Genomic DNA, 72,089 nt, shown 5'->3' on the forward strand with positions numbered 1-72,089 from the left:
TTATAATAATCTCACACTGTTTTCTCATACGCATCTTTCTCCATAACATAAAAAAAACATATTGATAAATCAATTGACAACAAGTGGAAAACACCATACTCAGATGATCCCTGAGGCAAAACACAATCGATAACAACAGAATAATGGAAGCATCTTGTCCTTTCTGCAATCTATCTATCTATCTCTCTCTCTCTCTCTTTCTCTCTCTCTCTCTCTCTCTCTCTCTATCTATCTATCTATCTATCTATCTATCTATCTATCTATCTATCTATCTATCTATCTATCTATCTATCTATCTTGGAGGGCACAGGGAAAGGATTTGCAGGGCTTATATCACATTTTGAATTTGGTTAGAGATTAGTGTTGAGATCCTTCATCTGTTTCCGCTCTCTCCTCTTACTCTTTATGCATCTGTACAGAGCAGTGAGAGGCACAGCGAGACTGGGTACTCCCGCCAATATGACGATGACCACGTAGACCCAGTCTGGATACTGCTTCTCTTCCAAAGTAGGGAAGTTATCCTGGAAACGCAGACGGATCAAAGGTGTAAGTATGCGTTAAAGTCCGGGACCTCTCTTCAGGCAAGACCCCGGGCCTGAAACACTGCATTAACCCTTTCACTACCACACTACAGAATGGTTAACCATTTCACTGCGACACTACAGAATGGTTAACCCTTTCACTACCACACTACAGAATGGTTAACCCTTTCACTGGCCCACACGTCAAAGGGTTAACCCTTTCACTACCACACTACAGAATGGTTAACCCTTTCACGGCCACAGGACAAAGGGTTAACCGTCTGTAGTGTGGTAGTGAAAGGGTTAAACTGAGCCAGTGATGACAGTGTGTGTGTGTGTGTGTGTGTGTGTGTGTGTGTGTGTGTGTGTGTGTGTGTGTGTGTGTGTGTGTGTGTGTGTGTGTGTGTGTGTGTGTGTGTGTGTGTGTGTGTGTGTGTGTGTGTGTGTGTGTGTGTCCTTATTCCTCATGTAGTATGATCACATTGTGACTTGTCATGTATGGAAAATCTGACAGATTTTACAGAGTTATATATCAGGTTTTCAGAGAGTTTTCAAGGGAGGTCACCTGAAGTTCAGTTTTATGGGTACATTTGCATTTTGCTATGATGCCCCTAGCTCATGGAATTAACTCCAACAAGTCCTCTTTTTAGAGTTTAAAACATTGATCTCCAAACTTTGTCAATCGAGTTGTACATGTTTTAATTTCTTGTTATCCTTACTTGTCTTATTGTTATATTATGATTTTATATTCTGTGTGATTTGATATGCCTTTTTGCTTAACTCTGTATGTACACTCGACGTGACTGTAAATGAGGGAAACGTAAGGTTATTCTATAACCCTAGTTATATGAGTATAGCGAGCGCTCTGCTCTATTGGAACTATCCCTTTATCCAGTCTAATATTGAATAATTTTCTCCACATGCACACACCCATCCGCCTGGCCACACCCACATCCGCTCCTCTACATAAGCGGGGTCGTGGCCACACCATCAGCTCCTTCCCAAGTCTTTCACCACCGAAGGCAAAGACCACGGGGTCCTCAGTGAGTCAGAGCAGAGCGCTCGCTATACTCATATAACTAGGATTATAGAATAACCTTACGTTATATATCGTATAGCTTACGCTCTGCTCTATTGGAACACAGGAGCTGAGCAGAGCGGAAGCTCGACAAATGTACCCGCTGAGGCCCCCCACAACCATCAGAACCGGGGAGGACCCGAGCCCCCTGGACCCCCCTAGAGGAGGACGGGAGGGAATCGGATCCGACTGTGCGAAGAGGGTTTAGCACCTCAAACGCACAGGGTGAGCAGACCGTGGGACTTACCTTCACACAGAAGCACCCGCGACCACTCAGGCGCGCATCCCACATGCCACCAGGGAACGGACGGGAAGCAAAACACCCCCGTCACAGTCCCCAACATCACAGGGTCGAAGGTCAAGAACCCAACCCCGTGGCAAGGCCGTAGCAGAACTCGACCTGTGCCTGGAGCACTGCGGACACCTAAGGGGTCTACTGTAAGAACAGTACCCGGCGGAAGGGGTGTTCGGTATGCTGTGCACCATGTCATGACCTCAACAAACCCGACCCCTCCAGCGGGGTCGAGGTTCAAAGGAGAGGCCGACGTCATGAAAGATGCGGGGGCACACTCTCGGGCAGACGGGGTCAAGCCCGGCCTCAACCCGAGAGTCGACTCTGCTACCAACACACCGGAGAACCAACCACCTCCCTATGTTTAGTTTAACAGGAGGCAGTTGTTCCCTTAACCCACCAAGAAAACGTAGAACATAACTGCGCGTATACACAGGCTATACAAGCAGTACAAGTGTTTCAGTTTTCAAAGGGTTAACCCAGGCCAACAGGTTGACGAGAACGAGTCCGGACCTGGGCCTGGCGGACCGGGACCTACACAGGGATGCCTAGAGGGGTTGACAGCAACCACCTCGACAGCCCCCTCCCATCCCTGCCCAGCAGGGGGAGGGCGGAGTGAAACAAATGGAGAAGGACCAGGCCCCCTAACACAGCGCAAGGTACAACACAGTATGGACCAAGCACATCACTGTTATGGGCAAGTCGTAGTGGCATACACATGACACACATATCCACGACATCAATCCCTGCGAAGCCCGGACCGACCCGGCATTTCCCCCCGGAAAAGCACAAAGTCCTTCGGGGTACCAGAACAGCAGATCTGCGCCCCGGCGGACAACGGGTTAACTGACCTGGTCCGGCGCGACCAGAACCAGTCCTGCGTCCTAGTCACGCCACCATCCCCAGTCCTAAGAGGGGGGTAGGTACGCGTGTCGATCTAAAACATCACAGAGGGCGCCACCAAGATGGACAGAACGTGAATGCGCTGCTCCTGACGGCCCACCTCATGGGCGTGAGACCCCTCCGCCAATGTAATGATCTACTCCGTCATCTCCCCCGGAGATGCACGTGAGTCATCGAGTCTAACCTAGTGCACTGGCGCTCGGTAGAGATAAAAAATCTCCTTCCTAGTCGCCTGCATAAAAAAACGCCGTTTCTATGAATTGGGCAACCAAGGCGCGCCGGCCCATAACGTGGTTCCACATTGGAAGCACCCAGGGCCAGCGCTATATGCACGTCAAGAACCCGTGGCTCAGGGGTAGAGCGGGGTGTCCAATGATCGAAGGGTTGGTGGTTCGAATCCCGCTCAAGCCCATGTCCATCCCATTGCCGTTGTGTCCTTGGGCAAGACACTTAACCTACTTGCCTCGTATGAATGTGTATGCATGTGAATGAATGTTGGTGGTGGTCGGAGGGGCCGTAGGCGTTGATTATTCGCCACGCTTCCGTGAGTCTGCCTCAGGGCAGCTCTGGCTGCAATTGTAGCTTACCACCACCGGTATGACTGTGTATGAACGAATAATGGACTCTGTGAAGCGCTCTGAGTCAGAGCAACAGTCAGTCAGAGAAGAGCGCTATATAAATCCAATCCATTATTATTTTATCAATGGTGAATTCTAATAAGAAACACCAGACAACGTTCCCTCCATGCTGTCTGGGACGAGCAGCAGGAAGCCGGTCAATAAGACACAGACACGGGCCTTATATGACGCGTCTGAGCGCAACCCCGTCAATTCTCCTCCTCACATAAGAGGGGAAGACAGAAGTTCCCCCAGAGAGACCTCTACGTGAATACAAAAGATACATGCAATAATAATTGGGCCAAGTGACCAACGGCCCAATACACACTGTAATAGAGAGCAGAGCAGAAAACGAACAGTTTTCGAATGCATCGCATCATCCAACTTTGACAAAAACAGCGGTCTGCAGCACAGAGCCTGTAACCTCACGGATGTCTCCTGGCCAATAGGAAAATGCGCCCAATGACGTATCCCATGGCCGGGGGGAAATCCTGTGACCCACCCATCCTAACATGGAGTGGAACCAGGGAACCCCCCCCCCCCCCTTCCCCCTCCCTGTGACGCGCTGCCCCTCAGCCGACAGGGAAACTGACAGGCAGGAGGTCCCACCTCCCGGCCAATCAGTAAAGAGGGGGGGAAGGATTATTAGCCCACCCCTTATGACCCCTCACCCCTGATACGACGCCAAATGAAAACAGAGCCATGATACCAGGTGCATGTCGCGCCAGATGAAGCACATACTTACCTGTAGAGTAAAAGCTTTACATCATGCACGCCAGCCACAGCCGAAAACCTTGTTTGAAAACAGGTTTCCCACAGCTCTGCTTATGTGTGAAAAAAACTTGCCACTTGTTATTTTCATCATTACCCTCAAGTAAAGAATAACAAGCTAAGAGAGGGACTCAGGCCGTCGATCATATGCCACTATGTACAGCGTTGTAGGGTAACACCCAGCCAGTTGTGGGCTCAGCCACGTTGTCTAAACGTTACATGAACACACAACTTCTCATCATACAACAAAAAACCCAGTTCATTTTTACTCATGTAAAAAACAATGCTGTTTTTAGGTAGAGAGAAGACATAAGCCTTGGCCAACGCTAACCTAAGCTATACAAAAGCAATTTTCACACCACACGTCGTATCTCCAAATGTAGTAATGAAGTAACATATGTTTTGTTAAACAAAGACATCGTTATTAACCAAAAACATTCGGGAGGGGGAGGAAGGAAGAGTGGGGTAATGTCCAATGGACATCTTACCTGCACCAACGAACGCAGGACGAAAGGCCGTAACAAAGGTTGGTCTACCACGTTGACGAAGGCCTCTCGCTGGCAAGGCCAGAAGAGGCAATGGCCGGAGCTTTGCTCCGGCGTGACGCCCCCCTCCTGCAGCCGGTCATGGCGCAGGCCCGACGACATCTTCTGCCAGAGATGACGTCGTAGTCAGAGTGCCAGGGCCCGCTATTCTCACGGCTAGCGCCAATGGTGGCCAATGTAGCATAAGCTAAACAGCTAACTCTAGGCTAACTGATAGCATCAAGCTAACGTTTCCAGCCGGGTGCAGCCGCCAGCTAACGCAGTGGCAAGCTAAGCGGCTACTACTGAAAGCTGCACAACGTGAGAAAAAGCAATACAGGCCAACACTTCAGACAGCCGCTGTCTTTTCCTCTTCTTGTCCGAAGAAAAAAGGGAAATAACGCCCCTCTTCAGAACGGTGTTTACCAGACACAGCGGTATCGGCAGCAAGCCCCTTGTTGTACGCGGGCTGCAGCCGACCTGAGCCGGAGATATTCTCATAACGAAACACCAAGCTCACCCCCCTCGCGCCGGGTGTTTTTCATCTTGAAAAGCGGGGCCAGCACGGCGGCAGAGAGTATCCGTTTGTCCAGAATTGAACCGCAGATTCGGAATCACGGTCCCAGGAAAACACAGCTACGACTTCACTGAGGAGGAGCTAATGTTATCGTGGGGCATCAGACTAGAACCCCCTCCACGCCGCTAAGGGGCAGCGAAAATTATTCTAGCCTGGAGCCGACCTTCGTAAGCTGTGCAGTTGACCCCCCACAACTGACACATCTGGCGCCCGCGTCGCAAAAAACATCACCCGCCCAGAGAGGCCTTCAGCCCCCACACAGCCGACCGCCTCCCAAGCATAGTGTCCAGCTGCAGAGCCGGAGACAATGCCGGCGGGGATTGCTCAGCGACGCGCGCCCCTAATGCGAAGTGCCGGTGGTGGTCAGAATGATCATCATCTTCTAGACACTCCGGTGGCGAAGACATTATTGCTGTATTTCCTCGAAAAATTGTGAGAGAGAAAACAAAGATATAATTTCAACGCAGCTCCTCTTCTCCAATAACTATTTCGGCACTAAACTTTAAAGTGGTGTATACAGGCACTTTTTCGGTGGTGAAAATAGGGAAGGAGCTGATGGTGTGGCCACAACCCCGCTTATGTAGAGGAGCGGATGTTGGTGTGGCCAGGTGGATGGGTGTGTGCATGTGGAGAAAATTATTCAATATTAGACTGGATAAAGGGATAGTTCCAATAGAGCAGAGCGTAAGCTATACGATATATAACCTCAGTTGCCTTTCAAATTTAAATAAAGGTTTGAAATGAAAACACTGTACCGATTCAGGATCCCAGGTTTTGTAGGATAGTTTTTCCGAGGCTTTAGTGATGAGGTAGAAGACGAAGATGGTAAACATGATTAACGGGCTGATCAGTCTCCACGTGATCTGCCAGAACCAGTTGGGTTTGTGGCCAATCATGAACTTAATGTCGTCGTTGAACCTGCAGGGAGAGAATGACAGTGTGATACAGTATCTATATGCATGATCTGTGGTGACTAAAGGGAAACCCAGCACACATTATGGGGTCCAGCATGGGGTTTCAACATTGAGGAGGACACTTCAAGTGGGAGGTCTGGGGGTCTTCCCCCGGACATTTTGAGCATCAAACACTTGGTTACAGTAAAGGAAAACAACAACGTTTCATTTTCGAATTATTTCGTTTGCATGTTCAAGTTAAAAGGCAACGCCGTTTTAGCTGGCATTTTCGTTTTCCTAGCGGCAACGCTCAAAGGGGGTTTTCGTTATCAAAACTCCCTTGGAACGGTGGCATGTAAACAAAGCGAGCCGGATTATCTTTTTTGATTTTAATACGGATCCCCATTAGCTGGTGCCATGGCAACCAGCTAGTCTTCCTGGGGTCCACACAAAAAAACATACAAAAACAATTATTGCAAAACAGAATGATTAAAAGCCAGTACTCAACATACAATACACAATGAAACTAACAATTAAGATGGCTAAAATTACATGCAAGCAAAGAAACAGAAAACAAAAAACAAAAAACAAAACAAAACAAAATACACAATACAGTGTTAAATACAATTTATTGTATTTTAAAATATTTTTAAGAATTGCTTTTAGAATGCTCATCAATGTTACTAAAACATCAATTTCACCATACCTTTAAAAAGAAAAGAAAAAACACACAAAGTAATCAGAAGAAGTTTTGGATAACATGGCTGCAGCTACACTCATGCATGACATATATTAATTTCCTTCCGGATTATGGCTCCTTTGAGTTTCTTTTTGAAACTGTCCTTGTTTTCCGTCCGTATAATATGTAATGGGATCCTATTCCAGTATGTTATGGCTCTATACGGAGCCGTTCACGCCCAACACCCATGCGCACTGAACGAGGAGCGGGGTTCTGCTGTGCTCTTCTTCTTCTTCTTATTGGGGTTTTACGGCGGCCGGTAGGGATGGGTACCTTTCACATTTGAACCGATACCGGTACCGGTACCTGTGAATCGATACCGGTACCCAACGGTACCTTTTTTCTGTACTTTAGTCTCAAGAAATTTAATTTACCTACCTCAGTCGTAAAAAAAAAATCCAAACTTCAAATAACTACAATTTCGACAGTTTTCGGCTTGCCATTGCTCCGACTGCTTTGTTGTTGAATCAAGTCAAATCCTAGGTACGCATATATTGTGCGTGTGAACGTTGACATGAAAAGAAAAAAGTTAAAAAAAAATTAAAAATTAAAAAAAAAGAATTAATAATAATTTTTTTTTTCTGTTTCTCACTTGATTCGATACTCGGTAGTACCGACGTGTTCCGGTTCGGTACCTCAAAAGTACCGAATTCGGTACCCATCCCTAGCGGCCGGCCACCATCTGATTGGGGCATTACCGCCATCTTCTGGAATCCTTTACCTCCTACAATGTCCATTTTCCTTCCCCATCATGAAGTGCAGCTAATGCTGCTCCTCCCTGACTGAGCCCCCCTCTGTGAGACACTCCTTGCCTCCTATGGGCTGACTCTGGACTTCTTGGTTATTCACAATCCCCTTCTCTAATTCACTAACCACTTCCTCCCATGTCAGACCATCCATGCCCAAGTGTTGAACTGTCACTCTAACAATCATCTTAATCCTTTCCGTTCTGCCCTTAACCAAAGCCGTAGCATTAACTACTCCTGTCACAAAGGCCACAATATTAAATTTCTCCTCCCACACCCTCTCTTTATCCTCCTGTACTTCTGCCAAATGCCCTTCTCTAAACCCCTGTTCCTTATCTTGATGTCCCTGTCCTACCATCCTAGCTGCCTCTGCATATGAGATCCTACCTTCCCTTCTCACCTTTTGCACCACCACCTCTCTTTTCATCACCTCACAAACCCAATACGCTACACCAGGGGTAGGCAATTTGTGAGGATTGGTTCTTTCCCCACCACAGGCGTCTTAAAGTACTGTGATGATTGGTCCGTTCCCAGCCACACGCTCCGTTCCTTTAAGGTACTTTGTTGATTAATTGCATTCCCCGCCACACGCTTCTGGAGCAAGTATCAATTTCATCCCGCAGCTGTCACAGCTTGTAATCAGCGCCCTGTGGCTTTATATACCCTGATCCCCCTACTATCGATGTTGGATCGTTCTGAATACTCCTGCATTTGCCTGCCTTCCCCGTCGCTGTTTGCTGTCTTTTGCTCTCCAGGACTTTCGCGGAGAATCCCTGTGGAGAACCTGGTTTCCCGTTCTGAGCTGCGCCTCGTTATCTGCCCGCTTTACGCGTTGCGCTCTGGTGAGTTTTTGGAAACAGTTCTTTTGGATCATCAGTTTTTTGTGTGTTTGTGAAACACCGAAGAGATCCCGTTTTTGTTTGTACTGTTCTCACCTATTTTTGTGTTGGATTTACACTTTGGATTACCGTATTGTTTTTTCTCTGGACTCTGCTAACTGTGTGTGGTACACCGAAGATCAAGTCACTTGGATATATACTGGATCAGTCACCTCTCTGTTTCTGTTGTGCGCTGGGCTAACTCAGATTTCTCTCTCTCTCCGTTTCCACCGGGAGTGAAAGCTGGGAGGATCTGCAGAGCCGCTTCAGACGTCACAAGCCAATTCCTCACCACCACCTACTGGGAGGATCTGCAGAGCCGCAACAATCTTCACATGCCAGATTCCCCGTTTGTTCGGTTGCTCAACTTCATTCCATCTTGTAACTCTGAAAATAAATACGCCATTGCTTTGGCTAACTCTGAACAACTCTCTCTGTGCCGTTGCGTTTGAGGTCGGTTACAAACCCTAACACAATTAAGTTTGGCCGAGGGCCAAATTTCTTCCAAGCCATTGTATGGGGGGCCGGAAACAAAAACAATGGCTAATTCTATATGTTGATAGTGAAAACATTTTAACTCTGTGACAGACCACCTTATAACTAAGACATATTTGTGGCAGAGGCAGATAATGGACAAAATAAACGAGCTGCATAGGTGGCCTAATAAACTGTAACCGACATACACATTTGAACTGAACATTATACCTTTGTCTGTTTGCCATTTTATTATAAAACCAGAGACAGGGGCGCCCCAGTGGCGAACCACATAGCGCGCTCAGCCGTGACATGGCCGACCCGGGTTCGACTCCCGAACCCGTCGTTATTTGCCGAATGTCTTCCCCCCACTCTGTCTCCCATTCCTCCTCTGTCTCTCTCTACTGGACTGCCCAGTAGAAATAAAGCGATAAAACACCCAAAAAAATATCTAAAAAAAAAAAAAAAAAAACAGAAACAAGCGCCTCTCTCTTATCGGCCTATCTTACATTACGCACAACCAATGTGTCTATCTGACGGCCCTTTCTGTGGAGAGCACTGGACTATTGAGAAACAATAGGAATTTTCCATTGGTTCTCCCAGTCCATGTGACCATTTCTAGCATTTCCATTGGCTATAGTGACAGACATAGATATATGATAAATGGATAGATACAGCGGATTAGATGCAGTCCAGAGAAAACAACCAATCTAGATATTTCAAGATTCTATGCTTTACATCCGCGCATTCTCTGAGAGATGCACTACATTTTTAGATGACAATCGATTCCGATACAATAAAGCAAGTCTTTATCACAAACAAATCCAAAGATATTTAATGTTTTACAAAACATGTCTAGTGTTGCGCCCGGCTTTAGAGGGTTAAAAGCCTAATAGTATTTTTTATTTAGTTAATAAATGTCTTGTTGTAATTCCTTATATACCTAATGTAGCGCATCTTCTTGAAGCAGATTCAGCTTTTTTTGCTCTGATTTGACTTCAGTTTAATTGCATTGTTACTGTTCACATGTGTGGTGCCGTCAGTCATATATAAGTAAAGATAAAGTTTGAATGACTTACTGAACTGATGTTTTAATCTCACACCACATATGTGGTGTGGCTTGTTTGTTATTTCAGCACCAGGCGCTGTCCACCGACTTTTTTCATGTTGAGCAAGCACTACATTGCACCTCGCTGCCTACCTGTTATTCACTCTCAACATGGATAAAACAACGTATAATAAGCATTCTTTAGGTGGTGGTAGTTTCTCTATTTGGACATTATAGCTAACATATAGCCTAGCCTAGTTGGTCTGATATATATATAAAAAAATATATATATTCTGAAGGGCCAGATATTATTGCTGGCGGGCCAATTTCGGCCAGCGGGCCACCCATTGCCGACCCCTGCGCTACACTATGCTTCTCACCACAACTACAACACATCGGCCCCACTCCCTCTCCACATTTCCCATAATCATGTTCCCCGCTACATCTTGCACATCTCTGCTTCTTCCTACACATAATGACTATACAGTATGCCCAAACTCTTGGCACTTATAACATCTCAGTGAATTTTGAACAAACTCCCTAACCCTAAACACCATATATCCTATAAACACCTCATTAGGAACAAACTCACCTTCAAACTGAATATTGTCTCTGTCTCTGTCTTATCTGCTCCTCTCTTCATCCTTTCTGCACTTTTAACTTTCCCATTACGTGTGTCACTCTTTAAATCTCCCACCAGCTGCTCTATGCTAACCTCGATCGGTATCCCAGCTATCACCCCCTTACACCACCCTCCCTCTTCTCCCCTACTCTTACTACTTTACATATACTAACTTTACCAATACTTCTCATTTTCCTAGCTTTCTCCACCTGCTCTACACTTACACACCCTACAATCAAATTCCCATCTCCCAACATTTTTGCATACTTTACCTCACCTAATTGCTCTTCTATGAGTTTGGATAACTCTATCAGCCTTATTTTTCGAACTCCCCCCTCTCCCTCAAATCTAACCACTATATTAATCACTTCTGTAATATAATTTCCTCTACCCTCACCATCTGACCCACTTGAGCTACCTCCCCTACCCTTCTTCCTCTTAATCCCCTTCCCCCCACTTTCCCTGCTCCTCTTCTCCACCTTACTCCACCCTACTCCCCCGCTCTCACCCCCCGCACCACACTCCATACTGTCACTATCCGACTCCTTTCCCCTGTCATGGCCGTTCCCATTCCTGTCGTCATCTCCCTCGCTCCCACTACCCGCCTTAGCTCCCGACGTCGAGATCAGTTCACCATGGGACAGCAAGGCGGTCACATCCATCGCCTCGTCTCCGTCATAGCCGTCAAACTTGACCAGGCATTTTTTACCTCGGATCCAGGAAACAAACCCCGGATACTTCTTGCCGTCCCCCGAAAATACAGCCCACCCTCCACGCTGGTGCCGCCTCCATATCTCCGTATACGTTTTCTGTTGTCAACTTTCAAACACACTCTCGACTTCCCGCTCCTACAGCAGCAGCTACTTCCGTCAACCTTCTTCCCCCCCCTGCCTCGGCTCTGCTGTGCTTCGGAGTGTGTGTAAAAGGCACTCGCGATGCAAGGCGCACACACATGCACACGCACGCTGTGCTCTCTCTATCTGTCTGAACGAGGAGTGATTGATTGATTGATTGAAAATTGTATTAACAGATTGCAGAATGGGTACAATACAGTACAGCTCAATACACACAATTGTTAAGGGGATGCAGACCAGAGAAAGACTTTCGTCTTGTTTACATCAGGGTCCCCCATTTGTGTGTAAAAGGCACTCGCGACGCAAGGCGCACACACATGCACATGCGCACTCTGTGCTCTCTCTCTCTGTCTGGCTTGTGCACACGACAAAATACCTGCCGCGATCCGTTGCAGTCTGACCACACCTGCTTCTGACAACGAAAAGAGTACAGGAGACAAACAACGTCTAACCTGACTGCATAAACGCAACGTTCAGAAAAGTGAAAATGAAACGTTGTTGTTTCCCTGTAACCGCTTAATTTCCTGCATTCTAGTGTATGTTTATGAGGCACTTCTGCAAGGTTGATATGGTATGGTCCTGTAGGGTGTCTGTGTAATTGTTGGTTAATATATAGTTACAGGTAAGAAAGATATATCAATGTTTTGACCCCCTTTTGGGGAGCCGGTTGTCTTCCATATTAGCTGTATTTCTTGAGGGGAACAAATTGACCTCTCAATATTGCAACCCCTCGTAAAACTATGCTTATGGTCCAGCTAAAGGTCTAAAAAGATTTCAAATAAAAATAATTCTACACTCGCCTGCAACCACAATAATTGTTGGTTCAACTCCTGGTTTGTTTTGGACTTTTGCCGATACAAAACGAAAATAATACTTACACAAGACGTAAATATTACTTATGGCTATAACATAATGTACATTTTATACCTTTTTTCCTGTGGTCAATTAGTACTTTATTAACTTTTTCTGATGAGACTGTGTGTCAACACACACCATACCCACACTGTGACTACTGTACTATTACACTGTACTATATTTAGAGCTATACAGAGCTACCTCAATGTTGTCTCCTGCTGCTACTGCTACTATTTTGATTGCTGTATTTTTTTTATCTTGCATTTTTGTACTATATTTATTACTGCGGCATTGCCTCCTACCGCTACTCTACACCACTTTTATAGCCTTTTATTGCTTGTATTTCTTTCTCCTATTCCTGTATTCTATCTTATTTTATGATGTTGCTGCTGCACGGTCGGGGAACCAAGACCAAAGGACTTCACTCTTGTATGCAGTAAAAAGTACTCCTGACATGACAGTAAGGAATCTGAATCTGAACAAGATCCATGTTACTCACTGGAGCGAGGGTTTTGCGCACAAACTGAAAGAGTAAGTGACCTCTCTGTGACCTCTGCTGCACAGGGCCTTAGGCTGTTTAACGTACAGATTGATCTGAATCTAGCTAATGACCCATACCTAAAACAATGATTATGATTATACAAAATAATTGTGATTATCTCCTATAATCGTGATCACATGATTCATTCATTATTGCAAGCAGCCTTGTTGGTCTTTAGACCAAGGTTGTTTCAGTGGTGTTTAAACTGCAGTATTGATATGAGATGAGTATTTCAAATGCAGATTAAGAATACAATTTCTGGGGGGTGCTGTGGGTAGTGTAGCTTGGTCAGTCTTCCCTACAAGTTGGAAGGGGAATAGTCCTGGTCATTGCAACAGCGTCTCCTACTTGTCGCTCAGGACACCTGTTCAGCAGGGAGGGGATCTGGGGGAGATAGCGTGAACCTCCACCCGCATTATGCTCTCCCAGTGAAACTCCTAGCTGTCAGGTGGAAACAAGCGGCTGGCAACTCCACATGTATTGGAGGAGGCATGTGGTGGTCTACACCGTCCCCAGACCGACAGTAGGGCAGCATATGGTAGTCTACACCCTCCCCAGACTGACAGTAGGGCAGCGCAACGATCAGCAGGGGGAATTGACATGACGACTAAATTGGGGATATGGTAGCAAATAATATTAAAAAAAAAAAAAAAAATATATATATATATATATATATATATATATATATATATATATATATATATATATATACATACACACACCTAGGAAACCGTTTGCTATGAGACTGGTGGCCGACGCCCGGTCCACTTTATGCTCTTTGAGAGCAGTCGAGATCTCCAAATAAATAACATCCAGCAATGTCAGGGACCAGTTAATTACTGAGTTTCTCAGGTTTTTTCCATCTCATAGCGATAAGCTTTTTGGCTGCTGTAACGCCTGCCAGAATAATTATTTTCTGTTGTATGGATGTTGGTAGTAGAGATATATCATTTAGAAGTAATGTTGCTGCCGTGAGTGGAATTGATATATTACAAATGCTTGAGAGTTTAGTTGCTATAGATTTCCAAAAATGGGGTACTGGTGGGCAATCCCAGACCATATGCATCATATATACGTGAACTGGTCCCTGACATTGCTGGATGTTATTTATTTGGAGATCTCGACTGCTCGTGTGGTTGGGGTGGGACAGATAGGTATTGAATTGTGGACTGCGGCGGACAAAGTGGTCAAAGGCTCCATGTGTCAGCGGAGTGGGGGTGGGGTGTTGGTCCTGGGGGATCCGGCGGTCTTGGGGGGGGGGGGGGGGTCTATTGTATAATGTCTATTGTCTAATGTCTTTTGTGTTGTTTGTGGTGTTTTTATTTTTACTCTGTATTTTGTATTTGGTATTTTGTATTTATTAGTTAAGCTGTATGATCTGTATTTCTTATTTCTTATTGTCTTGTCATTATTATGATTATGATTGTTGATGTTGTGTTGTTAAGTGAAAATTGAAAATAAAGATTGTAAACCCATTTCTGGGGAAGTCTTCCAATGTCACAATTTACATTTGGGTTGATTGAAAGACTAATTTGTGTCAAGTTGTGACACAACGTCAGCTGGCCTGGATTCGGGTTGGCCCGATGTTTGCGTGGCAATTAATTCAATGTTAGTAATGTTAGTAATTCTTTGTTACCTGTCTATCCCATATATGTAGGCAACTGAGAACATCTCGCAGAAGGCAATAACCAACAGAGGAATGGATCCTCCGTAGCCGTCAAAGAGTCCGAGCCAGTAGTTCCCCGAGCCTTGGACAAATACCAACCCCACCAGGCAGCAGAGCCCGCAGGTCACACCTGTAACAGACAAAACACTCAGACACCAGACACCAAATGCAACATACAGCATGGAAAACCATAGAATGGATATATAGTAGAGTCACCGGTAACGGCCTCTTTGGACCAACTCTTGGGGAACACCTTGAGGTGCTGCAGCGGCACCATGACTCCCTCTATGTTGCCGAACATGGAGGACAAGCCGAGGCAGAAGAGCATGATGAAGAAGAGGACAGACCACAGTGGGGAGATGGGCATCTTAGTGATGGCCTCTGTGAACACGATGAAGGCCAGACCCGTTCCTTCAACTCCCTACAGACCAAAGAATCATTTAAAAGTATTAAAACGTATGTGGTGGAAAGTAGCCGAAGCTGAATAACTTACTCAGTCAAAAGAGACCTGCTGGTTAATACAGTTTATTAACTCAGTCAAAGTATCAATACAAAATAGTCAGAGTTAGGCTGGATGACTCTCCATCAAGTGTTTAGCTACGACACCCGGGACAGAGAGAAGCCCCCACCGGATCTTCAACATCTTTATACCTACTGAAAGGGGTGGGGGCCATAGGTATAAGGGTGTCGTGGCATTTTTGGGGAAAGGTGGGGGAGGGTTTGTTGGGGTTAAGAATGAGCGATGAGGGTAGAAAGGGAAGATGGGTGAGGGAGATCAAAGAGAGGTGGGGGAAGGGAGTTTTATCTCCCACACGTATAATTTGAAAAACACCTTATAAATAATTGATTGTGTTCTGCATAAAGTAATACAATCAACTAAGAACATCTTACCTCACTAAGGAAAGTGTTCAAATCGCAGTACTTCAAGTCCAGCCCTTGTATAACCTTGGGGTATGTTTCATTGAGACCCTGGAGGACCTGATCGTAGTTGCTCTCAGTGACGTTGCCTTCGGGGAGATCGAAGGCATTCATCAATAACAAAGTGTTCCTAAAAATAAATAAATTAACAAAGCTGTAACACGGAGCACGTCGACTGATTTGGAAGATGACTGATTTCGATTTAGAGATTTTTTGGACGATTGGTCTCCTTGAAATCAGCGATGGCAGAAATCACACTGCTAGTTGTCACACCGTACCAGCCGACACAGTTGTCTAACTTCTCCGAGGCTCGGAAGCCGATGATGGTGTAGATGACTGTTGCGGCGAAGACGGAGGTGAAGCCGTTGATCAAGGAGATGATGACAGCGTCCTGCTCACAGTTGTTACTGAAGAAGAAACATACGTTGCATGACTTGACTACTCTGAACCACGCAGTGTTAGTTCTGAGTTTTATCTCGGCTATAATGACAGCCCTCGGAAAGGTTTCTGGAGGCTCGTGATGAGTTGTTAAAGGTGCTGTAAGTGGTATTTTTTGGTTTGTTAAAATAAGTGGTCTAATGTTCAAATAATAGCTCTACACTTGACAGCCATCACTGAGATAGAGTGTCTGGTCAGTAAGAAATAAAATGTGTCCTTGAAACCATCGGGAGCACCGGGAGTTTTCCCGGTGGCCTGGCAGAGTGGCCTGGCAGAGTGGCATGGCTTGGCAGACTGGCAAATGTATTTAAAAAAAATAATAAAAAATTAATAAAAATGTTACCAGTCTGCCAGGCCACTGAACTCCGAAGAAGGCCAGGTCAGTATAGTCTTATACTGACGTGACAATTATTATTATTTAATTTTTTATAAAAATATCTTTTAATTATTTTTTATTAAAATACATTTTTTGGTGGAGATCCACAGACTCCTAATTCCAGCAATGAAAATGCTAACGTGGTGGAGGACATTGTGATGCCAAACATGGAAGATAACAAGGACAAGGAGGACGATGAAGAAGAGGAAGAAGGGGTAACGTTAGTGGCGGCGCCGGCGGAGGGTTCGTCTTTGGCAGAAGACTCAGAGAACGATAACTTGCCTGAAAATTAGAGTGGAGGGAGGGAGAAGAGTTAACGTAACTTAGCAAGAATTGGACGTCAGTGCAGTGATTGACCGCTTCGCTGCAAATCACAACAACAGGCGGATCGTTCTCCTGTGACTGGTGAGTACCAGTCTTTGTTGATATGCAGGTTTAAATGACTTATTAATTATTATTAAGAAGACTTTGACATTGTTATGTCCAGCGACTCCACAATGCAGCCTGTAGCCAACTCTGTCAGCTAAACAGGACATGTCTTCTGTAACATTAGCTACGATTTGTTTTGTGAGTGAATGTTTTCTTTCTGAAGCTCAGAAAGACTATCTGAACTAGCTGCATTAATATTGTAAGTTAGCGTTGCACGCTGAAAATAGGCTACTACTTCTTACGTGCTGTGTGCCTCGGGCTAGCTGCAGCTGGCAGGCAGCTGCTAGCTGTTAGGATTAGGGGTGCTGAGAGGGTGAGAACGCAATTTGCAGAGGGAAGAGAGGAGGCAGAGACGGAGGAGACAGAAAAAACAAAGATGAACGAAAACGGGATATACTGTATAACAACTTACAGCACAGACAAACATGAAACAAGGCAAGGGGAGGCACGAAGTAGGTGAGGGTACAATGAGGGTACGGGAGACAATGACGCCACAAGGAAGTGATGACAAACAGACACCTAAATACCAACACTAATTAACAACGATCCACACCTGGCAGGGCCAGGCCAAAACACAGAATCACAAACACAACATAAGGTTTATCTTGGGCATGGGGCATTCAACTGTTTTGAGCACCCACCGGCAGAAACATAAATGCTCACAGCTACAGTATTTTGTAAATCCACAGATACTTTCTGTGGTGACTATGATTTGGATTGTGATTGTTTGTTTGTGCTTGTGCTATAAACAATCCAGCCCCCCGTAGCTCCCCCAATCACAATTATCTGGCGCCGCCTCTGTCTGTGGTGTGTGCTGCCCTGCTAAGCTGTGAGTTGTTCAGCAAACTTAACAGTCGAGTCATACCTGCTCGTCCCAGTCCGCCACTGTTTGAAACAAATAATCTACCAGTGCATTACCAGTGCATTAAGCTAATTTGGCTCTGCAAGATTTGTCAAAATAAGTACAAATATCTAGGGTTCTCTCTGATTGGATAAAGTGGGAAGGGAATAAAGGGATACCAGAACATGTATTGTGTGTTTACGGCAAAGCAGAGGGACTGAGAGACCCATGTTACTGACCAAACACTCTATATCAGTGATGGCTGTCAGAATGTAGAGATGTTTAACACATATTTTAACCAAATATATTGTGCATGTGTTCTATTTGGTCCGGTTCCATTACAGTTTTAAACCACCTACAAGATCACACAGTACTTTGCTTTCAATAAAGTAAGACAGTGCCCCCCTGGGTTAAGATGTCAAATTAGGAATTACAGCTTGTTGAAAGATAAGTAAGGGATAATGTATGGCTACGAGGTCATTGTCGCAAAATAATTGACCGACACGGAGTTTAAAATACCGAGGCGCCGCGCCGAGGTGTTTTAAACGTAGTGAAGGTCAATTATTTTGCGACAATGACCGAGTAGGCTATACATTATCCCGCTTATTACATGGCTAACTTACTAACAATATACCTAATTCATTTGACAAATCGCAGTTGTTCTGTGGCTCTGTCAGCCCAAATAAAGTGATTATTATTATCGCGGGCAGCCTTCTGGCTCCGCTGTGTTCTGGCTCCGCTCGTCGCTCCGCCCCCTGTCATCGCCGGCAGCAGAACACTGTCTAATTGCACTGAAACAGTGTGTGTCAGTGGGCTTGATTGCCAACAGCTGCGCACTGCGGTCATTATTGAAAAAACAGCGGTCATTATTGAAAAATAATGACTGCAGTCGGGGGGCTATTGACCAATCACAAGCAAGCATTTCGGCGAATGTGAAAACGCCATGTAATAAGATAAGATATTCCTTTATTGATCCCCTTGGGGGAATTCAGGTTGAAAGCTTGCTATAGGCTACATGGCAACTAGGCAACTCGTTGTGTTCCTCAAAACAATGTTGGCTCCATAAATTGGCCCTCAGTCATCAAACCTTTGTGAACCCCTGCCCTACAGGATATGGGTCTAAAGAAAATCCAGACTTACTGCACTGAGTTATAACTGGAGAAAGAGATGAGACCACCGACCGCCAAGGAGAAAGAGTAGAAAACCTGGGCACCTGCATCCAGCCAGGTTGATGGATTCATCAGCTCGTCCAACTAAAATGAAAGCAAATGTTTATGTAATTGGTATAGATACTTCAATCCAGCTCTTCTTTTTTGCGCAGATCCACTGATATCCAGCCCTATTGGACTACTAGTATGACTACTACCATACTGTCTTTATACCTGTATCACTGTACATATTAATATTACAATTCTGTACATACATTTGATTAGCACTACACTCAGTAGTACTCATTTATATATTATATTTTATACCAAGTTTTTATCACCTGTACATGGTAATATTACTATTGCACTTTACTGTTTCATTTGCACTCTGGTTGAATGCCAAACGTCTTTTCGTTGTACTTGTACTTTCATACTGTACTTGTGCTGTATAATGACAATAAATTAGAATAAAATCTAATCTTAATCTCATCTATTGGCTGAGGACCCCAAATACACAGATAGATTAGGATAATATGTTGTCCTACTATTCATGGAATAATCATGAAATTGGTGACAATAACCCAACCCTATAGCATTGAGAAACTACTAGTAAATTGACCCTTTTGTTTTAAAACGCTGAGATTATATGTGTTATATTTCATATTAGTTTACGCTCTGCGCTCAAGTGGAACATATCCTATATCAGTCTAATACTGAATACATTTCTCCACATGTACACACCCATCCGCCTGGCCACACCCCCATCCGCTCCTCTACATAAGCAGGGGTGTGGCCATACTAACAGCTCCTTCCTTATTTTCACCACCGACAAGTGTCTGTATACACCACTTGAGTTTAGTGCTGAAATAGTTGGAAAGGAGCTACGTTGAAGAGAAGGAGCTGCGTTGAAATTATATCTTTGTTTTCTCTCTCACTATTTTCGAGGAAATACAGCGATAATGTCTTCGCCACCGGAGTGTCTAGAAGATGATGATCATTCTGACTTCCATCGGCGCTTCGTATTAGGGGCTCGCGTCGCTGAGCAATCCCCGCCGGCATTACCTCCGGCTCTGCAGTTGGACACTTTGCTTGGGAGGCGCTCGGCCGTGTGAGGGCTGACGGCCTCTCTGGGGCGGGTGATGTTTTTGCAACGCGGGCGCCAGGTGTGTTGGTTGTGGGGGGAACAACTACACAGCTTACGAAGGCTGGCTCCAGGCTAGGATCTTTTTTGCTGACCCTTAGCGGCGTGGAGGAGGTTCTAGTTTGATGCCCACGTTAACATGAGCCCCTCTTCGAGTAAGAGCTTTGTTTTCCTGGGACCGTGATTCAGAATCTGCGGTTCAATTCCCCGGGTCTCTGGACAAAAACGGATACCCACTGTCGCCGTGCTGGCCCCGTTTTTTCAAAAAATTAAAAGCACCCGGTGCGAGGGAGGTGAGCTTGGTGTTTCATTATGAGAATATCTCGCAGCTCAAGTCGGCTATAGTCCGCGAGGGACTTGTTGCCGGCACCACTGTGTCTGGTAAACACCGTTCTGAAGAGGGACGTGTGTTGCCTTCTTCTCCCTTTTTTCTTCGGATGAGAAGAGGAAAAGACAGCGGCTGTCTGAAGTGTTGGCCTGTATTGCTTTTCTCACGTTGTACAGTTTTCAGTGGTAGCTGCTTAGCTTGCTTCTGCGTTAGCTAGTGGTTAGCGATAGCCGGGTTGAGCTAACTGTTAGCCAGTTAGCTGTTTAGCTACGACGTTAGCTACCCGTTTTTCGCTCGGCTGGGAACGTTAGCTTGATGCTATCAGTTAGCCTAGAGTTAGCTGTTAGCTTGTGCTACAACCATTGGCATTAGCCGTGAGAATAGCAGGCCCTCTGACTACGACATCATCTTTGACAGAAGATGTAGTTGGGCCTGCACCATGACCGGCTGCAGGAGGGGGGCGTCTCGCCGGAGCAAGGCTCCGGCCATAGCTTCTTTTTGCCCCGCCAGCGAGAGGCCTTCGTCAACGTGGAGACCAACCTGTGTTGCGGCCTTTCGTCCTGCGTTCCTTGGTGCAGGTAAGATGTCCATTGGACATTACCCCACTCTTCCTTCCTTCCCCTCCCGAATGTTTTGTTAATAACGATGTCTTTGTCTGCAAAACATATGTTACTTCACTACATTTGGAGATACGACATGTGCTGTGTGTGAATTGTCTTGGTCGCTTTGTATAGCTTGGGTGGCGTTGGCCAAGGCTTGTGCCTTTCTCTCTACCTAGAAACAGCGTTGTTTTTTACGTGAGTAAAAATTAACTGGGTTTTTGTTGTATGATGAGAAGTTGTGTGTGTTCATGTAACGTTAGACAACGTGGCTGAGCCCACAACTGGCTGGGTTACCCTACAATACTGTGCATAGTGACATGTGATCGAGGGATGAGTCCCTCTCTCAGCTTGTTATTCTTACTTGAGGGTAATGATGACAATAACAAGTGGCACGTTTTTTTCACACATAAGCAGGGCTGTGCCTGTTCAAACAAGGTATTCGGCTATGCTGGTGTGCATGATGTAAAGCTTACTCTACAGTCTACACATTGGCGTCGTATCAGGGGTAAGGTGGTGAGGGGTGGGTTTTTCCCCGGTTTTCCCCTGGGCCCCCCCCCCTCCCCTCAAATATGATTTTGTTTACAAGATGTGTGTTGATTCACAGAAATAATGCAACCTTGGCCCAAAAAGCTAGTACTCCTGGGCAATGTTCCCTCTAATTTTTTTTCGGTCTGAGCAAACACTCAAACCTCCTGAGCAGACATCAGCAACTACTGAGTAACATACATCACCTGCCGATTAACCGGTTAGTTGATAAGCGGTGGTTTGGAAAAGATCTGAGAATTTTAATTTCCCTCAATGTCTAACATAAAAATCTATAAATTTGTCTGATACACAGAGAAATAATACAAAAAGGCATATTATATTCCTTAATCAAATATTTATTTGACCATTGATTGACGATACAGAGCAATGTCCTTACTTTGGCGGCGGCGGTGTGAGTCGTGTCACTAACTTTTGTCTTTTTAGGAGGCTGACTCGTCATTATTTTATTAAGTGAATTATAATGCGACTTCAAGGGTGACCATATTGTGATTTTTTTTAAAGAGGACACTGCCTTCAGCCTCAAGATACTTAATGATACTCAAAGTTTACTCAAAGATGCCTTATCAATCATTATTGTTACGAAGGATCAGATTAAACCGAATATATATATTTATTGATTGATATATATTGCATAATATTTGTATATCGTCTGATATCCCTTGTGTATTCTTTGTACATATACACGGAATATCCCTTTAACCTAGTACAGACCATAATATTTCGTTCTCCTATTGGACAGCGGTCCCCTAGGCGCCACTGCCATACCCCCAAGGTCTGGTTCAAAGTCACCGCCACAGACTTGCCTGGACATGAACGGCTCTGCACAAGAATACGAGACAGGAATAAGGCTGGTACTAGTTTGTTCACCTAACGTATAAATACGGCGCAGGTGAATACAGCAGTTAATTACCCAAAGTTAGTTAACCTAGAAACGTGTTACCCTCAAACGTAAAGCCTTCATCACGAGTCAACGACCAAGTGAAGTGAGCAACCGTGCGTCTAAATAGAGCACTTATAACCGCGTGCGAATAGGACAGTAAAGGTGTCAGAGCTTAGTAGAATAACGTCAAGTTCGACCTAGTTAATGTGAAGTACCGCGCACCGGAGAATCTACACCGGTGAATGCAGAGCCCTTTCCAGCTGGATTATTGCTTTGGTCCTGTGGATGTTGGAGCGGAGGAGAATCGTCTACACCCCACTACTGTGTGGGATTTACCCGTGAGGAACATCACTCGAGCCCGTCTCTCGGAGAGGCTGGCCGGCTTTCACCTATGCTGCACGCATACTTGGATTACAGCTGCTGCTTTCGTCTGCCGATCAAGGGAGTAATGTACCGACTCCCGTAGCTGGAGCTTATTGATTCCCCGTTGATCCAGAGTTTGCATTCGAACATTTCCTCCCCCTGCTGGCTTACAACCACGGAGGGACCCTACTACTGTAGTATCTCCCGCTGCCCTACTAGTGTACCATAGATATAATTCCTAAGATACAGGTGGTATTTATTATATCCTGCGTAATATGAGAATGGACATACGTTATTGATTTGCTTACGCACAGTCTTTTGCACCCTACGTAAAGTATTGTTATATATACTATCATTGCTGCTAATAAATATTATTATAACCCAGATTTGTGTGGAACCGTGTCATTGTGGAGGTGTTCTCATCATATACCTGTGTACTGTATGGCCAGTAGTAATGTACATAAGACAGTAGTGGTTTAATGATACCATACTTATTAATACAGTCAGGGAATTGTACCCCTCAGTTACAATTATAATATATTTAAAGTATGCCTCCTCTGTATGGATATACAATTATTGTTTATATTTTATATAACAAAATAATATCTCTCTATAACCAAAGTTACTCAACATGCTGTATTAGGCCTAAAGTAATCTATCTGACAAATCTCAAGAAAATAACTAAATCAACCTATGACAAAATAATATATATTTTCAAGTCTTACTGGACAAAATAAATAACAAGAAAAATATGAAGTAATGTTCTAAATAATACCTCTTCTGTATTAGAAAATCCAGCTTAAAAATATATCTTTGTATCTTTTCAATGTAATGTAAATTATAAAACAGTAACCTCACAAATATACTAATTTAAAAGTGCACTATGCAGTTTCAGATTTGTTGCAATTAGTGTACTAAACAAATGTATTACACACATAATCCTTAGAATGATTGTATCATAAGCATCTTATCAAACCAAAACATCATTTTGAGGCATCAAAATAGTTTTCAATTATTTTCTTTCTCTCTGTATAGCTGTATACTTCAATCAATTCGGTCAACTTTGCCATCAAACTCTCGCCTTGCACTGCTTTGTTTGTAATGTTTTTCTGTGTCCATGTGAGCTTTGATATCGCCACCACCTTTATTAGACACAGAAACATAATGGTCAAGCTTTGCACGCGTTGCACTCCGCTTCCAATTAGTCTCGACCGGGACGATAAAAATAGGGAATTTTCTCTGCAGTTAATCTGTAATGTACATTTTCGCGTTTGTATTGTTGGTCAGATCTGGTCAGCGATGCTGGTCAGATCTGTCCGCTTCCTGCTCTGTTGTGTGTGTCTGTGTGAGCGCGCAGTAGCGACGCCCACACGGCACTGAAAGCGAGGCTTCTCTTGGTAACGTCACACGCAACAGGTTACCGTATTCGGTGCAACGCGCCAGTCAATTTAACTACATGCATATTTTACACAAACGTTTCTGTGCGCAACAGATTTCAGATGTGCGCGGGAGCGTTTTGCCATGTGCGGGGAACATTGCTCCTGGGCATTCCCACATCATATGTATGTATGTTCCTATGACTTTTTGCGGACATAAAGCACATAGAGGACTTTGTAAAAAATTTATTTGACACAGTTTCCTGGGTGACAGATAAAATATTTGTATCATTTTGTAATGAGTTAATTGATTATTATAATTACGAGAGGTTAACGGAATATTATCCCATACATTCTGCCAATTTATGCAGGCGTTGTAATTCTTTAAATCTATGTTCCAGACAGTGGTATTACCTGTAGTTCTGTTTAGTTTTCCTTGTATTTTATTATATAACCCATGAAACAAAACCATTTTTAACATTTATGCCACTCACTATATTCATTAAAGGGTGACCTGGTAAAGGCTGATTCCATGGGACACCATAAGTGCGCATTGCAGTGCGTAACTGTAAATAAAAAAAGAAGGATGTACTAGGGACATTATAGATTTGTTTGAGCTCTTGAAAGGATCTGAGACCGTATTCACTGTATATGTCAGATAGTTTGTGAATACCTTGTCTTTGCCAATTGGGAAATGTAGCTGGTTTCCCTCCCAACAGTAAGAAGTTGTTATCAAAAATAGGGGTATCTAGGTGCCATTTTGTGTTCCACTGTCTCCCGTTTCGGCAATACATTTCCAAACGTAAATTGAATGTGCTATAATTGGGCCGAATTTAGTACGGCAAAAGCTTTGGGATAGAGAGTTTCTCAAGTTTCTTTAATAGTTGTCATACAGAAGTACAGAATACTTTTATACAAAATGCTTCTTACTGTTACGCTCCAGAGACTGTGCTAGACAAGATAAGTATGAAATAAAATAGTATAGCATGTAATAGAAGTAAAAATAGAAGTCACAGTGTTCAGTATAGACATATGTACAATGTTCGATGTAGAATAGAAGTAACTGAGTTACCATACAATATACAATATACTATGCAATGTACTAATATACAATACTATATAGTGCAAAGCAGAACTGGGATGAGGTACAATTTAGGTACAAAAGAGGATATCTTTAAGTGTATATGGAGATACAATGTATCTCTCCATATTCACCCATGGTATGTCAGAATCATTATTGAACCATCTTAGCAACGAACGGTCTGAGCATAAAAGAAAAATAGTACTGTTCGAAATTAGGAACCGATAGCCCTCCTGCTTTCCTACTGTTTTGGAGTGTGGAATTGCTGATTCGTGGATGTTGTTCACGCCATATAAATTTGAATACTAACCCCTGTAGCTTCTCCCAAAATCCTGGAGGTGGCGGTAAATGAATCATGCTTACCAGAAAATGTATCTTAGGGAGAATATGGGTCTTGACTACTGAAAGCCTGACTGAAAATGGGATTAATAATAGTGACCAACGGTTTAACTCGTCAGATATTACCTTCTTAAGGCTCTTGTAATTTTTTGACACAATTTTGTCAATGGATGGGTATATATCTATACCTAAATATCTGAAACCAGAACCCACTGGTATTTCTGTATGTAGTTGGGGACTACTTGCTGCTGTATTTAGGGGAAGTAAAATTGATTTATTCAAGTTGATCTTGTAACCTGAAATAAAACTAAAATGTTTAATAGTGTCTAAGACTACAGGTAGGGACCGTGGTGTATTGTCAAGAAATAATAACAGATCGTCTGCGTACAGACACATTTTATGGTAAGTGTTATTTACTATTATGGGTTTTATTTCGGCACAATTTAAAAAACTTTGGGCCAAGGGTTCGAGAGATAACGCAAATAATAGTGCGGAGGCGGGGCAACCCTGCCTAATGCTACGTCTGATAGGGAAGGGTGTGGAACACTGATTGGATGTGATAACCATGGCCGTTGGATTATGATATAAGATTTTGAGCATATTTATAAATGCGTGTCCAAATGCCATATTCTTCATGGTGTGCCATAAGTACTCCCATTCCAGCCTATCAAAGGCCTTTTCGGCGTCAATGGACAACACTGCGCATGGTGATATTTTTGGAGCTTTGTCAATAATGTGTAAAAGTCGTCTTAAGTTATCTGATGCAAATCTTTGTTTAACAAATCCAGTTTGGTCTGGGTGGACCAATATTGGCAGTATCGTCTCTAGACGCTGTGCGAGGACCTTGGCATATAATTTTAAGTCTCCATTAAGAAGGGACAGTGGGCAACAGTAGCACAGACGTTTCCATCCTTTCCTTTTTTCTGTATCAGTGTGATAATTGCTGTACTTATGTCTCTATTAAAACTCCCTTTCATAATGGCTTGTTGGAACATCTCGAGTAGTAATGGACCCAACTCTTTCCAAAAGGTCAAGTACAGCTCCGGTGGGATACCATCGATACATGGTGATTTCCCCTGTTTCATTTCTTTCAGTGCATCGTAAAGTTCCTCCAGGGTAAAGGGAGAATCAGTTAAGGTTATTTGTTGCTCTGTTAATTTAGGTAGATCCAAGTCTTCAAAAAAGGAGTCTAAATCAGCTTTTGAGAATTGAGCTTCAGATGAATACAATAGAATACATAGAAAAGTTTCAATTCTAGATTTATTTTGACCGGATCGTTTACCATCGCTCCTTCTTTATTTAGGATTGATGTGATGTCTGCTTTCTGTTCATTTTTTATTTATTTTTTTATTTGTCTTTTTCCCCCCCTGCTGTTTTCAGCAGACCCCTTAGGCGCCTGTCTAGTCCGCAGTGCTCCAGGCTCAGGTCGAGTCCTTTTGACCTGTTGCCTGGATTGAGGGATCAACCTCAAAACTGAAAATCCATCAAAATCAGTGTTGTTGCTAATCATACATATGCTAGCCTGTTTTTTAACAATAATTTGTGATGCCATCACAAAGACTGGCATTTAAAGGGTACAAATAAAAAAATTCCTGCACCAGAATGCAGGAAATGAAGTCTTTGTAACAAAGAATGTCCTGGTGGGGGACCCCCAGACCCCCTGCTTAAAAAGTGGCCTGACTGGGGCTATATTTTGCACTATATTTCCTGGCCTGAATGATTTCCCCAGTCCGGCCCTGGTTAAAAGCCTCCAATGCGTATTAGTGTGTGTGCATTTGGGAACCCCTGCTCTAGGTCAGCGATCTTATTTTCGTAAAAAAGGAATTCATCTTCAATCGCCGAGATCTCTGTGGAGTTGGTTTCAGCTACGACCGCAACCTCTGCCATCCCTTCTTCCACCCTAGAGAGCCGCGTGGTCGCACTAGCTACCTCCTCCTGGAGCGAGTCCAGTCTGTTGGTTAGCTGAAGCATGCTAGCATCGAGCTCAGCACGGAACAAAGACCTGATACATTCAACGTCCACCTCATTTAATGTCCCCTTCTTGTTCGATATTTGTTTCGCCATCTCTGCGATGTATGATGTGAAAGTATGTCATAAAATTAACGTCGTAATCAATATAAAAGTGAAGTGGTCACAGAGCTCGGAAAAGCTACGCCACCATCCGATCAGAGCGTAAACCGGAAGTCCCATGTTGACCAGTTTCTAAAAATTATTTTAAACGTTTATTAGCAACGCAGAGCTTTCAAACCCTAGCGTCTGTCTGTCCGAAACCCTTGTGCAACTGTGAGTACCTTTGAAATGTCTTTGCGACACCTGTACGACAAGCGTTTTGATAGAGAAAAGCGAGACAGACTTAATTGTAGGATTTTTCAATGGAGGTATAAGAGACGGTGTATTCACTCGGTGCATCACAGTCCCGAAAGGGGCTACGTCTTTGGTAACTTGTAGAAGATGACAGAAAGGGAGCTTTTGGTCGAGAAGAAAGGTAAAACGAATTCAGTTGTCGTCATATGATGTTCTCAAATCAATGAGTAATCGTGTTTAATAATCAATCAAAATTATCGTGATTGTGATTTTTTGCCATAATCGAGCAGCCCTAATTGTGGTGACACTGTCGCCTCGCAGCAAGAAGGTCCTGGGATCAATTCCCGCGTGGGGACCAGGTTGCCGGGTTGCCAGGTACCCAGGTGGGGTATCTCCCAGGCCTTTCTGTGTGGAGTTTGCATGTTCTACCCGTGCTCGCAAGGGTCCCCCCCAAAAAAAATATATAAACCCAATGGGAAAACATGCAGAACAGCTAACGCTTCGTCCCTGACGAAGACGGACAGGAGCACTTGGATCGGTCCCAAGGCGCAGCCCACGCCGCAGCCCATGTCAGTTCCCGGCTGCCCTCGGGAGAAGGACAACGGGATGGGTCAAGCGCAGAGAGGCATTTCATCTGCGACCCAATGCATGTGTGTGTGTGTGTGTGTTCCTGTGTCGCCCATCTTACATGTGTGTGTTTGCTGCATGACAAAAAAAGACTCCTTCTAATTCCCTCTGAGTGGGTTTTCTTTGAGATAATAGCTTTTTAATGCATATGAAAGAGAGACAAAAAAAACATGCACACAACTCACATCTGGGGTGAAGAGAAACTTGACTCCCTCAAGAGAGCCCTTTAAGGTTAGTCCTCTGATCAGGAAGATAGTCAGCACTACATAGGGAAGGGTTGAAGTCACATACACCGCCTTAGGGGAAAAAGGGGGGAATATTTAGTTGAATTTGACTTTTTCTCAGAAGTCTCCCTTTGTACAGGAGACATTTGCATTTCAAGTATCAAGTTTACTTTAGTCAACTCAAAAGCAAATGCAGTGGGTTTTCTTGAAAAAAACAATAAAGTTGAGATAATGGTTTGGTTTGTTACAGTGATAGATGCCCATCCTAAACTCCAATGGTAATGTTTTTCTAAAAGCTTCAAAAGAAACAACAGTTATAATATTGTAAATGAAACAGAGCCTTGTGATTTAGAATTTAGAGGATTCTTTACTGTGTTGTTTGCTGATACCAAACCTATAGCTTTCTACGTTATCTCCCTATTATTGATGATGTTGTTATTTTGTATTGTTTTATTTGTATTGTTATTTTTATTCTAATTAGTGTATACCCACATCGTTCACAATTGTACAGCCCTGGCATATTTTATTTTATTGAATAATAATATTCTATTGTACTTCTTAATACAAACTTAATATAAACTAAACTTAATTTAGTTTATATTCCATTTTATCTTATTCTCTTTTATTTTATTCTACCGTAATTGTCTGTCCTTAATGTCGCACCAAACGACCAAATCAAATTCCTTGTATGTGTAAAACTACTTGGCAATAAAGACCTTTCTGATTCTGGTTCTGATTCTGATGTTGTTAGTAGCAAGTTGCCTTACCTTCCCACTTGTCTCAATCCCCCGAATCATGCAGACGTAGACCACAGACCAGGCACAAATATGACATAACACTATCCACCACTGTAGTCCGCCATCTTCCGAAATGTCTGGGGTTGTGTTAAGGGTCTCCCTGTACCAGAAATAATCCACTGGCGAACTCCTCACACACTCGGAGACAAGGCCTAACAAACAGGGTATAATTACAGTTTGTGTCACACAAGATAAGATAAGATGTTCTTTCCCCTTGGGGAGATTCCGGTGTCATAGCAACACAGGGGAGGGTGAGGCGGGTTAGAGAGGAGGTACAGGTACAGGCAGGGTAATAGAAATCACAATAAAAATATAGAGAATACAAATATCAGAGTAGAGGTAAAGAACAAGATTAGATTAGATCAAATGTATTGTCCTTATACAGTTCAAGTACAGTACAACTAAAAGAAGTGTGGCATCCAACCAGAGTGCAAATGTAACAGTGAAGTGCAATAGTAATATACGATGTACAGGTGATTAAACTGGGTATAAATAGTTGTAGTATCAATATGTACAGTGATACAGGTATAAAGACACTGTGGTAGTAAGTCGTACTGGCCAGTAGTGTAACTAGTAAGAGTAGGTAAGGGATATGTACAGATATACATAGTATCTACAGATACAGTATGTAAAAAGGATTTTAGAGATAAAGAATGACGGGAGATAAAGAATGATGGGAGGGTCATCAAAGAGAAGCCGCCTATTCTCGGTCCTCGCTCCACAATGGTGGAACGAACTTCCCACCACAGTTAGGACAGCCGAAACCTGACCAATCTTTCGCCGTCGACTAAAAACACACTTCTTCAATCAATCTGAAATTAATAAAAAAAATATTAAGAAAAATTACTTCTTACTGTCTTATACTATCATGCACTCTTCCTACTATACTAATATGTCTTTACTACTATGCACTCATCACTGCAGCACCCAAGTTTCAGCACTGTTTGATGAACATTGTTACTCAGTTGTAAGAGTTGTGCCCTTCCCTTCCTGCTGACTTGTCGTACAGAACTTGGAAGTAGTTTTGGATAAAAGCGTTCAGCTAAATGACTAAATGTATTTAAGGAATAATAAAGATAAAGATCAAATATGAATAAAAGAATAAGGGTCTGGTGAGGGTCTGGTTAGTCGGACAGGTGAGACATGTATACTCCATCGATAATAATACCACACTGCACCAAAGTCTGCAGGGTTCAGTAGTAAGAGGACAGGTCACTTTCCCATCAAGGGGAAATATAAATAATATATATTTCTATCTCATTTCTTGTTTTACTTTTTGCATTTGTTTCTACCTGCATTCCCTTCTAGGTTTTGGTAAAAGTTATTTCCCTTTTGAACCCTGAACAGTAATGTCGGGATTTGGGATCTACAGACAAGAAATTGTATATCATTGACTTTATTAATCAGTTTGTCTATTTAGAAATTACAGATGAAGTCCAAATTGTAATTCACTTTCCAAATCCAAAAACAATAGTCAATTTGATACACGGTACCTGTTCGATTGGCATTGACAGGACAGTGGGTCCAAGGCAGTGGATCTTGGAATGAGTTGAAGAAATACCATATGATCCAGGCAATGATGGTGTTGTAGTAGAGGCTGATCATGAGAGACACACACATGGATGCAATACCTGCCAATTAACACAAAGAGAATGGTGTCTTTCAAGCATTTTACAATTCAACATGTTTATTCATAGCATTCTATTAATCCAATATGGCGCAATGTCACCACAACTCCCGGTTGGTCCACGGTTGTCATTCAATCACCTGCTATTTGCCTCTGTTGCAGAGTTTAAGACCTCAAGTTTCAAGTTTCTTTAATAGTTGTCATACAGAAGTACAGAATACTTTCATACAAAATGCTTCTTACTGTTACGCTCCAGAGACTGTGCTAGACAAGATAGTATCAAATAACATAGTATAGCATGTAATTTATAAGAAGAAAAACCTTGATCTCCAACCTTTGTAAATCAAGTTGTATGTGTTTTAATTGATTTGTTATCCTTGCCTTTCGCCTTGTCTTGTCGTCTTGTCGTTGTGATTTTATATGCTGTGTGGTTTTATGTGTTCATCTTTTACGTCTCTTATTTCTGTATGTACACCCGAGGTGACTGTAAATGAGGGAAACCCCGCAGTTGCCTTTCGAGTTTTGAATTTGATCAAAGTCACCTATTTGTTTGCCTACCAAGATGTCTGCGATGGATATGATTATGCCAAACCTTCTGGAAAAGACTGCTTACCAACTCCTGCCAAATATGGATGAATAGAAGACCAGACGCCCAAACTCCCATTTCTTAAACGTTGACCAATAGCAAACTCTAGATAAAGAAGTGGGACTCCTTCAAGAACCAGCAGGATCAAAAAGGGGATCATAAACGCTCCTGGAAACAGAAGAGAGAGACGACGCGTCTGTCATCAACTACATAAATCATACATTACATTTGATAGTTCAAGTTCAAGTTTCAAGTTTCTTTAATAGTTGTCATACAGAAGTACAGAATACTTTCATACAAAATGCTTCTTACTGTTACGCTCCAGAGACTGTGCTAGACAAGATAGTATCAAAAAACATAGTATAGCATGTAGTTTAGAAGAAGAAAATGAGGTCACAGTGTTCGGTATAGACATATGTACAATGTTCTGAGTTACCATATAATATACAATACTATGCAGTGTACTAATGTACAGTACTATATAGTGCAAAGCAGAAATGGGATGAGGTACAATTTAGGTACAATTTACAGTAAGGTGTACGAGTTGTAGTGCAATCCTTCATCAATAAATATAAAGTGTGGGGAGTGGGTGCTACAGTGTGTTTGTTTAAAGTGGGTGTGTGCTATAAAGTGTGTGGAGTGGGTGCTACAGTGTGTTTGTTTAAAGTGAGTGTGTGCGTGTGGATGTGTGTGCTATGTGCGTTTGGTGGTTGTTTTTGTGTAGTGTTCATTCATTGTTCGTTTAGCAGCCTGATGGCCTGGGGATAGAAGCTTCTTCTGATACATTCAAATGCTATTTGGTATGCATGGAATACAGGAGCTGTTCAAAGCAACTGTGTGAATGAGGATGTAGAGATAATTCTGAAGTATACATAAATATACTTATCAGAGAAAAACAAGTCATGGTTTACAGTGAGCACGAGAGTCATGGGGGTTATAGTGCAATCTGCAGACCGTGCAAACAATCACAATCACATTTCAAGGCTTTCTTGTCACTCAGCACAGTGTCTAAAACCTCTTATCGTAACAGTGGAATTCAGAGGTCACATGCTACAGGTCTTTCCCCTCCATCTAAAAGCAATTTGAAACATTTGTTCAATCTTCTTATAACTGCCTTATCGACAGGAGAAATCTGGGCAGGGAAGTGAATTAATAACAGTCTCCCGATGACTAACATCCTTGGAGTCATTGAGAGACTCAAGTCAAGCAACGATTGACTGGAAAAAGAGCGTATTCTGGGCTCTGTGAACCTATACCCTGGGTAAATTAAGATAAAAACAATTCTAATGAAGTTATAGTATAGGTACCACTAGAACGCAACCGTCTCCTGATTAAACGTTGTTCTAAATAGAGCAATGTTTTGAGAAAATATGTAGTTACATTGCCAGTCAGGTCAGTTCAGTGTTCCACATAATATTGATTTATTTACCATATCAGATAGACCCACCACAATACTGCAGATTTCCCTGAAGTGAAACAACATATTAACAGTGTTCTTGTGGGGTAGGTATAGTCATTTATCACTGCTGCCTATGTGTATCTAAAGGGTTGCGACCACCACCACCACCATGGATAGCTTAACCAGTAGGAAACACTCATCATTGATCATTCCAATGAATCAGTCACTAACCTCCTGTAGCTAAGTAGCAGCAGTTCCACAACCAGGGTCTGACTGCCAACCATGGACTGAACTGATCGTGAATACCACGATCACAACACCAGAGGGAGCTCCACAAATCATGTTAAACCCAGATTCGGCTCAAATAAGGGACTAAACACGTTTCGCAATTATGCCACATCAATGTGGAACGCCCTACCCAAAGCTGTAAAGGAATGTGGATCACTACCCACTTTCAAAACCTCTCTCAAGGGACACCTACGGGAGACTGCAATTCAACACTGGCCCCTGTAAATATCCTAACCCAGCCCCCTCCAATGTACAGTCATTTACCTAGTATGGTTTTGTCAATAGTCCAATGTACAATTTTGTTTGTTTGTACAGTGTCTCCTCCCCCCCCCCTCAATGTACAGTTTTACTTGTTTATACAGTGTGCCCCCCCCCCCCCCCCCCAACCACCTCCAATGTAAATTACCCAGTATGGTTGTCAATATCCCAATGTACCCAACCCCCCCCACCCAACCTCCTCCAATGTACAGTTTCTACGTCAAATGTATATACTCCCTTTTCTTGACTCCTTCTGTATCACAAACAGTACTGTATTTGCAAATCTGGTATGTCATAAATGTATAGATGTAGCAGTACTGACTATCTGTATGTCATGTATGTCATATATGTCCTGATGAATTGAAAATGGGGGACCCTGATGTAAACAAGACGAAAGTCTTTCTCTGGTCTGCATCCCCTTAACAATTGTGTGTATTGAGCTGTACTGTATTGTACCCATTCTGCAATCTGTTAATAAAGTTTTCAATCAATCAATCAACTACACATTTTAGATAAATTACCAGTGGTGCAAAAAGTACACAGTTTATTTACTTAAGTAAAAGTAGAAATACTCAGATAAATGAGTACTCTGGTAAGAGTCCTCCATTCAAATTCCACTTAAGTAAAAGTAGAGAAGTATTTGCTATTGTACTTAAGTATCTAAAGTAAAAGTATGCGTTCTACATGACGTTTGTGTATTCCAGTGCTTGGGAGCATTCAAACCTTGATCCATTGACCTCTAAACGTTATGTTAAAGTGGTATGTGGTCCAGTTATGCTGCTCTGATTAAATGTTATGTTAAAGTGGTACGTGGTCCAGTTATGCTGCTCTGGTCATGTCCTCTTGAAGTTGACAGGCTTCAAATGTGACATAATCTTCGTACATTTTTGCCATGTTTTCTATGCAAAATCTTTTTCTTCAAAGTAACTAGTAAATGATGGGTTCAGATAAATGTAGTGGAGTAAAAAGTACATTATTTCCTTTGAAATGTAGTGGAGTAAAATAATAAAGTTCCCTAAAATTCGTTGTTAACACCTCGTTAACAGCACTGCCAGGTTAATGGTGCAGTATACCGCAGTAGCAGTGCAGAGCAGAGCTCAGAGTCCTAAGAGCTGCATCTGTAGCTTGAATATTTTTTACTTAAGTACAGTACTTGAGTAAAATTACTTAGTTACTTTCCACCACTGCAAATTACTGTATTATAACAGTGGTATATACGTATAAACATACACATAACTACAGATGATTTACACTTTACAATACTATTCAACTTCATAGGCATTAGTACACTTTTGAACCAAGCAACTTTTACATTCCCTACCAAAAATACTGCCCACATACTACTAGGGCTGTCCCCGACTAAGGATTTGGATGGTCGACTAGGATTGGCCAAAATTTGCCGTTAGTCAACTATTGGTCGACTAAAAAAATATAATAATAATAATAATATTTAATTTTTAATTTTTTTTTGTATCATTCCATTTGGGCTGTGGGGGTGCTTAATGTCTGAAGGAGTCGACTGAAGGCTTCTTGTCCTCTGCAAAAGCATGCAATTGGTCCACTGATGGATACATCTTGATATTTGTCTAGTCTAGTGTGTTCATTAGATGGGTGAAATCCTCTTTCAGTGCCTCTGTGCCTGTTTTCGTAGGCAGTTAGCCTCTGGTATGCGTGCCATTAGCGCTAGCCACGCTTCTTTCTTTTGGAAAGAATGATTTAAAAAATAAAAATATTTTTTTTTTTTTTTTTTTTTTTATTATATTCGACTAAGAGGTTGGCCAGTCGACTACGGCTCCTTTCGACCGATTAGTCGACTAATCGATTAATAGGGGTCAGCCCTACATACTACACTAGAGGTAAATAAAATACAATTACCTGTGACTTAAATGATCATGACCCCTCCTTCTTCACATACAGCACTATGTACTTGATTATCTATCCGATTAAGGTTCGTCTGGAGTGGCTGTGATTTGGGGTTTGAATGACTCTGTTCTATAATTGTATTTGAGATGGTTAAAAGCTCTCAAAGTGTTACTTGCCTCCCCCATGGCTCTGACACAGATACGGGAAGCGCCAGACGTTCCCCAGTCCCACACAAAAGCCCACACAGGTCAGCATGTACTGGGTCTTGTTGTCCCATTTGGGTCTGTCTCCTGACTCCTCTGCCTCTCGCTTCTCCAGCTCCTGGTGGGACGGTATCCTAGCGTCCAGGTCTGGATTGGGGAGTTGTAGTCTCATGGTCCCTCAAGTTAGCCACTGTCCCACTGTGTGATATATGGCTGTGTGATTTGCGCTGTGAGCAAATTGTGGTTGAGACTGAAAAGAGCCCAATAGCCTGGGTATTTATCGGAAACCTCTGTGACTGATTGCCTAGCTGAGGTATCAAGGATCCTCAACCAGAGAGTTGTGAAGATAAGGGAAAACACCTTGACCCCAACCTTGTCTTGTAGGCTACATTGTGTTCTTCTTGTGAGCCTAAAACAGGTATAGATTATTACATTTTCAGTTGTATGGTTTTATTGTACAATCATTTTTTTGTTATTATTATTATTCAGCCTCCGCCACATGTACCTCATCAACGCATACATCACTTTCTCAGTGTCAGGCTGACAATTGCTAATTGGTCGGGTTGGGTTGGGCTCTGCATCTTTATTTTTTTTTCTTGGTAGGCCAAAAACATCTGATTGGTTTGTGAGGCAGGGAGCTGTTGTTTTTGGCCCATCAGATGTTTTTGGCCTGCCAAGTGGTGTTCCCGAGGTCACATCGGAAAACTAAGACCACCATCACGTTTCTCATCAAAAAGTACACACAGCTATGACACTCACCACTGTGTTCTCTATGATAAGGTGGGTTGGTCTTCTCTGGCAGAGAGGCATAATGATCACTGGTATGTTTATCTATATTTTTATATTCAGATCTAATGTTATTGCCTATATTTACGTCATTCTACTATTACCCTGCCCATACCTGTACCTCCCCTCCCCCTCCCCATGCTGCTATGATGAATTTCCTCAAGGGGATCAATAAAGGAATATCTTATCTTAGGCTATTCTCGGAAAGCTACCACCTTATATTCAAACAATGCTATATTGGAATTTTGGACCCTGAGCTTATGCTTTAGGAAAAATCCGCCTTTTGTTTTACTGCACCAACTTCCTGGAATGATCTCCAGCATGCATCTGTGTTTTTATCTGTGTTTTGCTTGTATTTTATTGTCTTTATTGTGTTCTTATTGATGCATAATTGTTTGAACTATTACTATCTTTTTTTCCTCACCTTTACATTCATCTGTTTTAATTATTTATTTTTGAATGAATTGTAACGTCAAATTGAAAATGAGGGCAAGTACAAAATAAATATCGGCTCTGTGTTTTTATTTCTGTCTGCCCCCCATCTCCTTCCTCTTTAAAACAGTGGAAACCGTTCCCGTCCCGTCCTGCCGGTCGGGTCAAGTCGTTCTGGAGAATGGAAGCCAGGCCTGTGGTGATCCACAGCATCCTTTCGTGACTCATATCTCACTAGCTGTACTGAAAACAGGACAGAGAAGCATTGATCTCACAGAATGAGAAGAGAGAGAGAGAGACCCAATGTACAGTTGCACAGTTGTACAGCCCTGGCCTTTTTTTTTTTTTTTTTCATAATTATATTATATTCTATTGGGTTTCTATCTTAACTTAGTTCATATTTGATTTTATTTGACTCGCCCTTTTTTATTTTATTATCTTTCCATTATTGTCTGTCCGTTAATGTCGCACCGAAAACGACCAAAGCAAAATTCCTTGTATGTGAAAACTAGTGAGGTGGCAATAAAGATCTTTCTGATTCAATATCACTGGAGCGCCGCCTTGTTCCAAGGAGCTTCAAGGAATCTACTATCATTCCGGTTCCTAATAAATCACCTGTGACTTGTCTTAACCCTTTCACTACCACACTACCAAATGGTTAACCCTTTCACTGTGACAATACAGAAGGTTAGCCCTTTCACTGCCACACGACAAAGGGTTAATGATTACAGACCTATTGCTCTAACCTCAGTTTTAATGAAATGTTTAGAGCGGCTAGTGCTGAATTATATAAAAGGTCAGATTCCTACCTGTCTTGATCCCTGGCAATTCACCTACAAGAGAAATAGATCAGTAGATGATGCTATTTCCTTAGCTCTTAATTCTGTGTATGAACACCTAGATAAGAGAAACTCCTATGTTAGAATGCTTTTTATCGGGGCGCTCCAGTAGCACACCACATAGCGCAGAGTCGCGAAGCGGTCGTCCCGGGTTCGTTTCCCAGTCCCGGCGATTTATTGTAAAAAAAATAAAAATAATGCTTTTTATTGATTATAGCTCTGCTTTTAATACGCTTATTCCATCTAATCTGATCCAATCTAATCTGTGAATGGTTTTTATCTTTTTTTAATTTTGAGACCTCAAAGAGTCAGGATTGGAAACAATATGTCTGATGAAATTAAGTACTGGTTTGCCACAAGGTTGTATTCTTAGCCCTTTACTGTTCTCTCTCTGCACTCATCACTGTACTGCTTCCTATGATAACAATCTGATAGTAAAGTATGCTGATGATACTACTGTCATTGGGCATATAAACTCAAATAATGAGTCACTTTACAGATCAGAGGTGCAGAACCTAGTTAGGTGGAGTGAGACCAATAACCTCACCCTGAATGCTTCCAAAACTAAGGAGCTAGTCATCGATTTTAGACGTGGCAAGGCAACCCCCTCATTACCTCAGAGGTGGAGATGGTGAGCAGTTTTACATTTCTTGGGGTCACAATTTCAAATGACCTGAGCTGGCACTCCAATACCAGTTCACTTATAACAGGGTGATTCTACATAACTTCTATCGCTGTGTGATTGAGAGCGTTCTTACTTTCTCCTGTACTGTATGTGTTTTTTTTTTGTTTTTTTTTGTTTTTTTTTTTTACTTTGGCCATTTCCCTGGCTCTTTTATACGTTTATCGCATTTATACTTGGTCAAGTTCGACCGACAGAAGCAGGCTGAAAGGGTTCAGATGGGGGGGAAGACACTCTGGGAAAGGCACGGCTGCAGTCCGGGATTCGAACTCGCTCAGCCCCAGATCCGTGACGAGCACGGTTGTCCACGGCGCTGAAATAGCACTCGCGGTACGTGGTGAGCTACTGGAGCTCCCCTGTACTGTATGGTTTGGTAACATTACAGACCAGGAGAAGAATTATCTGAACAGAATTGTGTGTCTCGCACGCAAGACAATCAGGGTTAGTCTGCCAGCTCTAGAAGAGATCTATGGTGCCAGGCTGCTTTCCCGTGTCTCTGGCATTATCAACGACCCCTCTGGTCACCCAGCCGCAGGCCTCTTTGTCCCCCTCCCCTCGGGCAGACGCTACCGCTCTATCACATGCTCTACCTCTTGGTTTACTAAGAGCTTCTTCCCCAGTGCTGTGCGCAGCCTGAATAACTCCAAAGGCTAGATTTGTATATTATCTTATTTTTAATTTGGTGTGTTACTAGTCAGGTTGTGGAAGTGCTGTTTCTATGTGTCTGTGCATTACACACTTTGATTATATGCACGTTTACTGTAAATTGGGCCTCTATGCATCATGCACTTTAGGGGATGTTGATCTTAACCTTAGCATTTGTCCTTATACTGTCTGTGTTTTTTCTTACTGTCCATGTTCTTTTCCTGTACTGTTATACTCTGCTCCTGTATTGGTTTAGTTGTAGACACACAGTATTGCACTGTACCTATATTCCAATGTGGATTTGTCCATACATGGCAAATAAAATCTCTGACTCTCTCTCTGACTCTGAAATGAACTCTTAACCTAAGATGAACACTCCACCACCAACAATCAGACCCAGATACGCATTCCCTGGGTCGTTCATTCTGTTCAAATGGCATGGTTAAGCAGTGTGAGGGCCTCTGAACGTGTGTTTATGTAACCAATGGATTACGCTTGCGTTTTGTTCTTGTGTGCGTGTGGCGATATTAACCAGGCAGGAGGCAATACTGGATCTCAGGTTCTTTACTGGCATCTGTGTGACATAGATCCAATATACAAAGGTATTAGGTTTGATGTGCAATGGCTTCTTTCCACCTTCAAATTATACATTAGCCCATCAAGACTAGACTGATATAGAATGGGTTTGTGATCTTGGATCCGAACAGGATGTACACAGGATGAATAGAATATTTAACTGAACATGTAGCCATAAGTAGATAATGTTTAAAGCACAAATTACGACTTTTATCAATGTTTATCAGGCGGAGATTAACCAACGTGGCTCACCTCATTGCATATCCAGAACAACTGAGCGTAAGCCATGTGAAATTGCGCATAATGACGTCATCACGCAATGTCACAATGGTGCGTTCAGCATCCACACCAAACCCCAAAACAACACAGGTGACACCACAGGTAGGAGATTCCAACAAAACAATGAAAAGGGGTGTCTTGGCGAAATTCACAAGGGGAACATATTAACCTGTTATATTCACCCCCCCTGAATTTCACCAAAATCATCCAGCACTAAAGCTGTACTTCAATACCAAGGACGTGCGTAAGACACCGCTCAATTCGGCCCCTCTGGATCAGTCAACACAAAGATCTAATCCTTGAGTTCAGTTGAAAAAAACGATCCGTAAAACAGATTAAAAGGCGTTACAGGTTGATCAGACCCCCAACCCTTCAAGAACATAGAGGTGCAGTCTACACCCCATTACACCCGATCCCCAGGCACTCATATGCGACAGCGTCCTATCGATCCCACTTACAAATGTGTATGAAGTGGAGATCCTCCAGTAGATCCCAAACAGGGAGGAAACTGACATCCAACAGCAGGTTCCTGTGGACGACCTTCTGCCGGCCTGAGACATCACTGATTTTGTAGATATGATTTTTTTTTTTTTTTCGACAACAGTGTACACCACAGGCTCCCACTTATCAGCCAGCTTCCTCTTGCCCCGTTCTCCCTTGTTGGCCAGCAGCACACGATCCCCAACTTGTAGACTGACGCCCTTGACCCTCTTATTGTACTGACCAGCCAGGTGCGCTTGCTCTTTGGCGGCGTGCTGTTGAGCGATTCTGGCAGCCTTAGACAGGTCCGTCTGGAGGGTCTTAGAGTAGCTGCTAAAATCCACCACAATGGGATCATGCAGGGCAGGCCTGAATACAACGTCCACCGGAAGCCTCGGCACACGCCTAAACATCAGGTGGAATGGCGCATAACCAGTGGTCTCATGGACAGTCGCGTTGTAGGCAAAGGTCAGCGTCTGGATCTGTTGAGGCCATTCTTGCTTGGCTCTGAGAGGGAGTGCTCGCAACATATTGCCCAGGGTGCGGTTGAACGGCTCTGTGCCCCCGTTGCCCATGGGGTGATAGGCGGTGGTATGAGATTTGGCCACACCAGACAACTGCAGCAGCTCGGACACCAGTTCACTCTCAAAGTTGGCACCCTGGTCTGAGTGAATGCGCTCAGGGAACCCGTAGATACAGAAAACACAGTCCCACAGCTTTATGGCAATCTGTTTGGCCATCTGGTTTCTGCATGGGAAGGCATGTGCCATTTTCGTGAAGTGATCAGTTATCACAAGCACGTCAACAGAGTTCTTGTTCTTGCCTTCCGCTGACCAGAAGTCGATGCAGACAAGCTCCATGGGAGCTGAGGTCTTTATGCTCTCCAACGGGGCTCGTGCTGCAGGCTCTGGAGTCTTAGCAAGCACACACCTCTCACAGCACCGAACGTACTCCTTCACATCCCTCTCCATGTTAGGCCAGAAGAAACGTTGCCTTGCCAAATGGAGGGTTCTGGCCCGACCTTGGTGTCCTGCCAAATCATGCACTCCCTCCAACGCCTTGTCCATCAGACTTGCCGGCAGCACCAACTGAAGCCTCTTTATCTTACTTACTGGGTCTCTTGTCTCCCTGTACAAGACACTGTCTCGGACCTTGAGCTTCTCCCAATGTTTCAGCACAGCCAGTGATCTTGCATCTATACCACTTCTCTCTGGTGGTATAGAATCTGGCGATGGCAGAATCTTGAAGCTGGTGATCCTCCAGCTCACGTAAGGTGAGTGAAGGTAAGGTATCTTGACCAGCAGGTTGCCGCTGCTGTACCTGGTGAACGAGGCAAGTAGCCCTGTTCTCTGCAGTAGCCGTCCAGTCACTGTGATGCAGCAAGGCAGCCCTTACTTCAGAGGAGCCGCAGGAACCAGCCATGTCCGGTGCAGACTCAGATCCCTGGACCACCTGAACATGCTGGATGCTAAGCCTGAAAGCATCCTGCACTCGGCCAACTTCTTCACCCTCTGCTTCATGCACCAAGCTACTGTAGGGCTCCTGAATGAGACGCCTGCTGATGGAAGAAGTGAAGGGGTCACGGCTGAGTGCGTCTGCAACAACATTCCTTGGACCTGGGATGTATTTCAAGTCGAAGTTGTAGGCTGACAACTTGTCCACCCATCGCTGTTCATAGGCGTCAAGCTTGGGCTTTGTCAGTATGTGGGTGAGTGGGTTGTTGTCAGTCCACACCGTGAAGCCGTGCCCTTTCAGCCAGTGACTGAACTTCTCCGTGACGCTCCACTTCAAGGCCAAGAATTCAAGAAGATAGGCGGGATATCTCTGCTGCGACTTGCTGAGGGCCTTGCTGGCAAAGGCAATGGGACGTGCCTTATCCTCTCCAGCGGGCAGCTGTGACAAGACCACCCCTAGCCCATCCAGAGATGCATCGACAGACAAGATGAAGGGCCTCGAAAAGTCAGGATGAGCCAGCACAGCACAGCTGAGGAGCTTCCTCTTGAGCCTATGAAATGCCGGACTCCAATACGTGGCGGTCAACTTCCTGAACATGCCGGCACTCGTTCCACCATGGCCCTTCCTCTTCTGGCCCCCCGTCAGGGCAAACAGAGGCTTGGCAATGGCGGAGCATCCAGGGATGAAGCTCTGGTAGAAAAATACCATGGACCTAAGCCTCTTCACAGAGGGGGTGCAGAAATCCTCCTCCATTACAGCCTCCCTTGGCATGTTAGAAATCACATCCACCTTGGTTGGATCCACAGCAACACCACTCCGGTCGATTATGTGACCAAGGAACTTGACTGACTCCCGCAGGAGATGACATTTCTTCGGACTCAGCTTGAGATTACTGCCCCTCAGCTTCTGGAAGACCACTTGCAGCCTGCTAAGGGCTTCCTCTTCAGTGGGGCCAAATACAAGGAGGTCATCCAGGTAGCAGAGCAAACTGGTGAAATTGAGACTGCCAAAGATATCCAACATCACCCACATAAAGGAAGCTGGACTGTTGCAGAGTCCCTGAGGCATTCTGTTGTACTCATACAGGCCAACAGGTGTCATGATGGCGGTGTACTTTTTGTCTTCCTCGCACATGGGGACGTTGTAAAACCCAGAGGTTAGGTCCATTGTGCTGAAGAAGGCATTGCCTCAGAGGGCTGCTAGACAGTCGGCTTGTTGAGGAAGCGGATGGGCATCCTTCAGAGTCCGAGCATTCAGCCATCTGAAATCCGTACAACTCCTCAGCCCACCATCCTTCTTCCAGACCATGATGAGGGGAGATGCATATTCGCTGATGGATTTGCGGATGATGCCCATCTCCTCCATCCCTGTGAGCACCTGCCGGAGATGTTCGTAGTGGGCAGGGGGCACTCTCCTGTATGGCATGCGGAACGGGCGGTCATCTGTCAGGCGGATGCGGTGCACAAACCCGTCTGTTTTGCTGCAGTCAAGTGAGTGCCTGGAGAAAATATCCTGATACTCTTCGACAAGCTCAACAAGCTCTTTCTTAGAACAGAAGCTGGCACGAGTCGATGTCGAGGGCACTCAAACCGAGGGTGGAGAGCCTGTCCCTGAGGTCGGCATCTGTGGCAGCCAGCCTCATACCCTGTCCTGGCTTTCCTGCCTCCATCGTGCAGGAGCCCTGCTGGATGTCTAGGTCTTCCACCGCAAGGCAAGGTGAGACATCAGCGACCTTGGAGTTGCGTTTCAGGGTGAGAGGTTGGTCATCTTCACAGGCACCCACCGATCTCCCCACATTGGCGTGATAACCCGCCCAACGAGCACATCTCTCGGTCTGGCCTTAGAGGTGCAAGGCATCCACGATGACCGTGCTGCCTGAAGACACTGGCACATTGCTGGGCAGCCTGCCCCACACCAGGTATTCGCGTTGAGGGAGCAGCGTGATGGCACGGGGTAACTTCACAGTGCCGATCCTGTCGGGGGCCTCGTCTCCCCTCCATCTGGTGGTACATGACATCATATCCAAGAACTGCTCATGATCAGGAGGCGAAAGCTTGCCTGCCGCAGATATGAGTTTCCAGTAGGTGTCACTGCCTTTCATGACACTCATCAGGTGCTTGAGAACGTTTGATCCGATGATGAGGTCATCGTGCTGACCTGGGACCACTAGAACAGGGACAAAGCATTTCACTCCGTAGATGGTCAGTGTTAAGTCATATATGCATTTGGGGTGGGTCTGTTTTCCTCCACAGCCAACCAGCATAATCCGTCCTGCTGACTGAGGTTCTCCCACTAGGGCCCCAGCTTCTCTGAGCTTACATTCTGCCTCCTCATTCAGGGTGCAAGCCATGGATCCTGAATCAATCATGCCCTTCAGTCCAACTCTGTCACTCACTGTGACCTGAGTGTAGAACAATTCACTGAAAGCTGGCACCTCTGCTGATCCTTGAACCACGACTTGGCATTCTGGCATGGCTGAACAGGTGTTAACATAGAGAAACTCGAGACTTGACTCATCTTCACTGAGGGTCTGCTGTCCACCCCCCACACTGCCCCTCTCCGAGTGTGGGTGTTCTAGTTTTCCCGAAGGCTGATCCCGACTGGGGTCGCCCTGACCTGACTGCCTCTGTCCACGCCTGTTGCAGTCTCTCTTCCAATGACCTGGAGTGAAGCATGAGAGACACAGATTCTCTCTCCTGCAGTGCATGAGCGTGGAGTGGCTGGTATCACCGCAGACCCGGCAGTTCCTCATCTGAAAAGGACCCGGAGCAAACTGTCTTGGCAGGGCCGGTGCATGAGCTGCCAACTGCACATTCTGCTGTGTCATCATGCGACCCAAGAGACTGAATAGAGTATGCATGCCATCTACGTCAACATCTGCAGTGAGGCCCGGAACCGGCTGGCGATGACCTGGCTCAAAACCAGGTTGAGAAGCCGAAGGGGATGCTAGCAACTGCGTGAGCTGAGCAGTGGGCACTGGTACCGGGTGAGGGGCTATTAGCACCTGGGGAAGTTGTGGAGTGAGAGCGGTATTCTGAGCCGGAATGAACTGGGCTGCTGTGGGCGAAAGCTGTGGGGTGAGGGCTGAGACTGATGCCATATCGTATGCTGCCGCAGTTGGGACAGACGAGAGATGTGAAAACTGTGCTGACATGCACTGGCGGTGGTCTCTCCATATGCTGTGATATGGCCGTCTGGGTGTGGCTCACTGCATGTCTCTGCAGGGCTTGAGAACTGGCTTGGGTGCATGTCCTGAGCTCACGCTGGTGGCTGTCAATGCGCTCCTGAACCTTGCTGGTCGACCACTCTTCAGCCGCCCTGATGCTGAGCCTGTTGAAAAGGACCGGGTCTGGACAGTACTTAATGAACATCATTGACACTTAACGTCCTGGATCCTCAACACTACGCCCCTGCCTCTTTAGACACTCATCCGCTATATCAATAGCATTGTTCAGTCTAATCCAGTACTCCATCACTCCCTCCCGCTGCAGTGGCTTGGTATTATAGAAGTCAGCCATGGGCATGGAGGAGTAAGATAGCTCACCGAAGTGCTGCTTCAGTATGTCAAATATCAAGTCGGGAGTTTTGATGGGGTCAAGTGTGGGATTGTGTCGTAGCGTAATCCTCACTACATCTTTCACCCGCCCCATTAGCTTAGACAATATCTCTTTTGACTGCTGGTGTTTCAGTGTGTTTCTCTTCATAAGATACAGCCCCACTACTTCCACCCAGTCATGAACAGAGTATTTATCACTGCCATCGCCCCTGAAAATTGGTGGCTCCTTAACATCTGACTGCATGACAAGCTTTACACCCGACAAATTCAACTCAGGAGCTCTCTGATCCGATTTAGGGCTCTCTGCTGACATGGACCTAGTAACACCCCTGTCACCCTGTAACTGGGTCGCAATAGACTGACCGATCTGACTGGCCCACTCTGAGTTGAGAGCACTCAACTCTACATGAGAAGCTGTTTGTGGGGTTGGCAATTCATACCGGGGGACCTGGGCACCAGTGGAACAAAACCGTGGGGTTTGCAACCCACCCACCCTAGGCGTTTGGCCCTCATCACCCAAAAACCAACCTCTCCCAAAGCCCACCTCAGAGAAACCCTCCCCTTCAGAAACCCCAGCCCCTTCTGAATTAGCTGCTGGATCCATGACAAATGAAAAATTCACAGAAATATACAAAAATAAAAATCATAAGTACATAAGTACATATATATATATAGTCTATTAGTCACACAATATCCAATAATCCAAATTCCAATGTTCCTATTTGACACTTTAAAATAATTATTCTCCTTTCTTCAGTTGTCAACCTTTTCTCCTTTTTTTTCTTAACACCTTATCTAATACAGTATTTGATTTATTCAAAATGCCCCACACGGCCGAGAGTGACCAACTTGGAACAAAGACGAGCTTCAGCTTCCCACGGCGATCGAGACGACATCGATGGCAGATGAATCCAGAAGGTCACGGCACAAATGTAACCGATGGATTACGCTTGCGTTGTGTTCTTGTGTGCGTGTGGCGACATTAACCAGGCAGGAGGCAATACTGGATCTCAGGTTCTTTACTGGCATCTGTGTGACATAGATCCAATATACAAAGGTATTAGGTTTGATGTGCAATGGCTTCTTTCCACCTTCAAATTATACATTAGCCCATCAAGACTAGACTGATATAGAATGGGTTCGTGATCTTGGATCCGAACAGGATGTACACAGGATGAACAGAATATTTAACTGAACATGTAGCCATAAGTAGATAATGTTTAAAGCACAAATTACGACTTTTATCAATGTTTATCAGGCGGAGATTAACCAATGTGGCTCACCTCATTGCATATCCAGAACAACTGAGCGTGAGCCATGTGAAATTGCGCATAATGACGTTGTCACGCAATGTCACGATGGTGCGTTCAGCATCCACACCAAACCCCAAAACAACACAGGTGCCACCACAGGTAGGAGATTCCAACAAAACAATGAAAATGGGTGTCTTTAGCGAAATTCACAAGGGGAACATATTAACCTGTTACATTTAGATGCACATGGTCTCATCAGATGCAGGAAATCTGTGTTGAAGTCAGAGGTTCTGTGTAGGATTGTTATTAACTGTCTAACTGCATATATATCTGTTTCCACTAGAGGGCGCTCTAGGCGGAGCCACTCAGGTACACTACCATGTGACGTGTATATAAGTAGATGTTTCCTCCCATTTCTTTCTCTCCCCCCCAGTCTCTCAGTAAGAGAGGACTCATGTGATACTGCACTTACCATGTGAATAAACAAGGCTAAAGATGGAAACCATGCCTCTTGACCACATTATTGTCGCCCTATAGCCGGATTCTGTTAACAGGTTATGGGCCCAGATAACGCCGGGGCGAAATAATAAGAATCGGCTAGGTTAGCGCCGGGAGCACCGCGCGGCTAGATGCTAGGCCAACAAGAGCAACATGGAATCCAACACGATGATCCTGCGCGTCAAGAGGAAGCGGGGCATCGACCCCGCGGACGAGCTGCTGGAGCACAAGTGGACCCGCCCGGAGAGCAGCGCGCAGAGCCCCGAGGAGGCGGCACCGGGGGAGACGGAGCCTGCTGGGCACAACGGAGGCGAGGGGGAGAACCCCATCCCAGAACGCGTGGCGCTCGCTGAACACAACGGAGGCGAGGGGGAGAACCCCACCTTGGAACGCGTGTTGGCCAGAGGGAGGAACAAAGGGCCACCATTCAATGGAAAAGCAGAGAACTACAAACTCTGGGAAGAGCGCATGCTATGCTACATGCACGGTACAGGGCTGAAGGAGACGATCCTGGGGGCCCCCACCGGAGAACTGACAGCGGAAGAGCAAGCCCTGGAAGACCAGCGGAATGCTAGTGCGTACTGTGAGTTAGCGACAATGCTTGACGACACCAGCCTGGGGCTGATATTCCGCGACACTAAAGACAGAGGCCGAGAAAGCCCGGCGGTATTGAGAGAGCATTTCATCGGGCGAGGGAGACCCCGAGTCATGGCCCTCCATATAGCACTAACGACCCTGAGGAAGGGGCCAATCGAGACTGTGACCGAATACGTCAACAGAGCGGAGCGGATCACGACGCCATTGAGGGGTGCCGGAGAAGCACCAAGCGATGGGCTAGTGATGGCGATGATAATGAGAGGACTACCGGAGCTGTACAAACCGTTCACACTCCTGGTAACACACGGTTCAACGGACATGACACTGGGACAGTTCAAGGCTAAGCTAAGGAACTTCGAGGCCTCAGAAGATACCCACCCAACCGCCGCGGAGGCGGGAGAGAGGGTGCTAAAGGAACGACGCCAAGGGAGAGGACCAGGACCACGACGGAGCTGGAGTGTTGGCGATGCGGAGAGAAAGACCATCGGAGAAGTAACTGCACAAGGGCTGTCTGGTGTGGCTTCCACAGATCCAAGCGGCACGCAGGCAGAGCGTGCATGAAGAAACCCGACTAGGGCGCACAACATGCGTATGGACAAGATGGCGGCGATGGTCGGTGTGGGACGGAGCGAGGCGACGACAGGAGAGTAGCGGAACGAGAGGACTTCATCCCCAGGGCGCAGACGGCATACGTCATCAGGCCAACGCAGCTGCAACGGGCCCAAAGGAGGGGACTGATCGTGGACACAGGTGCGTCGTCCCACGTCATCAACGACAGGAGTCTGTTCAAGAACTTTGACAGAAGTTTCCGCCCGGAGAGACACAGCATGGAGCTGGCAGACGGAAAGCGCACACACGGGTTGGCGAGAGGGAGAGGGGACGCACAGGTATACCTCATGAACAGCAGGGGGGCGCCGGCGTACAGTGACGTTAAAGAACGCTCTCTATGTGCCATCGTTCCCACAAGGACTGTTTTCTGTGATATCTGCTGCTGCGAACGGGGCCAGAGTGTCCTTCATGGAAGGTAAAAGTTTTCTTGTAGAGCCCAACGGTATGCAATTTGACATAGAAGTGTATCAGAGAATGTATTACCTGAAAACAGAGTGTAATGACAATGATATGTGTAAAGTAACCGTCAGCCACGATATTCAGACATGGCATGAGATTATGTGTCATTGTAATTACGAGGATTTACTGAAACTGCAAACAGTGACAGAGGGCATGCACATTGAAGGCGAAAAGCGTAGACCTGATAAAGAATGTGTCGTGTGCATAAAGGGGAAGTTTGCTCAATCGAGAAACAGGAATCCCACAGAAAAAGTACCACTCGCGTTGGTTAACACAGACCTTGCCGGTCCAGTAAGGAACGAGTCCATAGGAGGCTTTAGATATGTACAGTCTTTTACAGACGTGTACACAGGGGCAGTGTTTGTTTACTTTCTTAAAGCAAAAAGTGACACACTCCAGGCCACGGAAGAATTCCTGGCGGACATAGCCCCTTATGGTGCAGTAAGATGTTTGAGGTCCGACAACGGGATTGAATTCACAAACAGAGAGTTTCAATCACTGTTGAGGAAGAACAGGATAAGACACGAGACGTCATGTCCATACTCCCCACACCAGAACGGAGTGGCAGAGAGAGAATGGCGCACCCTTTTCGAGATGGCTAGGTGTAAGCTAGTAGGCAGTAACTTACCTAAGAGCCTATGGCACTATGCGGTACAAGAAGCCGCCTACACCAGAAACAGGTGCTTCAATAAGCACACAGGCACCACCCCATATACAGCACTGACAGGAAAGAAGTGTAATCTAGCCAGAATGCACCGTTTTGGATCAGAGTGTTATGCGTACCTGCAGGACAGAGGAAAGCTAGAGTCCAGGGCCCTCATTTATCAACGTGGCGTACGCACAGATATGTGTGTAACCCGTGCGTACGATCATTTCTAAGCAAAGTGTGGGATTTATCAATTTGAACTTGTGCTTGACTTTGTGCGTATATTTAAGCACAGGTCGGACCATGCGTAGCTGGCGCCCGTTGGTAGAATATATTATTACAACAAGGAAATAAGCTTCTGTGCATTAGTTTCAACACTGGCATGTTCTGTATGAACCGTAATTCATTATAGTTCATTGTAAAATAGCAACAGTAGTGTAATTATGGTCAAAACCCTATAAATAGCATTTGGAATAATAGGTCTTTATCTCAGAATTAATGCAGCATGGTTTATATAGCGTTATCGGAATATACGGGGTGTACTGACTGACTGCGCTCCGCGTAACTCAACTTGTTATTATTTTGCGCACAGACCGCAGAAACACGGGAACGTTTTGATTATATTTAAAAGGCTTTACGTTAAACGAAACAAGTGGAATTTCGAAGCTGTAAGCGGAATACAAGTCATATGAACACCCACGATATAGTGTTCTTCCCCTTCCTACTGTATAAGAAAGAATAAAAAACGCATTGCAATGAGACCAGGGTGTATGTGTATTACAAAACCCTTGCAATAATGTGTCTTAAATGAATGAAAAGCATACAGTACATGCTCTGGACACAGAGCATATATCTTGTGGGTGATATGACTTGTATTATGCTTACAGAATTCCACGTATTTAGTTTTACAATGTCAAAGCCTTTTAATATAAATCAAAACGTTCCCGTATTTCTGCAATCTATGCGCAAATTTAATAAGGAGTTGAGGTAGATACACACTCAGAACGTATTACATGCTGGTATGCTGATAGACTCAGAGTAAACTATTATGAATATGAATATGATATGATATAAGGTATACACTGGTCCGTCACATACACTGGTATGCACAAGTTACTGTTGCATAATGTAGGCTATGGCTGCTATTATATGTAATTCATATAGGCTACCTAATAGTATATGATTTTTAGAGGCATCTATTTTGTTGTCGGTATTATTAGGCTAATACCGACAACAACAGGGGGGGACCCTGATGTAAACAAGACAAACGTCTTTCTCTGGTCTGCATCCCCTTAACAATTGTGTGTATTGAGCCGTACTGTATTGTACCCATTCTGCAATCTGTTAAATAAAGTTTTCATTCATTCATTCATTCCAAATAAATGCCTCTAAAAATCATATTATAGCCAATCGAACACAACTAATAAAGGCATTCATATTACAGCACGGTTATAATGACACACACATGATGAATTGAAAATGGGGGACCCTGATGTAAACAAGACGAAAGTCTTTCTCTGGTCTGCATCCCCTTAATAATTGTATGTATTGAGCTGTACTGTAGGCTACTGTACCCATTCTGCAATCTGTTAATAAACTTTTCAATCAATCAATCAAACCACCAACGCCAAACAGTGGTCAACGAACGGTCTTTATTAGTATTTTGAGCTGTCCAGGCAGAATTGCAGCAATGGTCTTAGGGAGCCGTTGATATCTGACATCACCGTTTACAAGTCAGCCTTTTATTTATCCCATAACACGCGTTGTGTCTTCTTGGTTCGGCAGAGCCTCAGTGAACAATCTCCCGTGAAGTTCCGCTCGGGTCAGTCCATTATTTCACATCCCATGGGGGGTGTTTCATCACTTTCATGACCATATATGGATAATCATGCACGAGCATTGACGGTAGAACAAAGAGGTATTTATCAACACGGAGGAGCGTAGGACCTGTGTACGCACGGTTGATAAATCCCGTTTTTTTTGTGCGTGCACACATTCTAAATTCTGTGCTTACGTATGAAAATAGAATACTTTCTAAGAAAAATTGATAAATGAGGGCCCAGGTGTGTAAAAAGGCTCTTTGTAGGGCACGACAAGGGAAGCCCCGCTTTCCTGGTTTATTATCCCGGTAAAGGGATAGTGCAGAAACACAGGCTAGTCAAGTTTGTCACAAAGACAACATGTGAGGGCGAGACACAGACAGAGGAGCCAGAACTGGACTCCAGAGTAAGGTGTGTAGAAACCGAGACACATCAGCCCAGTGTACTTGGCACAGTCGTGCAGACAGACAGTCAGCAACCCCCAGAGGGCGATGACGAGGAGCACCCGAGGGTGACATCAAGTGCCCCAAGCAGTGGGAGGTATCCCTCGAGGGAACACAGACCCCCAAAGTATCTGACAGACTATGCTCGGAAAGGGAGTGACGAGGAGGACAGTACACCCATCACCGTTGATTACTGCTACAGGGTAGTCAGTGGGGTTCCGCAGACCTTTAAAGAGGCCATAATGTCCCCTGAAACAAGTAAATGGGAGAGAGCGATGGACGAGGAGATGAGGTCCCTAGAGGACAACCACACCTTCACTCTCACCAAATTACCGGAGGGCAGACAGACAGTGGGAGGAAAATGGGTGTATTCAATCAAGGAGGGAATTGAAGGCCACGATAAATACAAAGCTAGGTTTGTAGCTAAGGGTTTCAGGTCGAAAAATACCTAGCGGAAAAAAATCTAATCTACGAATTCCAATCTGGCTTCAGAACATCCCACTCCACTGACACATGCCTTCTCTATTTAAACGACCACATCAAACAAGAGGTGGACGCGGGCAAATACTGCGGCATGGTCATGCTGGACCTACAAAAGGCCTTCGACACTGTCAATCACACCATTCTGATTGACAAGCTAAAAGCAATTGGTTTTGATAGTCTATCAGTGAGCTGGATGCAATCCTACCTGGAGGGGAGAGAGCAGATGGTGGAGGTAAACGGTACCCTATCCCCCCCCTCACAGTGAGCTGTGGTGTTCCACAAGGAAGCATACTAGGTCCGCTACTGTTCCTAATTTATGCAAATGACATGTCGTCAGCTTGTGACTGCAACTTGTTCCTGTTTGCGGACGACTCAGCCCTGCTGGTCTCTGACAAGAACAAGTTACAGGTTGAAAAAACCCTCAGCTCAGAACTAGGCAAAATCTGCATATGGCTCGCTGATAACAAACTATCATTACACATGGGCAAAACAGAGTCCATTCTCTTCGGTTCAAATAACAAACTCAGCAAGACCGACGGCTTCTCAGTTACAGTGGGTGACAATATTGTCACAAGGAAAGAAGATATTACCTACCTGGGTTCCATCCTAGAGGCAAATCTTTCCTGTGAAAAAATGGCATCCAATGTAATAAAAAAAGTCAACCAGCGAACTCGATTCTTGTACCGGATCTCCTCACTGGTAAACAAGAATACCCTGAAGACTCTGGCAGGAGCACTCATTCAAGGGTACTACGACTATGCTTGCACCTCATGGTACCAAAGCACCTCAAAGGCGCTAAAAACAAAATTACAAACATCTCAAAACAAACTGGTCAGACTACTGCTTGACCTTACTCCTAGAACCCACCTCACCCCTGCCCACTTTGACAACCTAGGATGGCTTAGAGTAGACGACAGAGTACAGCAACTTGCAATGGGCCTGGTCTACAAGATACACTACATCAGTGGTTCTCAAACTGTGGTACGCGTACCACTAGTGGTACTTGGTGGTACTGCTGGTGGTACTTGAAACATTTCCAGTCAGGCACTTAAAAGCAGGCCAGGCCAGTGTTTCTGGTTGCGGCGGCACGATAGTTAGATAATCTAAGTGGGGAACAACCAGGAGATCACTGTGACAGAGAGTAATGCAGTCTAAACAGTCATAAATCTTTAATTCAACTTCAGCCCTGATCATAACCATTTATTTTGTGTGTGTGTGTGTGTGTGTGTGTGTGTGTGTGTGTGTGTGTGTGTGTGTGTGTGTGTGTGTGTGTGTGTGTGTGTGTGTGTGTGTGTGTGTGTGTGTGTGTGTGCGTGCGTGTGTGTGTGTGTGAATGACGGACAATTGCTTGCTGTGTGAGAGAGAGAGAGAGAGAGAGAGTGTGAGAGAGAGAGAGAGATAGATAGATAGAGAGAGAGAATTAAGTACATTTGCTGAAATACAGTTGTTCTTAATTTTCTCACTTGCTATGTGAGAATGTTAGATATTATGTTCTCAATGCCCCTTGCATTGTATGAGTTGTGTGGAAGCGTTTGCTAGTTCTAGTGCTATCCCTTTGTACATTGTGGCTGTGTCTGACAAAAGTTAACAATAAATAATGGTATTAGGAATACATTTGCCTCCTGCGTGAACTGTGCATAGCTGAATAGACTGTATTTTAACACCGGTCATATGGTGGTACTTGGAGAGCCAGCTACGTTCTCAGGTGGTACTTGGTGTAAAAAGTTTGAGAACCACTGCACTACATGACCAAGGTACCCATGTACATGTCAAAATACTTCCCAAAGGTCAGTGAATACCACGATCACAACACCAGAGGGAGCTCCACAAATCATGTTAAACCCAGATTCGGCTCAAACAAGGGACAAGGGACTAAACACGTTTCGCAATTATGCCACATCAATGTGGAATGCCCTACCCAAAGCTGTAAAGGAATGTGAATCACTACACACTTTCAAAAACACTATCAAAAAGCACCTACGGGAGACTGCAATTTGAAACTGGCCCCTGTAAATGTCCTAACACAACGCCCTCCAATGTACAGTAAATGACCAAGTATGGTCTTGTCAATATTCCAATGTACAGTTTTGCTTGTACAATTGTACAGTGTCCCCACCCACCCCTCCTACCCAACCTCCCCCCCCACCCACCCAACCACCTCCAATGTACAGTCCACCCCCCCCCCCCCCCCCCCACCTACCCAACCTCCTCCAATGTACAGTTTCTACGTCAAATGTATATACTCTCTTTTCTGGACTCTTTTCGTATCACAAACAGTACTGTATTTGCAAATCTGGTATGTCATAAATGTATAGATGTAGTAGTACTGTCTATCTGTATGTCATGTATGTCATATATGTTATGATGAATTGAAAATGGGGGACCCTGATGTAAACAAGACGAAAGTCTTTCTCTGGTCTGCATCCCCTTAACAATTGTATGTATTGAGCTGTACTGTACTGTACCCATTCTGCAATCTGTTAATAAAGTTTTCAATCAATCAATCAAAGAGGGAGGGGATAGACTATGGTGAAACATTCTCCCCCACAGCCAATCTGACCAGTGTAAGGGTAGTGGTTCAGAAAGCAGCTGAGGACAATCTGATTCTACATCAGATGGATGTGAAGACAGCCTATCTGCACGCACCCATAGATAGGGAGATCTATATGGAACAACCCGAGGGTTACGAAAAGGGAGGAGAGAAGTTAGTGTGTACTGTACGCTGGAAAAATCCATTTACGGCCTAAAACAGTCTGGGCGAAATTGGAACGAGATGCTTCATACATGCCTTATCAAAGATCACTTCCTACAGAACCCAGTAGACCCCTGTGTTTACTCCAGGGAATCAAAGGAGTCAGGGAAAGTGATCATCGTCATCTGGGTAGACGATTTGATCAAAGCAGCGGACAACACCAGGGCCCTCATGCATCAACGTGTTCTACGCACAGATCTGTGCGTAACCCGTGCGTACGATCATTTCTAAGCAAAGAGTGGGATTCATCAATTTGAACTTGAACTTGACTTCGTGCGTACATCTACGCACAGGTCAGACCTGGCGTACCTAGCTCCCAGTGGTAGAATATATTATTACAACAAGGAAATGAGCTTCTGTGCATAATAACACTGGATGTTCTGTATGAACCGTAGTTCATTATAGTTCATTGTAAGATAGCAACAGTAGTGTAATTATGGTCAAAACCCTATAAATAGCATTTGGAATAATAGATCTTTCTCTCAGAATGAATGCAGCATGGTTTATATAGCGTTATCGGAATATACGGGGTGTAGGCTACTGACTGACTGCGCTCCGCGTAGCTTGATTGATTGATTGATTGAAAAGTTTATTAACAGATTGCAGAATGGGTACAGTACAGTACAGCTCAGTACATACAATTGTTAATTGGGGATGCAGACCAACTTTCGTCCTGTTTACATCAGGGTCCCCCATTTTCAATTCATCATAAATCATAAAGCTCAACTCGTTATTATTTTGCGCACAGACCGCCGAAACACGGGAACGTTTTGATTATATTTAAAAGGCTTTACGTTAAACGAAACAAGTGGAATTTCGAAGCTGTAAGCAGAATAAGTCATATGAATATAGTGTTCTTCCCCCTTTTTACTGTACAAGAAAGAATAGAAAACGCATTGCAATGACACCATGCAGATAGTGGACAGACTATATGATGGGATTCAAGTTCGCGTTTTTGTTGCTCATAGGCATGCTGTCAGAGTATGATATCTTAATCAAACATTCTAGAACATTTGTCGTCACAGATCATGTCCTAATGGAACATAGGCTATGGCATGGATCGTGATATTGTGTGGACTGTTATTATTACTGTACGGCGGTACCACCCATTGTGACAGCAGCCTTGAGTCCCGCACACAAACATGATGGGATTCAAGTTCATGTATTGAAAGGCAGGATACATCATACATGCAGTGAGATTCATTGTTCTTGTATATGCTCTCGTATTATATTGTTTATATAGGCTACCCAATACTGACATCAAAATAGATTGTAGTATGCCTCTAGAAATCATATGCAGCAGGTAGAAAATTGACGGGAGATCCATCGCGATTTGGAATAGAATTGAGGAGAACTTTAATCCGTGGGTATTAATCAAACAACACGGGAAAAGGCAGTCATATTCCAGCGCGGTCTTTATTAGCCGACAACAAAATAGATGCCTCTAAAAATCATATAGCCAATCGAACACAACTAATAAAGGCATTCATATTACAGCACGGTTATAATGACACACAACCAACGCCAAACAGTGGTCAACGAACGGTCTTTATTAGTATTTTGAGCTGTCCAGGCAGAATTGCAGCAATGGTCTTAGGGAGCCGTTGATATCTGACATCACCGTTTACAAGTCCGCCTTTTATTTATCCCATAAATCATAATACGCGATAGTGTCTTCTTGGTTCGACAGCAGTGAATTCTCCGTGGAGTTTCTCGGAGTCCCGCTCGGGTCGGTCCATTATTTCACATCCCATGGGGGGTGTTTCCTCATTTTCATGACCATATATGGATAATCATGCACGAGCATTGACGGTAGAACAAAGTGGTATTCATCAACACGGCAGGGCATAGAGCCTGCGTACGCACGTGTGATGAATGCCGACTTCCCTGTGCGTACGCTAGTTCTACATTCCGTGCTTACGTGTGGAAGTAGGTCAAGTTCTACGTCCACGTTGATGCATGAGGGCCCAGGAGCCTAGCTCAGGTGAAAGAGATGCTCTCCAATAGATTTAAGATGAAAGACCTTGGGAGGTTAAAACACTTTCTAGGTATGGATTTTGAGCAGTCTGCCAATTGTGTAACAGTATCCCAGAAGAGATATGTGGAAAAGATTCTGAAACGTTTTGACATGCAGGAATGTAGGACAAGGGATACACCATGTGATCAAAAGCTGGACTACCAGGAGGATGCTCAGAAACTGACAAATGTAAAAATGTACAGGGAGGCAGTAGGTAGCCTCATCTATTTGACGACATGTACTCGCCCTGACCTATGCTTTGTAGTGAGTAAGTTGTCACAGCATTTTGCTGATCCCACAGAGGAGCACTGGATTACGGTAAAACATGTTTTTCGTTATCTTAAAGGTACAGCCGACAGACAACTGTGTTTCAGAAAGAGCAGCGAGGGCCTAGGGCTTAAAGCCTACAGTGATGCAGACTGGGCAGCTGACACCACAGATAGAAGGAGTACCACCGGATATTGTGTGAGTTTGAACGCAAACAGCTCATTGGTTTCGTGGAAAACAAAGAAACAGCCCACCGTGGCTTTATCAACTTGTGAAGCCGAATATATGGCTCTAGCTATGACCATACAGGAGTGTATCTACCTGGAACAACTGCTCGAAGGGATGGATACCTATGTATATAAGAAGACTGTTGTTTATGAGGACAACCAGGGAACCATTGCGATTGCTAGAAACCCTGTGTGTTGGCAGAGATGTAAACATGTCGATATAAAATATCATTTCATTAGATCTGTCATCAGAGAAGAAAGGATGACACTGATGTATTGTCCCACGGACGACATGGTAGCAGATGCAATGACGAAACCTGCCTCCAAATTGAAATTGAAGAGATTTGCAGAGGCCATGTTTGGTGTGTAGATATTGACTGTCATGTTTCTTTTGATGTTTTTGGGGTATATTGTTTCCTTTGTAAAATGTTTTTCAAATAAGTTATCCAGTATGTTAATACAAACCTAAGTGGGAGTGTTGAAGTCAGAGGTTCTGTGTAGGATTGTTATTAACTGTCTAACTGCATATATATCTGTTTCCACTAGAGGGCGCTCTAGGCGGAGCCACTCAGGTACACTACCATGTGACGTGTATATAAGTAGATGTTTCATCCCATTTCTTTCTCTCCCCCCCAGTCTCTCAGTAAGAGAGGACTCATGTGTTACTGCACTTACCATGTGAATAAACAAGGCTAAAGATGGAAACCATGCCTCTTGACCACATTATTGTCGCCCTATAGCCGGATTCTGTTAACAATCTGCTACAGAACGACTCGTCCTCAAAGGCCTCTTATACAGAACAGCTCTCTGGCAGGCATCATCTTTCATAATCATCCTTTTATAAGGGAGTTTAAACTCTGCACATGGTCCACATGGAGAGGAAAGCGTCCTTATGTGATCTATCTATTCAAAACGGGGCTGTTGAACTGTGGATGTGGGGAAGGCTATTTGTTTCATGACTCATATGTATCTCACTAGCTGTACTGAAAACAGGACGGAGAAGCCTTGATCTCACAGAGGAGAGAGACTCAAATGAACCCCTAAGATGAATGCTCCACTCTCCGATGGTCCATATGGAGAGGAAAGCGTTCTTATCAAAACGGGGCTGTTGAACCGTGGATGTAGGGAAGGCTATTTGTCTCCAAACAAAACAATGAGTATTTGTGCATCATCTCTTGTCTTGAGTGTCATCTGGTGAAACAGCTGAGAATGAATGAGGATAGAAACAAAACACGAGCAGGCTGAGGTACAGAACATTATAGGCTTATACTGTAGCACTAAAGACTAGACTATGTTTAAAGTGCCAAGATAAGATGACGCCATGACATAAATCAACTCTTGGAGCTCACAGAGAGCTGAGGGGGGAAGGAAATCTGTATAATATTGGTAGCATCCCAGTCCCACCAACAACAGTCACACATCCACTAATATGTCAAGCGTGTGTGGAACTTGGAATAACAGATTCAAAGTCAAAAGTTGAAAGAGATAAATGCTGTTTAAATGGACATGGTTTCATCAGATGGAGGAAATATGCCCTCAAAGGCCTCATAATCAGGCTTTTATAAGGACATGTAAACACTACAAACACATGAGTCATGACATGACACACAAGTAGTATAGGCTGCTTGTAGCTATATTTTATCTATAAATGTTTACAACATTTTCAACATTGTTTTCTTTATTTGTAATTTTCATTAATAAATGCACCACGGCATAGGCCTATTGAATACTTACTGGCATACGATTTATTTTTTAATTTAAATTGTTTACTAAATCATCAAATGCCAGTGTAGGCATATTTTTAGGTTTATCTTTCACATCTGTAGGCCTTTTTTTATTTGAAAAGTCGATGCCACTTTGCTTTTCTCCTATAAATGCGTCTACACTGTAGAATGTGCATTTCACTGAACTACAGAAAACCGGTGCATTTGCCTTTCACATACCACTGGAGGCCCCCATTACGCATTCAGTGAGACCGACGGTGCTGCTCGCTCGGTTGAAGTCTGGCTGCTCCGCCACTGGCAGAGAGTCTGTACCGCAGCTAGAGGAGCCTCTGTTCCCATCGGATCTACAAACCAGACGCCAAGTGTAGCAGCAGTCCCGTCCGCAGTCTGCCTCAGCACCGCACCACCCCGCCCGCAATGCCCTTGGATACCGCCGCTCCGCTCATGACCATCCCAACAAAACTCTGATACTCTGAACAACACACGAATATCACAACAACACGAGAATACCTCACACAACGAGGTGTCCTGGATTTACTTTTTCTTTTTTTTTGACGATTTGTCGTGTATTGGAAACTGCGCCGTGGTGCATGATTGAAGGGAATGGAGAAGGTCCAAGAAGGATAACCGAGGCTGCAGGATTTGCTGCTGCTGCAGAAGACCTGCCGGTGGATAGAGCGGTGCCCCCCGGCCGCCCGGGGTGGTTGCGCGGCGGCGTCATATCGACGGGTTTCGTGGCGCAGCATCCACTTATTTGATAGACTTCTAAAAAAAAATCGTCTTGCATGGATACATCATGGCCACGTTTGTATGCAGGGTACAGTTCTTAGATGACACTGATCCATTCAACAGCACCAATTTCCCCGAACCCACCAGACCACCTCACTATACCTTCAGGGAGGATATTCCTTTCATAAATCAGATTGCTGGAGTCCATAGGCTTCTTAAAGCCCCGCATAAGGTATGGGATGTTTTTCATCTGATGATTGGAAGTGCGTTGTTTTGATTTTCGACTGTTTTGATTTCAGCGCATGCTATTATTAGGCAAATTTCCCTCGAAAATAGAATATTATTTCTATTCTATTCTATAAATAGTTTATAATAGTTCTACAAATGGTTTTGTCCGGGTAGGCAGTATAACCAGCTAGCAAATTAATAATAGGGCACACAAGGCCTAATACTAAACTAGTTTACTCACATAGTTGCTTTTTGGCACAACAAGACTTAATGGGTCACATCCACTAAAGCCTTTTCCTGATGATGCCGTCAAATCTGGATGCTGACAAAGCATGAACATGCAACCAAATAAACAGCCAGGCTAACACCGGGCCGTTTTATGAGCGGTGTTAGTATGGTTTTTAGTGTGGCATTATTATGGAATGTCGGGCAGCTCACGTCCACACTATAGAGAGAGAGTGGACAGGCGGGCTACTTTGGCTTTGCTGAGGGGAGGAGGCAGCTGTTAATGTTTACCATGACCCACAACAGTAAAGCCCCTCTGAGATTATCCTCTTCTTCTTCTGTTGAATCTAATAATCTCCTGGGAGGATGTTTCAAAAACTCACAGCGAAGAAGAAAATTAAGCGCTATTGTGCCTCTTAGAGAGGTGATATTGTTTGGTCCAGTGAAATAAAGGATCTGGACCACAGAGTATATAATATATGTGTATATATTTTTTATTTATTCATTCATGGCTTTTTCAACTTTTGACTTTCACTTTTTATTCCAAGTTCCATACATGCTTGACATTCCATATTAGTGGATGTGACTGTTGTTGGTGCAATATTATAGAGATTTTCTTCCCCCCTCAGCTCTCCGTGTTCTCCAAGAGTTGATTTATCTCGTGGCGTCCTCATCTTATCTTGGCACTTTAAACATAGTCTAGTCTTTCGTGCTATAAAAGCCTATATGTTATGTACCTCAGTCTGCTCACGTTTTGTTTCTACCTTCATTCATTCTCAGCTGTCTCACCAGATGACACTCAAGACAAGATGATGCACAAAATACTCATTGTTTTGTTTGGAATAAAATAGCCTTCCCCACATCCACGATTCAACAACAGCCCTGTTTTGAATACAGTAGATCAAATAAGGACACTTCCCTCTCCATATGGACCATCGGAGAGTGGAGTGTTCATCTTAGGTTGAGGGTTCATTTGAGTCTCTCTCCTCTGTGAGATCAATGCTTCTCCGTCCTGTTTCTCAGTACAGCTACAGTGTGTAGTGAGATAGGAGTCACCACCACCACCACGGGCCTGGCTGGCTTCCATTCTCCAGCCCACTCGCCCCGACCGGTGCACTGCAGACAGAAATAAGAAACACAAACGCAGAGAGCTGATAAGACATACAGTACTACTACGCACAAGAACAGTCTCGGTATGGCGTGAGGCTTGCGGGACCACTATGGGAAGGGGTGCATGGGCACTGTTGGCAGTGAACTTTGGACAGGTCATATTAGTGGTTAGCGATAACTTGGGGGACCGGCTGCTGTTGTGTTTGGGGCAGTGCTGGGGCAGTTTTTTAACAACAAACTGACTTTTAAGTTATTCTTTTGCGTTAGCTACATAATTTCCAATGTAGTTGTTAGGTTTGGCTTCGGTGTGATATTATCATTACCTCTCTGGGAGCAAAACCTGTTGCCTCCCTTCTGTTCCGTCTCCATGGATGCCTGGGGTTGAGCAGGTCAGTCTGGTATAAATAGCTTGGTGTTAACACATGGTGCCCAGGGAGCCAACACAGCTAGCATGTGCTGTGTCCCTGGGCCTGGTCTGCTCCTGTCGACTCCAGCCCTGCGGTCTCCCAGAGGGGGGGGGGGGGCCGGGCTCTGTGTGGATGAGCCACCTGAGCGTCCACCATGGCTGACATTGATCATGACAATAGGGCTGCATGAGAAATTGCCATATCGACTATACTGTACTGTAATCATTTCCAAATGGCATCAAGCTCCACGTTGTTGTTGTTTTTGTTGTTGTTGTTGTTGTTGTTGTTGTTGTTGTTGTTGTTGTTGTTGCCGTCATCTTGAAGACTGAATGGCATTCTTGACGTCTTGCTGAGTAGTTTGTTTGTTTGTTTTATTAGGATCCCTGTTAGCTGTCAAATTAATGCCCGCTATAGTCTTCCTTGGGGTCCTCACAAGAAAATAATACAACAGAACAAATACAGAATGTAATTAGCAACACAATTAAAACAAGATATATATTTTTTTAAAGATACAGTCAAATAAAAACTTTAAATTGTTAATGACATTTTATTACTGAATCAGTCTCATTTACATAATTTCACCTTTTAATATCTTTTTAAAACAATATTTATTCTTTACTTGCCTTGTGGATACTGGTAGCTTGTTCCAGTTGAATATGGCTCTATAGTGCACCGTACACTTTAAATTATTAGTCCTACAGGTCAAGAAAGTACCAGGTCACCACTTAGCACCTGTCTGGTGAAATTATTCGGACTATTTTCAATATAATGTAATTATCCTAACTATTAGCGTTTTATTCTTATCTCACTGTATGCTTATACAATTTTTCTCAAGTCTGCCCACACAAATCCACTTCATCATCACTAGTTTCAACGCAATTATGACATCATCAGATTGTTTTTTTTCCCTGTACCCCTCGACAGTCTGCTCAGAATAGCAGTGGCCTCTAAAAAGGTGTGACATTCCGGATATCTCCAGATATCTCTAGTCTACGGTGTCCCTTTCTACTGTAGCATAGTGAGCGGTTCAGCACCTCCTCTTACCGATGAGACGTGTTGTCTTTCTACCGTGCAACGTGGACAAAATGACAAGGCATTGTATTACCCTGACTCAGGCTTTCATCACCTACAATTCTGTAATGAATTATTCATAGTCCTTCTTTCTTCAGATAACTGACGCTTCAGCTCAGCTGGTGCACACAGTGTGCCGTTGTAGCTGTAAACACCAATCAGCCTGTATACCAATGTAACTGAAGTGAACTACCGTAATTCCTCTAATAGTAACCCCGGCTTGTATTTGTTTCAACTAGGCCTGCCGCGATAAGCAATAAATCGATTAATTGCCGCGATAATTAAAATGAATGCAATGATTTTGACGGGCGCGATTAATTGCTATTTGCGCGTTTGTTTTAATGAGGCGGACCCAGTGCCCCTTGTCAGTCACTGTCCGTGTTGGGAGGCGGGCCGCTGGCTTTACAACAGAGTAAACACAGTTTTCAATCAATCAATCAATAACAACATTAACGAGACCCTCGTTGTGTCTATTCTGCTAACGCTAACGTTACCTCTCATTGTGTCTATTCTACAAGCGTTAACGTTAGCTAGGCTGTCTATGCTAACGTTAACGAGCATTAGGCTAACAAGCTGTAACGTTACCAGTCGCGTCTATTTGCTAACGTTAGCATTAGGTAATAACCGGTTTAAAATGGATGGTGATTACCTCACGTTGTGTCTATTCTACTAGCATTAACGTTACTCATACAAACAATCAATAGCGAGTTATATTGATCACGCTATGTACGATAGCCATGCTAAAACGCTAGCACAACATTAGCACCTAACCTAACAACAAGCCTTAACAAGTCAGCGATCTTTTTGCGAGACTAAACTCTCCGCTCGGTGGCAAATTGTGTTGATGTCGGTTTTGTTTAATCAATAAATGAGGCAGAATACACAGTGACTGTATCCTTTGTTTATTGCACTTGTGCCTGCTGCAAACATAATGATTATGAAATCCTAGAGACGCGTCTCTATTCAGTGGTCTGCAGTGTTTCACGTGACTTTTCTGGTACCCGAAAAGTACCTGATAATAATCACAACAATACTTCCGGTCCGGTCGGTGGGCTTCAAAATAAAAGTCTTAAACACCGGAAAAAACGGAGCGGTGGGCTTCAAAATAAAAGTTTTTGGAAATAAATTTCTCCAAAAAAAAAAATTCTCTAACCGGTCGCAATAATATCGCTTATCGCGATATTTTCGGGGGCAATTAATCGCCCAGCAAAATGTGTTATCGTGGCAGGCCTAGTTTCAACTGTAGCGGATACCAGGCTTGTATTAGGAGGAGGCATGTATAAGAGAGAGGCCTATATTTCTAATTTTCAAACAGATCATAATGAATAAATCAACATTTTGTGTCAGTTTGAACCCAGTAAAATGTACTGGGTTCATTTATTGAAACCAAGTACTGTATGAAATACGGTAGTAAACAGTGCAATTACAGGTGGTCAAAAAAAGTTAAATAAAGTAAAATAGTGCAATCACAATACTGGTATAATAATAATAACTTCGTTTAATACAATTCTGAGGTAGGCTTACTCTCTTGGTAAACATTAACACCATACCATTATATGGTATTTACTGCACAGCCAGGCCAGCATATAACAACAATAACAAAATATATTGCCTATGGTAAATCCGTTGAGGGAAATGCCGTAATTCCTCTAATATACATGAAACCCGGCTTGTATTAGGAGGCCGGCTTATAATTCCTTAGCTCAACAGCGCACCCGGTCATTAAGAGACCCGGTTTTTAATTGAATACCGGTTACTATTAGAGGAATTACGGTACTAACCTTCTTTTACTACTAGTATGCACTCTGCTACTAAGGAATCTACCCTACCTACTATGCTAATACTATGCACTCAAGTATGTAGCACTCATGTTCGACACTGTTTGACGAACAGGGTCAAACTGTTACTTATCCTTAGCTGCCAGAGTTGTAGCCTTCCTGCTGACTTGTTGTACAGAACTTGTAAGTCGCTTTGGATAAAAGCATCAGCTAAATGACTACATGTGTAAAATTTAAATGTGAACTCAAACGTTCTCCGCTTGGTAGCAGCGTTCAACAAGTGACCTTGACTGCTTTGCATCGGCTTCCAAAGCTGAACCCAAAGGAAGGGAAGATGCGGCCTATAGGCCTCGGGAGGACGGACACTCGATTTAACTATTTCACTTTTTTTTTGGGGTGGGGAGTGGGGGTGGTTGTTTTCCTGCAAATTATTCGGGAGAAATTACAGAGTTCTATACTGAGAACTTATGTTATTTTTTTCACTTTTTTGTTTATTATACTTTTTTTGAGGACATAGAAATTATAAGTATATGTCTGCATATATACATTATTGTATTGTCATTGTCCACATAAAACAGATAACAACATTAAACAGAAGAAAAAAAAAATTAAATAAAAAACAAGAAAAAATAAAACAGAGTTCAAAAGTAAATAATAATAATACAAACAAACACTGACTTGGTCGCACGACAGTCGTCTCAAACGTATATACATAGTATATCAAATATATAGCACATGTTTAGGTACCCAAATATGCTTCTCCAATGTATATCCGGTATATCAAATAACTCACGTTGAATTAACGTTCACACAGATGAATACCAACAAGCAGCATACAAATTGCTATTCTGGAATAGTATGGAACTGTACATCATCCACAAGTACAAGGAATGAACCCCACGTTTTTCTTGAACATAGATGAAGAACCTCTCAGAGTGCATCTTATCTTTTCAAGTTTGATAAAGTATAGTATGTCTCTAATCCAGTGAAGGTGAGTGGGGGGAGCAGCGGACTGGCCAGTAGAGTGGTAAATGCCACAACGTGTGCTTTGTGCTTTGAAAGTGATAACATAGGTGGGGAGTATCCAAAAAGCGCTGTCAATACATTTGAGAACTTATGTTAAACGCTGTAAAATACAGGTCCCTCCTTCGCCGTGCCTGTCACAGATCCTCTCGAGTTCTTTACACATTGTTATATTGTAGAGCAATAGAGTTGAGGTTTTGCTGGACTCTGTATTTTGGAGCGTAGACTCTGTTCACAACAGAACTACCGTGGATCTCCTTGCGAGGAGGAGGACTCATCCCTCTCACGCTCGACGGGAGCGGATGATTGCTGTTGTGGTTTCTCTTCTCGTGCTTCCAGTGTATTTTAATGAGCGCGCTAATTTCCCTCTTTTCAGACAGAAAGACCTGGAAGAAGAGTCACAACGCGCTACAGCTAAACACACACTGAGGCTCACTGTGGGCCCGTTTTCGAGTGGCACCGCACCACAGACTGCGGACGGAAATACGCCACCGATATAAGCTCGCGTTTGCTCATGATGATGAATGAGAATGTGATGCCACTATTAGGCTATTGCGATTCATACTGTACAACCTAAACCGTCAAAGATGCGGACTGTTTTCTCAGCAGAAACACTAAGACTTCTGGAGTGGATAGCATTTTTTTGAAAACGGGAAATTGTACAGTGTTTATTTTTAGTTGTGACTTTAACTGCCTCTCTGGCCAGTGGACCACAGTGTGGCGGTTGAAGGGAGAGGCCAGACCTCACTGTGTGAGTAGAACCCTCGTGGTTTGCTTCTCTCTGGACCCGGCCACCGTAGGGCCACCGCGGGTTCAAGTCCTGGGCGGGGGACGGCTACGCAGCCTCTGCCACTGATAATCTGGCAGTACTGTTCCTGGATTAAGGGCCATTTCTGTGGATCGCCCTTTGCCTGGATATACAGGACTAGAGCTGCGGTCTGTCATCCAGCTCAATTATATAATGAGAACCGAGCGAGACACAGCCTGATGCATGGATGGATGGATGGATGGATGGATGGATGGATGGATGCATGGATGGACGGATGGACAGATGGACGGATGGATGGATGGATGGATGGATAGATGCATGGATGGACGGATGGACAGATGGACGGATGGATGGATGGATGGATGGATAGATGGATGGATGGATATATGGACGGATGGATGGATGGATGCATGGACGGATGGACAGATGGACGGATGGACGGATGGACGGATAGATGGACAGATAGATGGATGGATAGATGGATGGATAGGTGGACGGATGGACAGATGGACGGATGGATGGATGGACGGATGCATGGACGGATAGATGGACAGATAGATGGATGGATGGATGGATGCATGGACGGATGGACAGATGGACGGATGGACGGATAGATGGACAGATAGATGGATGGATAGATGGATGGATGGACAGATGGACAGATGGATGGATGGATGGATGGATGGATGGATGGACGGATGGACAGATGGACGGATGGATGGATGGATAGATGGATGGATGGATGGATGGATATATGGACGGATGGATGGACGGGTGGACAGATGGATGGATGAATGGATGGATAGATGGATGGATGGATGGATTTGTTTTTGGACTTGTTTGCTTGATCTGGTCTGGCAGAGCACTGCAGAGCTCTCTGTCTGAGAGTCAAGCTCGAGTGGGGAAATGCATTTTTTGGATCCACAGTCGGCTAATTGCTGGTTACAGCAGCTAGTTCAGGCCCATGTTATTGTCTATTTCAGGTTGGGATGCAGAGCATAGTGCAATGGAGATTCTTTAGAAGAAGAACTCTATTCTGCTCCTTTTTGGCCGTTCCATTCAAGTTCAGTTCTATTAAATATAGAATTTGAGAGTTATGGTCATATGATCCAGTTTTCAGAAGCTAAATTAGTTGGTGAAGAAAACCTTAGAGAGGAAGGAGGCCATATGACATATAATAATAATAATAATAATAATAATAATAATAATAATAATAATAATAATAGTGTGAGCAAGGTGATCCACTGACTCGCCAATGTACAGTAGTTATTGGAGCCCTGGTCAAAAGGAAGAATTCCTCTTGTATTACTCTTCGTGCTCATAGCTTTATGTCACACAAACGTTCTTCTCCAAGGCACGGCCGTCCAGTGGCCTAAATATAGCGGGCCTAACGTTGGCGCGCACGTCTGGATTTCCTGCCAGTTTAGAATCTGTCCTGTAATCTGGAGAAACACTTTATCTCTCTTCTCCACTCCACTCTTTCTCTCTTTCTCCCTCTTCCCCCCCCCCCCCCCCCTCTCTCTCTCTTTCTTTTTTTTCTCTCTCTCTCTCTCTCTCTCTCTCTCTCTCTCTCTCTCTCTCTCTCTCTCTCTCTCTCTCCCCCTCTCTATCCCTCCCTCCCTCTCTCTCCCTCTATTCCTCACTCTTCCTCTCCCTCTCTTTCTCTCTCTTCCTCCCTATATCCCTTGTTCTCTCTATTGTTCTCTCTCCCCCACACACCCTCTCTCTATTTCCCTCTCCCCCTCTCACCCTCTCTCTGTCTTTCTGTCACACCATCTCCAATAAAACATGTCACAGGTCTTGAAAGCGACTGTACTCCTTGCATGTCCGGTCCTGAAAGCGTCAACTCTGTGCGCTTCTGGATTACATGAGGTGCCCCGTGAGGATTGAGATGTTCAGACTATATGATCTCTGGGACTATTGCATTACCAATAAGCTTTCCTTTTAATATATAAAGGAGACAGTGAGAGAGATAGAGAGAGAGAGAGAGAGAGAGAGAGATGGGGGGGAGGGAATGAGGGAGGGAGGTAGTGAGAGAGAGGGAGAGAGAGAGATAGAGAGGAGAGAGAGACAGAGAGAGAGAGAGGGGGGAGAGGGATAGTTGGAGGGGGGCGGATATAGAGGGGGGTGGAGAGAGAGGGGGGGTGGAGAGAGAGAGGGGGGGATGGAGAGAGAGAGGGGGGTGGAGAGAGAGAGAGGGGGGCAGACTGAGAGAGAGGGAGAGAGACAGAGGGAAGGAGTGAGAGGGAGAGAGAGATAGATAGAGAGAGAGAGACACAGAGAGAGATATGGAGAGAGAGGAGAGAGATGGAGAGAGAGGAGAGAGATGGAGAGAGAGAGAGCGAGGGAGCGGAAAGAGAGGGAGGGATAGAGATAGAGAGATAGAAAGGGAGAGAGGGAGAGAGAGGGGAAGGGAGGGAGCAGAAAGAAAGAGAGGGAGGGAGGGAGGGAAGGAGAGAGAGACTGAGAGATAGAAAGTGAGAGAAGGAGAGAGAGAGTTATCCCAGCCAACCACATGTTTAGTTTCAGATCTCGAGTACGACAGTCCTTGAATGCAGTGGAACAGTCAGACAAACAGAGTGGCTGAACAGATCAAAGCTCCTTGGCCCATAAATGTCTTTCCCAGCTTTTCCCTTTTCCACTTTTAATTAAGTTACTGTCATTTGGTGGGAGGAAACCCAACCACATCAAACCTGGCACCAATCAAGAGTTATAATTTCAAAAAGACACTTGTTATAGATGTTAACATTGTGTTTATACATGTACCACTGTCCTTTCACAACTTTTTGCTTTCGTTGCCTTCATTTTGTGGTGTTTGTTTGAAAAACAGATAGATTTTTATTGTAAATTAATTTGTTCCTGGGGAGTTTATTTGCTCTGTGTGCCGGCTCTGTCTCTCTGACGCCCAGTGGTTTGTCAGAGCAGAGTGGAGCAGTGCAGCTCTCTCTACCTCCATCAGCTCTCCCTCTCTATCCCTCCATCATCTATCTATACCTCCATCAGCTCTCTCTATACCTCCATCATCTCTCCATACCTCCATCATCTCTCTATACCTCCATCATCTCTCTCTCTATACCTCCATCATCTATCTATACCTCCATCAGCTCTCTCTATACCTTCATCATCTCTCCATACCTCCATCATCTCTCTATACCTCCATCATCTACCTCCATCAGCTCTCTCTACCTCCATCATCTCTCTCTCTATACCTCCATCAGCTCTCTCTCCACTAGGGATGGGCGTGAGTAATCGATTACTCGTAGCTATGAGAAAAATCGATCTTAAATTATTAATAATTTCTATGATTTTTATTTATTTTTTCATATTTGTTTCACATGAATGTGTAAGATTATAACTGTTTGTTGGTTTCCTTAAACATATACGTAATGAACAAAAGAAAGTTTATAAAAAAAATATTCCAAATTATTTTTATTTTCTTTTATCTATATATATTTTTTTTTACCTTTACGAGTAATACATAAATATACTCGAGTATAGCATGCGATCAATCGATCTGTATTTTTATTTAAAATGCCTGTCCCTACTCTCTACCGCCATCATCTCTCTCTCTATACCTCCATCATCTCTCTCTACCTCCATCATCTCTCTCTCTATACCTCCATCATCTCTCTCTACCTCCATCATCTATCTATACCTCCATCATCTCTCTCTCTCTATACCTCCATCATCTCTCTCTACCTCCATCATCTATCTATACCTCCATCATCTCTTTATACCTCCATCATCTCTCTCTCTCTCTATACCTCCATCAGCTCTCTATACCTCCATCATCTCTCTATACCTCCATCATCTCTCTCCGATCTCTCTCTACCTCCATCATCTCTTTATACCTCCATCATCTCTCTATACCTCCATCATCTCTCTATACCTCCATCATCTCTCTATACCTCCATCAGCTCTCTATACCTCCATAATCTCTCTTTCTCTACCTCCATCATCTCTCTCTACCTCCACCAGCTCTCTCTCTATACCTCCATCAGCTCTCTCTCTACCTCCATCATCTCTCTTTCTCTACCTCCATCATCTCTCTCTCTACCTCCACCAGCTCTCTCTCTCTACCTCCATCAGCTCTCTCTCTCTACCTCCATCAGCTCTCTCTCTCTACCTCCACCAGCTCTCTCTCTCTCTCTCTCTACCTCCATCAGCTCTCTTTCTCTCTCTACCTCCACCAGCTCTCTCTACCTCCATCAGCTCTCTCTCTCTACCTCCACCAGCTCTCTCTCTCTCTCTCTCTACCTCCATCAGCTCTCTTTCTCTCTCTACCTCCACCAGCTCTCTCTCTACCTCCATCAGCTCTCTCTCTCTACCTCCATCAGCTCTCTCTCTACCTCCATCAGCTCTCTCTCTCTCTCTACCTCCATCAGCTCTCTCTCTCTACCTCCATCAGCTCTCTCTCTACTAGGGGTGCACCGATATATCGGTCGGGTATCGGTATCGGCCGATAAGTGCCTTGTTGACTGCTATCGGCCTATCGGCCGATAAGCTCAAATGTGCCGATAGCAGTCGCCGATAAATACCCATCAATTTGTGTAGCGTCAAAAGGCAAAAAAAAAAAGTTCACTCGCGCGATCTACCTGCACAACGCCCGCCGTCCCCCACACACACACACAATCTACTAGGGGTGGGAATCACCAGTTTCATCATGATACGATACGATATCGATTCTTTGGACAACGATACGATATTTGCCGATATCACAAAGTCTCTCACGATACAATACGATACGATTAGATTCAGGTGCCTGCAATCGATATGAGATGATATCATATGCCCATTTAACACAATCAGTAACATTTAGATCAACAAAAAAAAGGTAATGAAAATATCATTTGACATTTGTATTTTTGAGCTCTTCCAGACATTTAAAGGAAAATCAATCTATTGTTTTTAATTTCTGTTTTTACAAATCTATTGTTTGTGGCATTAGCGTTATATAGTTAGTGTTACACGGACAATAACATCAGCATATTATTATTACCCATAGCAGCAAGGCATTACTCCGAGTCCGTTCATTAGCTCGGTTCCATTCCGTTGCTCATTCCGTACCCAACTACACATTCTGCAATCTGTTAATAAAGTTTTCAACCAGACAAATGTATAGAAAGGCTTTGTTTTATTATAACATTTGTTGCAGTAAAATCATTATGTCTCATTTGGTCATGCGTGGAGCGCCGGTCGGCGGGCCGGGCAGCTAACGTAGCTACGTTATTAGTAGTGATGCACCGATGTGAAAATTGTGGCCGATACCGATAACCGATATTAATATTGCTGTTCTGGCCGATACCGATATTTACCGATGTCGATATCTCTGTATAGAAAACACTTTTTTATGATAATCAAATAAAGAGCTATTTTCCAAAACGCATAATTTTTTTACTTTTGTAACTTATTTTCAGAAATGACTGATATTTTGAAACTATTTAAGGCCAAAACATGTAAAAAGAAAAAAAAAAGATAAAAAAAAAAAAAAAAAAAAAAACATTTTTTTTTTTTTTTTTTTTAAATATCGGCCTTATCTTGATATCGGTCCGATACCGATGTGTAAAAAAACGGCCATATCGGCCGATATTATATCGGCGGCCGATATATCGTGCATCACTAGTTATTAGCTATTAGATGCAA

General features: G+C 44.1%; 1 protein-coding gene across 1 annotated transcript; it reads right to left on the reverse strand.

The window, feature by feature from the left end:
- Positions 1 to 350: 350 nt before the first annotated feature.
- On the reverse strand, positions 351 to 35,753 carry slc6a19b (solute carrier family 6 member 19b; the record flags this gene model as incomplete). The annotated part of the gene is made up of 12 exons (XM_084336712.1): positions 351 to 521; positions 6,039 to 6,201; positions 14,570 to 14,729; positions 14,816 to 15,020; positions 15,491 to 15,647; positions 15,796 to 15,924; positions 18,742 to 18,854; positions 28,522 to 28,632; positions 29,328 to 29,509; positions 30,851 to 30,988; positions 31,598 to 31,738; positions 35,555 to 35,753. The coding sequence occupies 12 exons, from the start codon at positions 35,751 to 35,753 to the stop codon at positions 351 to 353; spliced, it is 1,869 nt and encodes a 622-aa protein (XP_084192838.1).
- Positions 35,754 to 72,089: the final 36,336 nt, after the last annotated feature.

Source organism: Notolepis coatsorum, assembly GCF_963971535.1.
Source record: "Notolepis coatsorum genome assembly, chromosome: 19".
Taxonomy (NCBI): Eukaryota; Metazoa; Chordata; class Actinopteri; order Aulopiformes; family Paralepididae; genus Notolepis; species Notolepis coatsorum.